This window comes from Homo sapiens, chromosome Y (genome assembly GCF_000001405.40).
Source record: "Homo sapiens chromosome Y, GRCh38.p14 Primary Assembly".
Classification (NCBI taxonomy): domain Eukaryota; kingdom Metazoa; phylum Chordata; class Mammalia; order Primates; family Hominidae; genus Homo; species Homo sapiens.
In genome coordinates, this window is record NC_000024.10 from 17,538,106 (window position 1) to 17,610,194 (window position 72,089).

The 72,089-nt window shown below is 44.5% G+C and overlaps 2 long non-coding RNA genes and 2 pseudogenes across 2 annotated transcripts; 2 read left to right on the top strand and 2 right to left on the bottom strand.

The window, feature by feature from the left end:
* Window positions 1-16,038: 16,038 nt before the first annotated feature.
* LOC105377217 (uncharacterized) lies at window positions 16,039-25,300 on the bottom strand. Its single transcript, XR_001756062.2, has 3 exons — window positions 19,959-25,300; window positions 18,616-18,744; window positions 16,039-17,905 (listed from the first exon to the last, which is right to left on the bottom strand). It is a non-coding gene; the product is annotated as an uncharacterized LOC105377217 (long non-coding RNA).
* RNA5SP520 (RNA, 5S ribosomal pseudogene 520) lies at window positions 19,759-19,871 on the top strand (annotated as a pseudogene).
* Window positions 21,669-21,784, top strand: RNA5SP521 (RNA, 5S ribosomal pseudogene 521; annotated as a pseudogene).
* An 11,755-nt stretch (window positions 25,301-37,055) lies between the features above and the next one.
* On the bottom strand, window positions 37,056-41,347 carry FAM224B (family with sequence similarity 224 member B). Its single transcript, NR_002160.1, has 3 exons — window positions 41,211-41,347; window positions 38,598-38,715; window positions 37,056-37,262 (listed from the first exon to the last, which is right to left on the bottom strand). It is a non-coding gene; the product is annotated as a family with sequence similarity 224 member B (long non-coding RNA).
* Between the last annotated feature and the right edge of the window lie 30,742 nt (window positions 41,348-72,089).

The following is a 72,089-nucleotide window of genomic DNA, read 5'->3' on the forward strand; positions in this document are numbered from 1 at the left end:
ATTCTTTTTAATGTGTGCATAGTATTTTATGGTGTTGGATATTTCTATCCAATTTTTGATTCACACGTAAGTTAATTTCATGCCTTCCCTAATGTGAATAGCAATATGATGACATACAAGTGCATTTGGGGTTTCTTTTTAAAAATTTTTTAATTTTCTTTTGGATATATGCTCAATAATGGAATTTGTGGTTTAATGGTACTTCTGTTTTAAATTCTCTGAAAAATCTCCAAACTGCTTTTCACAGTGGGAAAACTAATTTACACCACAGTACATAAGCATTTTATTTTCTCTGAAGTCTAACCAGAATTTATAATTTTTTACTTTTTCTTAGTAGCCATACTGAATAATATGAGAAGTTATCTTACATTGATTTGCATTTCTCTGATTATTAGTGATGTTGAACATTAAGAAAACCATGCCATTAAAACATTGGCAAGGGACATAAGCAGACACTTCTCAAAAGAAGACATATGAGTGGGATTCTTATTCTATCGCAATAAGCTGTCTTTCTTTTGAAAAATACAAAATCAGACCATTTGAAAATTCCCTTTAATTGTAGTGATTGACAGTATGCTTCCCCTTCTCTATCTCATTTTCTTATTCGTGAATTTTTTATGATCATTATGAATCCACTCAGCAGAGTAACCTCCGTTCTTAATCTGTGTGAATTGTGCTGATGAGCTAGTCAGCTCTCTTAAAATCACCAACAAGGGTTTTAAATTTCCTAGTTAGTAATATATTTTTGGCATGCCACAGGATACTCTTAGTACGATGTCTTCTGATCCACGCATTATGGATTGTGGTGATTAGTTTTTTAGATTTCTATAAGCTTTGAAATTAAGAGGTATATATCTAAAATAAATTGGACTTCATACTCTTTCCACGTTTATTGGGTTTGTTAATTATTCCATAGAAAACAGTTGAAAGACTTTTGTAGAATTCAATTCTGTTTTACCATATTTAGGGTTAAAAGAAGGGAATTATATTGATGTAACTGAGAGACTGAATTAACCTGTCATCACATGTGATTTTTCTGGAGTTTTTTAATGTTAGTGACATCATTTTCAATATGTCAATGCCTAGCTTGGGTTTCTAGGGGAGACATGAGTAGCTAGTACTATCCGTCTAAAATATAATGACAAGTGGAGTTGAATCTCCCAGTTCTTGAATCTGTGCTGGTCACAATGACTTGCTTTACCAATAGGATGCAGCAGAAGTCAAATTCTAGGACCTCCAAGCCTAGGTCATAAGAAGCTTTGTAGTATTTCTCTGTGTGTCTTGGGACCAACTACCATGTTCTGAGGACTCCAGGTAACATGGAGAGGCCAGATAGGCACCACACACAACAGCCAATAGGCACTGTCAGCCATGTGAGTAACCCATCTAGGCTCTTCAGCCTAGTTGAGTTTTCAGGTAACTTCAGTAGCAGCAACCAATAGCAGCTGCAAGACAAACTCCAAAACAGAACTGTTGTAGCTCCCATCAACCCACAAAACCTTGAGAAATAATGTTATTTAAAATTACTAAATAAAAATAACAATAAAAATATTAAACAATAAATAATTCCTTAAGTTTTGGAATGGCTTGCTATTCAGCAACAGAGAGCTAGAATAAGTTCTAAATATTTCACAATACTGAATGAGTATAAGTTTAGTCGTGTAATATACTTCTATATTTTAAAGCCATTGACATTTCTGGACAGAGTGTGAAAGTGAGCACTGATCAAATGGTTCCCAAGAGAAGTTGCCTATTCTATCTCAAAATCATCATTTACCAAAGGGAGCTGTATTTTGCTTTTGGAAAATACACTTTTAAAAGTTCATTTGAAAAGAAAACTAACAATTGTTTAGAAAGGCACATGCTACAGTCCCACCAACAGTGTAAAAGTGTTCCTATTTCTCCACATCCTCTCCAGCACCTGTTGTTTCCTGACTTTTTAATGATTGCCATTCTAACTGGTGTGAGATGGTATCTCACTGTGGTTTTGATTTGCATTTCTCTGATGGCCAGTGATGATGAACATTTTTTCATGTGTTTTTTGCCTGCATAAATGTCTTTTTTTGAGAAGTGTCTGTTCATGTCCTTCGCCCACTTTTTGATGGGGTGGTTTGTTTTTTTCTTGTAAATTTGTTTGAGTTCATTGTAGATTCTGGATATTAGCCCTTTGTCAGATGAGTAGGTTGTGAAAATTTTCTCCCATTTTGTAGGTTGCCTGTTCACTCTGATGGTAGTTGCTTTTGCTGCGCAGAAGCTCTTTAGTTTAATTAGATCCGATTTGTCAATTTTGGCTTTTGTTGCCATTGCTTTTTGTGTTTTAGACATGAAGTCCTTGCCCATGCCTATGTCCTGAATGGTAATGCCTAGATTTTCTTCTAGGGTTTTTATGGTTTTAGGTCTAACGTTTAAGTCTTTAATCCATCTTGAATTGATTTTTCTATAAGGTGTAAGGAAGGGATCCAATTTCAGCTTTCTACATATGGCTAGCCAGTTTTCCCAGCACCATTTATTAAATAGGGAATCCTTTCCCCATTGCTTGTTTTTCTCAGGTTTGTCAAAGATCAGATAGTTGTAGCTATGCAGCATTATTTCTGAGGGCTCTGTTCTGTTCCATTGTTCTATATCTCTGTTTTGGTACCGGTACCATGTTGTTTTGCTTACTGTAGCCTTGTAGTATAGTTTGAAGTCAGGTAGTGTGATGCCTCCAGCTTTGTTCTTTTGGCTTAGGATTGACTTGGTGATGCGGGCTCTTTTTTGGTTCCATATGAACTTTAAAGTAGTTTTTTCCAATTCTGTGAAGAAAGTCATTGGTAGCTTGATGGGGATGGCATTGAATCTGTAAATTACCTTGGGCTTTCAACCATTGTGGAAGTCAGTGTGGCGATTCCTCAGGGATCTAGAACTAGAAATAACATTTGACCCAGCCATCCCACTACTGGGTATATACCCAAAGGACTATAAATCATGCTGCTATAAAGACACATGCACACGTATGTTTATTGCGGCATTATTCACAACAGCAAAGACTTGGAGCCAACCCAAATGTCCAACAATGATAGACTGGATTAAGAAAATGTGGCACATATACACCACGGAATACTATGCAGCCATAAAAAATGATGGGTTCATGTCCTTTGTAGGGACATGGATGAAACTGGAAATCATCATTCTCAGTAAACTATCACAAGAACAAAAAACCAAACACTGCATATTCTCACTCATAGGTGAGAATTGAACAATGAGATCACATGGACACAGGAAGGGGAATATCACACTCTGGGGACTGTGGTGGGGTGGGGGGGTGGGGAGGGATAGCATTGGGAGATATACCTAATGCTAGATGACGAGTTAGTGGGTGCAGCGCACCAGCATGGCACATGTATACATGTGTAACTAACCTGCACAATGTGCACATGTACCCTAAAACTTAAAGTATAATAAAATAAATAAATAAATAAATAAATTAAAAAAAAAGAAAGGCACATGCTATTTTGAAAAAACATTTGAGAGAATCAGAAAAGTGTAAACTTTAAGCCTCTAATCATATTTGTATGCTATTTAACCCATAAATATGAAGTCTGATGGCAAATATGTTTATGTTACACTGACTTTTGCATAAATAAGTTAAACAAACAGTTTTCTTTTTAAGTGATAGGGCTTATAATAGGTATAATGTTAAGATGGCTGCAGTGAATGGGCTCATCACCATAATAATATTTTCTCTTTAATACTTTTATGGAATATTAAGTGAGAACCAGAGAGTCTAAAACTGGGTTACATAGCAGTAATAAAATCAGAGTGACACTTAATTTGCAGCAGCAAGATTGGAATTCTTGCTGTTGAGGTTGGTGGTAGCAAACTCAATTATGGGTGGTTTCTGCTTCATGCTTAGGTGGTGTGTTGAAAGATTTCCTCTTTAGAATTTTCAAACACTTCCTGAGTAGAGCTGTTTAAAATAAAAACAAAACCCTCTGATTTTGAATTTAGCCAATTTATTTTTAAAATTTGTACATATGTTTCTAATTTTTAAACTGTGGCTTTCATGTAGACAGAAATTATATCTTATACCTCTTTTTCTTCGGCAGTGGTGTGACTGGCACCTAGTTGAATTGCCAAGTTTCTTGAATAAGTAAAGTAAAATTATACCAGAAGTAAACTCTTACATGTATCAACTTTACTCAGAAAATATATTGCTAAGTAAGACGTATGAATCAATTCACTCACTTATTTAACAAACATTTATTAAGTGACTACATTATGCTATGAGCTAGGAATATGGCAATAAACAAATCTCACCTTGCCTCAAACTTCAGTGGATCCAGAAGTCTCTAGAAGTTTAATTCTTTCTCAATCAGCAATTCCTCTTCACTGAAGACTTGACAAGAAGGTTTGAGAAGGCAAGAGTGTGTGAACTCAGCAGATGTTTGTGATGCACCTACTGTGTGCCAGAAGCTGTAGTGTCAAAGAATCTACCTGTCTCCTAGGAAAGGTGAACACTAAAAACATTATTTTAAGCAACAAAAAAAATTCCAAGTATGCCAAGTGATGGCGAGAGAAAGCACTGGGTCCCAAGAGTATAATGGGCACTGAGCCTAGTGTGGGGTCCAGGCATCCCTGGCATTGTGCCCTCCTAGGTCATGGTTGTCCCTCCTTGTTGCTCCTGCTGTCCTCTTCAGTTACATGTTATGTGCTGCTTGATGCTCTGCATTGATGTCCACAGGGCTCAGATTTCCCTAGTGGAGTGCTTGGGCCATTCTTGTCATATGGCTCTGAAGACTTTGTTCACAGCGTGTACTTGCCAGATGGGGAAGCCAGAGATCTGGGGTCCTCTGTTGAGGCCACTCTCACCCCAATTATCTTCCCTGACATACCTAACAGATGAAGCTCAGGTGAGCGATGAATGTCAGGCCACAATGTGGACCATGTACAATTCTTCAAGTTCCAGCTTTAACTCTCTTTCTTATTTCTCTCTTATGACAGTATATTTAGATGGAAGTAAATGAAAATAATGTCATTAGGGGATAAGATTAAAATATATCCCACTTGCAAAAAAAGAAGTAGATTATTTGTGAACTGCAGTACTTTATTTTTAGTGAGAAATCACCTTAAAACTTGGAAACTGGATACAAGATAATTATTTCATTCTGCAAATGTTTAGTAGAAAACTATATGCCAGGACTGTGCTAGGCACTAGGGATACATGGTTGAATATTTAGTATAAGATGCCTTGCAGTTTCATATAAATGGCTAATGCAGCATATACAGTGTGGTAAAAATAGACTTCTGAGATGCACAGAAGACAGGCATTAAAGGGTATTTAAATTGTGGATAAATGTGTTTGGATGTTTCACTCAGGGCTGTTGAAGTTTTTTAAGATCAGTGGTCTCAGAGTCTTGGTGTTTTCAGGCTCTGCTAAGTACTTTGTTTCTAGCTGATTATTGGCCACCATTACTGATCATCAACTGGCTCTGTCTGATCCAGCTACTCCACCACTGGGTACATACACAAAGGAAAAGAAATAAAATTATTAGAAAGATACCTGTACTTGCATGTTTCCTGCAACACTATTCACAGTAGCACAGATACAAATCAACCTAAATACCCATCAACAGATTATTGGAGAAAGAAAATGTAGAAAATATACACAATGAAATAATGTTCAGGAATAAAAAAGAATAAAATCATAACTTCTGGAGACACATGAATGGAACTGGAGGCCATTATTGTAAGTGAAACCAGCCAGACACAGAGTAAACATTGTATTTCTCACGCATAAGTGGATGCTTAAAGATGTCTAGGTATTGATGTAGATAGTGGAATGATAATGGAGACTCAGCAGGGTGAGGGGATGGAAGGGGTGAATAGTGGGAAATTACTTAATGGTTACAATGTCCATTATTCCGGTAATGGATACCCTAAAAGCCCTGACTTCACCACTATGTAATCCATGCTTAGAGCAAAATTACAACTTGTAACCCATAAATTTATACCCCAAAAGTATTAGACCTCTCTCTCTTCTCTTCTGTCATAAGTCTCAGAGCTCAGTGATCCCCTTGGATCTCCTCAGCCTGCTAAGTTTTGACTTTCCTACCTAACGTGATTTTGGGCAGACATAGGAGAGTGTTTCAGGAAGATGCTCTCAGACACACTGCTTCTGAAGCAACATCAGAGGCTCTCCTGGTGGCCTTTATCTATTCACTGCTTTTAGCAAGGAATAAATCATCTGTGTCTAAAATTTAAAAAACTGTGTTTCCCACCTACCATACAGACCTGACAGAAGAGATTTTAGAATTTTAAGGAAACAGCTTTTTCCTGAACCAAACGGACACAGTAGTGCAAAGGCCAATGTCACATAAGTACCTTTTCCCCATCTGTAACATAACTCTCAGATGCTATTCCCACAGCTGGAATCAGTACAATGTTGTGACTGAGGTACTGGAAAAGCCTATGAGCTCATTATCATTTGAACACATGAATAACATAAAATTTAGGCAGAATTTTATCTGAAAGGAATATTTACACAAGTTTTAGTTAACAGATTTATATTGTGGTTATTTCAAACAATAAAAATCAGCTTCTTATGTTGCAAGCTAGAAATATGTACAATAACACATGGTCTTGATTATCTCACCTGATGAATTGAAGATTAAAGCAAAATAGGGAACTTTGTGAAAGTTTCTGTTTAACTTTGCCTTATAATGACTTCAAACTGTTGTGCATATATAGAGAACTCCTGACTGAAGAGACATTTTTGGACTATTGTGCTATGTTTATTATTGTAACTTTTTAAGATCTGGAGGAACACACATTTAGTCTCAGTTGGCCCAGTAAATGTTTAGGAATCAGCTTATGTGTTATGTGCTGAGTACTGAAGCAACAGTAGAGACAAGGGCACTGCCCTCACAGAGTCTGGGGGAGAAAACCTGATGGAGTGTGGCATGGAACACTCTGGGAGCATCCCAGGATGCCAAAAGTGCACACAGATGGAACACATGCCTTAGAATGGGGGAGGGTCAGGCAAGGAGAATTGTCAGGAAAAAACAAGGAAAGATCTGCAGCAATAGAAACACACTTGAGAAATTCATGGGGAATGAAAAGAGAATGGGTGAGCAGCAGCAGAGTGTCAAGAAGGAAACCAAGAAGGAGCAGCCAAAATGTTGATGGAGAATGAGGAGAAAGAAGGTGACACTGAAGCCAAGGAGAGGAAAGTGTTTCAACATTTCTGGAAAACAAAATCACATGATCTGTCTTAATGTTGCTGTTTTATGAGTCATATAGCCACATTCCAGGTTCTGAGATGTCCAGCAATAGAGATGTTTCTTTTAGTTTGCTTAACCCAGCATTTGCCAGAATAATCTGGGCTCAGTGTGAGTGTGTGCAAGTGTGTGTGTGTATGAGTGTGCATGCACCTGTGGGTTCCACTAATATCTCACTGAGGCTAGTGTTCTATACAACACAATTTTTTAAACACTGGTTTTATCCATCCTATGTTCAGCTGCAGCAATACTTACAAAGATCAACTTTGATCATGTGTCTTAGTTACTAAAGAAAATATAACAAACTAATGAATAAAGCCCACCCTGCAGTGGCTCCTTACTACCTGTACAGTATAGCCCAACTGGCTTGGCCTGGGTGCCCTGTACTGACCTGGCTGTACTGCTGTCTGCCTGCTCTTTTGTATCCCCTTTCCTCCTGGAGAAAGTAGGGATGCTCTGAGCTTTGGCCAGCATTGAACCTGTGTCCTTCTTCTAAAGTGGACCATGTTTTCTTGAGTCCACTTTAATCTCTTTTAAGGGCATAGATCAAATAATTTATATTATTTCCTCTCCTTTTCTCCCCTACCAATCTCCATACAAAGAGCTGAACTTTCCTTAAAGCTTTTGGTCAGGTTTCACTCTGTATGCAGTTTTCCTGCCACTTCTGCAATGTACACACTGTACTGGTACATAAATTATGCTATACCATGCCAGGTTTTTCATTTATGTATCACTTTATATCATCTTTTTTTCTTAGAGCTTACTTCACTTATTTATTCAATCTTTCACAATATAATTGTATGTCATATAATGTTATATTTATTTTCATTGGTATTTGTATACCTTTTCTGTAAAATAGAGCCTTTCTAAATAGATCTTCATTAATGTTGAAAGAACAAAGTTTTAAGTCTTGGTCTCAGCCAAAATGAGGTCCCCGAATATCCAGGAGGGCATGAAACACTTGCATTGTTGCACAAGATATTATTACAGAGAAAGAGAAACATGTGTAATGGAAAATTGCTAACTTTGCCTCAGGGAGATCAGGCTGATTCACTGAGAAAGTTTAAATTAGTTTAGAAAGCACAGTCCTGAGTTTTCTAGGAGAAGGAGAAAAGTTAGTATAGGGCATAAGAAGTAATGCCCAATTCAAAAAGTTAGAAAGATCTCATATTAACAACCTAACATCATAACTGAAAGAATTAGAATAGCAAGAGGAAATCAACCACAAAGCTTGCAGAGGATAAGAAATAACTAAAATCACAGCTGAATTGGAAAAAAAATTGAGACATAAAAAACTGTTCAAATGGTCACTTAATCAACGTTTTCTGAAAAAAATTAATAGGATAGATAGGCACTAGCTAGATGAATAAAGAAGAAAAGAGAGAAGATTCAAATAAACGTAATTATAAATGATGAAGGTAATGTTACCACTGACCCCACAGAAATAAAAATAACAATCAACAACTACTACGAACACCTCTACACACTCAAACAAAAAACCCTAGAAGAGATGAATAAATTCCTGGACACATACACCTTCTAAAGACTGAACCAGGAAGAAATTCAGTCTCTGAACAGACAAATAATGAGCTCCAAAAATTGAATCAGTAGTAAACAGCCTACCAACCAAGGAAAAAAATAAAGCCCAGGACCTGATAGATTAACTGTCAAATTTTAACATATGTACAAATTAGAGCTAGTACCATTCCTACTAAAACTATTTCAAGAAATAGTGAAGGAGGGACTTCTTCCCAACTTCTTCTATAAGGCCAGCATCATCCTGATACCAAAGCCTGGCAGTGACACAACAAAAAAGGAAAGCTTCAGGCCAGTATCCTTGATGAATGTCCATTCAATAATCTACAACAAAATCCTTGCAAAGTGAATCCAGCAACATATCAAAAGGGTAATTCACCACAGTGAATTAGGCTTCTTCCCTGGAATGGAAGGTTGTTCTATAATGGGCAAATCAATAAAATGTGATTCATAACATAAATAAAACTAAAGACAATAACCATATGATGGTCTGAATAGATACAGAAAAGGCTTTCAGTAAAATTCAACAATGTTTCACATTAAAAACTCTCAATAAGTGAGGTATTGAAGGAACATACCTCAAAATAATAAAGCCACCTATGACAAACTCACAGCCAACATTATGCTAAATGGGCGAAATCTGGAAGCATTCTCCCTGAAACCCACACAAGCACACAAGACAAGGATGTGCTCTCTCACCACTCCTATTCAACATAGTGTTAGAAGTCCTTGCTGGAGCAATCAGAGAAGAGAAAGAAATAAAGGTTATTAAAAAAAGAAATAAAGGGTATGTAAATAGAAAGAGAAGTCCAACTACCTCTGTTTGCAGACAACATAATTCTCTATCTAAAACCTATAGTTGTGACCCAAAATGCTCCGTAAGCTGATAAACAACTTCCACGTGGTTTCAGTGTACAAAATCAATGTACAAAATTTGCTAGCATTCCTATACACGAAGAAGAGCCAAACTGAGAGACAAACCAGAAAGGCAATTGTATTCACGATTTTCACAAAAAGAATAAAATACCTAGAAATACAGCTAACCAGGGAGGTGAAAGATCTCTGCAATGAAAATTACAAAACACTGCTCAAAGAAGTCACACGAGACACAAAGAAATGGAAAATTATTCCATGTTAATGGAGAGAAAGAACTGATATCATTTAAATCACCATACTGCCCAAAGCTCTTCCTATGAAACTACCAATGACAAGCTTCATGGAACTAGAAAAAGCTATTTAAAAATGTATATAGAACCAAGAAAGAACTTAAATAGCCAAGGCAATCCTAAGCAAAAGAACAAAGCTTGAGGCATCACATTACGGGACTTCAAACGATACTACAGCACTACAGTAACCAAAACAGCAGGGCACCCGTACAAAAACAGAGGCACACACCAATGGAACAGCGTAGAGAGCCCAGAAATAAGACCGCACACCTACAACTATCTAATGTTTGACAAAGCTGGCAAAAACAAGCAATGGGGAAAAGTCTCCCTATACAATAAGTGTTGCTGGGATAGCTGGCTAGCCATACGTAGAAGACTGAAGCTGGACCTCTTCCTTACACTCTACACAAAAATCAACTCAAGATGGATTAAAGACTTAAATGCAAAACCCAAAACTATAAGAGCCCTGGAAGACAACCTAGGCAATACCATCCTGGACATAAAAACAGGCAAAGATTTCATGATAAAGACACCAAAAACAATTACAACAAATGCAAATATTGACAAGTGGGGTCTAATTAAACTTAAAAGCCTCTGCTCAGCAAAAGAAATTATCGATAGAGTGAAGAGACAACCTACAGAATAAGAAAACATATTTACAAACTATGTATCTGACAAAGGTCTAATATTCAACATAGAGAACTTAAATAAATTTACAAGAGAAAAACAAACAACCCTATTAAAGAGTTGCCAAATAATTGTCTACTCGTGTCCTTAGCCTACTTTTTTATGGGATTTTTTTTTTCTTTCTAATTTGTTTGAGCTTGTTGTAGATCCTGGATATTAGTCTTTTGTCAGATATACAGATTGTGAAGATTTTCTCCCAGTCTGTAGATTGTCTGCTTACTCTGCTGACTGTTCCTTTAGTCGTGAAAAAGCTCTTTAGTTTAATTAAATCCCACCTATTTATCTTTGTTTTTCTTGCATTTGCTTTTGGGTTCTTGGTCATGAAATCCTTGCCTAAGCCAATGTCTAGAATGTTTTTTGATGTCATCTTCTAGAATTTTTTAAGTTTCAGGTCTTAGATTTAAGTCGTTGATCCATCTCGTGTTGATTTTTGTAGAAGGTGAGACATGAAGATCCAGTTTCATTCTCCTACATGTGGCTTGCCAATTATCCCAGCACCATTTGTTAAGTAGGGCGTTCTTTCCCCACTCTGTTTCTGTTTACTTTGTGAAAGATCAGATGGCTGTAAATATTTGGGTTAATTTCTGGGTTGTCTATTATGTTTCATTTGTCTATGTGCTTACTTTTATACCAGAACCATGCTGTTTTGGTGACTATGGTCTTATGCTATAGTTTGAAATCAGGTAATGTGATGTCTTCTAATTTGTTCTTTTTGCTTAGCATTGCTTTGGCTATGCGGGCTCTTTTTTGAATTCTAGAATTGTTTTTTGTAGTTCTGTGAAGAATGATGGTGGTATTTTGATGGCAATTGCATTGAATTTGTAGATTGCTTTTGGCAATATGGTCATACAAAATTCTTAGAAGATATACAAATGGCCAACAAATATATGAAAAAATGCTCAACATCACTAATAATCAGGGAAATGCAAATTACAACCATTATGCGATACCACCTTACTCCCACAAGAATGGTCATAATCAAAAAATAAAAACATAATAGATGTTGGTGTGAGTGTGGTGAAAAGGGAACACTTCTACACTGCTGGTGGGAATGTAAGGTAGTACAATCACTATGGAAAACTGTGTGGAGATTCCTTAAAGAACTGAAAGGAGAAGAACCATTTGACCCCACAATCCCACTACTGGCTATGTACCCAGAGGAAAAAAAGAAGTTATTATACAAAAAAGATGCTTGCACATGCATATTTATAGCAGCACAATTTGCAATTGCAAAAATGTACAACCAATCCAATTGCCCGTCAGTCAATGAGTGGATAAAGAAACTGGGGTATAGATGTAGGATGGAGCACTACTCAGCCATAAAAAGAAATTAATCAATGGCAATTTCAGCAACCTGGATGGGATTGAAGACTATTAACTCAAGTGAAGTAATGGAATGGAAAACCAAACATCTTACATTCTCACTTATAAGAGGGAGCTAAGCTATAAGGAGGCAAAGGCATAAGAATAACACAATGGACTTTAAGGACTCACGGGGAAAGGGGTAAAAGGGGTGAGGGACAAAGGGATACAAATTTGGTTCAGTATATACTGATGAGGTGATGGATGTACCAAAATTTTACAAATCACCAATAAATAACTTACTAATGTAACCAAATACCACCTGTTGTCCCAAAACCTATGGAAATAAAAAACAATTTAAAAAGTGGGCAAAAGACATGAATACTTTTCAAAAGAATACATACATGTGACCAACAACCATAGAATACAAAGCTCAATATCACCGATCACTAGAGAAATTCAAATTAAACGCACAGTGAGACACCATCTCACACCAGCCATAATGGCCATTATTAAGAAGTCAAAAAATAACAGACACTGGCAAGGTTGTGGAGAAAAACAATACATACACTGTTGGTTGGAATGTGTATTGGTCCCACCGTTGTGGAGAGCAGTATGGTAATTCCTCGAAAGAGCTAAAAGCAGAACCATCACTTGACCCAGTAATCTCATCACTGGGAATATACCCAGAGTTATATAAATTGTTCTATCATAAAGTCACAAGCAAGTACATGTTTATTGCAGCACTATTCAGAAAAGTAAAGATATGGAATCAACCTAAATGCCCATCAATGACAGATTGAATAAAGATAATGTGGGACAAGATAATGGAGCAAAAGTTAAATATTAAATTTGAATTCAACTGAACATGGACACAAACAATGGTCACTGAGACATGGAACAAGTTGTGTGAGCCCCTTGAGGCATTCATTCAGTGCTCTTTCAGAGAAATAGTTATTGAAAAACAACAGACATTTCAAAAACAATTGCACCACCACGCCGGGCTAATTTTTGTATTTTTAGTAGAGATGGGGTTTTACCAGTTTGGCCAGGCTGGTCTTGAACACCTGACCTCAAGTGATGCACCAGCCTTGGCCTCCAAAGGTGCTGGGACTACAGGCTTGTGAAGGTATGCTTTTGATGACCATTTTGTATTCCTTGAGCCCAGTCAAGAAGGGCCCACATGACTGGGCCTCATGTTAAACAACTTTTAAGAAGAAGAGCTAGTTTCCAAGACCACGCCGAAGCTTCATGGGACCTCTCTTCATCTGTACATGGACTAGTGGCCAACTCTGGAGGCCAGGTAGTTGCTTCCCCATCTGGTGATGAATCCTCCATTATCTGGTGAATATATATATGTGTGTGCGTGTGTGTGTGTGTGTGTGTGTGTGTGTGTGTGTAGTACACACATACATATGTATATGTATATATTATATATAATATGTCTTTTCCCTTCTCCCCTTCCCATCACAATTTGTTTATTATATCATTGGCTTATTAGATGATTTGTTTATTATATCTGTGTTGCCATATACTTGGGATAAAGTCTGTTTACCCTTAAAAGTATTGTGTGTTTCTTTTCTTCTCTCCTTACACATTTTCCACACAGAACACACATATGTACCATGGAATACTATGCAGCTACTTGTTCTCACTTATAAGTGGGAGCTAAATAATGAGAACTTAGGAACACAAAGAAGGAAACAACACACACTGGGTTCTACTTGATGGAGGAGGGTGGGAGGAGGGAGAGGAACAGAAAAGATAACAATGGAGTACTGGGCTTAATACCTGGGTTATGAAATAACCTGTATAACAAGCCCCTGTGATATGAGTTTATCTATGTAACAAACCTTCACACGTACCCCTGAACATACAATTGAAAAAAATTAAATCCTTCATGAAAGCTATAAGATCTGTTCCTGTGTGTTTGTATGTCTATATCTGTTACATGTATGTGACACTTTGTAAATAAAGCTAGTTCTTACATCATTAGTAAAATAGAAATGGCTTTACAATTATCAGTTAAATATAATTAGGTACTTGCTTTATTTAACTGTGAGCTTGTGTCTTTTGTTGAGAGTTTCTGGATTCAGGGGGTCTCGATAGGTGTCCATCATGAAGTCTGGAGACATGTTCTCTGTGTCTTGACCAGCAGTTACAAGCCGGAATCAAGCCCAATTAGTCTGTTCTTTCTATGCTTTTCCTATTTTGCTTCCTGGCTATTTTAGGAGGGATTGGATCCTCCAGGTATAGCCTTCACGGCTCTGTCTTTAGTCCTAATGGACTCAGGCAGAGTCTGATCTTCATAGTTTTCCTGGGTGCCATGGGGCTACTTGGGACCTAGAATTACCAGGGGAAGACATTAGTGATGCTACCTGTGTCATAGTTCCAAAATTCTGTTCCGTAATTTAAAACCTTAAAGTCATGTTAAATTAAGTAATAGATAATTATAAAATGTCTTGAGTCATTTGTAAGCTAAAATAATGAAATAGTCACCACTAAAAATTAGGTCTATATGCCATGATATACTACTTGTATATGGTATAGAAAACCTAAATATCTTTGGTTCTGTTAATAAACAATAATTTGAAGAACTATATTTCTTTACAAGTATAAAATGGTTTCTATCTAAAAATACTGATATAAGACAGTTGAAAATCACTTTTTAGGGTTTTCACTGAAAATTGGGGTTACTAAGACTTAATTACTAGATATGAGAGAAACAATTCTGTAATCAGACTGTATGAAAAAGCAAGATATGATTCTTTATTGTTATTATTATTATTATTTTAGACCGAGTCCTGTTCTGTTGCCCAGGCTGGCATGCAGTGGCATGATCTCAGCTCACTGCAAACTCTGCCTCCTGGGTTCAAGCGATTCACCTGCCTCAGCCTCCCAAGTAGCTAGGATTACAGGTGCTCACCACCACACTGGGCTAATTTTTGTATTTTTAGTACAGACAGGGTTTCACCATGTTGGCCAGGCTGGTCTCAATCCCTAGACCTCAACTGATGCACCTGTCTTGGCCTCCCAAAGTGCTGGGATTACAGACTTGTGAAGATAAACTTTTGATTAGAAAACTTATAAAGGCAAAAAATGTGTTTTAATTTTTTTAAGTTACTTAAGGTTTCAAATTGAAGAAGTAAAAAATAGATACAACTAGATAAATAGAGAAAGTTGGGGGAAAATCTAAAGCATAGGCTCACAAAAATCTGGGATTCAAAGATGACACATTTGATAAATTTATTTATAAAATTTTATTAAATGAACTTCAGAGGCCTGGTGTGGTGGGTCACTCCTGTAAATAATAAAATTTTCTTGTCAACTGTGTCTATGAAAATTTAAAATCATTTCTACAGTAAATTGCTTAATTGTGAGGCATTTCAAATTCTGAAAACTTTACAAGCTTGCAAAATTATAGAATACTGTATCTTTAAGGAGTTTCATGAAAGGATGGAAAAGGTCCTGAGAAGTATTCTTGAATACAGATTTTTGACAACGTTAGAATCATATCATTTGAACAGGGTAAGAATTCCCAGAACTTTAATGAAGACTGATTGGTTTATAAAACTACTACAGCAAACAGAGTAAAAATCAATTGAATACCAAGAAAATAGTTTGTCAGATTTTCATGCCAAATCAGCCAGTACTTAAATTGTCTAGATAAAGTATTTGAATGAACTCTATATTCCAAGTCAAATTATCTATGATAATCCCTGATTAGTCACTGTTATGCACCTAAGTTGAAGAAACAGTCCAATGTTAAACGTACAGAACCAGGACATCTTCTACGTCCTTCCTGGTTCTGAAAGCTTTTCTTATTGAAAGTTCTTCATTCTGATTCTTGGCTGCAAAGGTAACACAAGATGGCAGAAAGAAGGCTCCACTGATCTTCCCTCCTGCAAGGACACCAGATGCACAACTATTAACGTCTACATAGAAAATACATTCATAAGAACCAAAAATCAGTTGAGTACTCAAAGTACCTGGTTTTAACTTCATATCACTGAAAGAGGCACCATTTCCTCACCACCAGCAGTGATGGCGTGGTGCAGAGATCAACTCTGGGTTCTGCAGGAGGGAGAACACAGAAATTTTAAGACATTGAACTCTGTGCTGCCCTGTTAGACCAGAAAGGAAAACCAAACCAAATGCAGCTAAAGCCCATCCACAGAGGGATTATTTAAACCAGCCCTGGCCAGAGGGGAATGAGATTTCGGTGGTTGGAACTTGAGCATTTGGAAATCTGGGTACTGAGGGCTCCAGAGCTCCATGTATCTAAGAAAACTTGAAAGGCAGCCTAGGCCATCAGGACTGCAACTCTTAGGTGAGGCCTAGGGCTGAACTGGACCCAGGAACAGTCAACTAAGGTGGGAGGTCATGCAACATACTGAGACACCAGCTGGGGCAGCCAAAGGGGTTCTGGAATTATCACTCTCCTAATACCAGGCTGCACAGCTTATAGCTCCAAAAGGGACCCCATCCTTCTGCTTGAGGAGAGGAGGAAAAAGAGTAGGGAGGACTTTGTCTTCCATCCTGGATACCAGCTCAACCACAGCAAGATAGTGCACTGGTCAGAGTCCTGAGTCCTCCTTTCCAGGCTCTGGCTCCTAGACATTCCAAGACACACCCCGGGCCAGAAGGAAACCTGCTGCCTTGAAGGAAAGAACCCAGTGCTGGCAGCATTTATCACCTGCAAACTTAACAACCTTTGGGCCCTGAATAACCAGCAGCCATACCCAGATACTACATCAAGAGGCTTGTGTGAGCCTCATAGACTTACTAGATTTAGGTGAGATTCAGCACATTACAAGCTGTGGTATCTAAGGGGCAAAACTCCTTTTGCTTGGGAAAGGCAGAGGGAAAAGTAAAGGGGACTTTTTCATGCCACTTAAGTACCGGCAAGGCCAGAGGTGGGTAGAGCACCAAGAAAGGTTTTGGGATCCCTGATTCTAGGACTTGATTCTTGGTTGGCATATATGAACCTGCCCAGGGCCAGTGGGGAGACCAGTGGCCTGAAAACGGCAAGTCCCAGTCCAGGCAATATTCATCACAAGCGGAAAAGAGGATTTGGGCCTTAAAGGAACAAAGGTGGTAACATGGCAGTACTCCTTGTGGCCTGGGGTGCTTGGGGCTACTCTGCCTTTGGAAAAGGAAAGGAGGTAATAGGAAGGGCTGTGTCTTGTGGTTTGAATGCCAGCTCAGCTGGAATGCAATAGAATGTCCGGTGGACTTCTGAAATTTTTGACTTTACTCCCTGACTTCCGAATGGCACTTCTGGACCCAGCCAGGGACTGAGGAAACTCGCTGCCCTGAAGGAAAGAGCACAGATATGGCTGGCTTTGCCACCTGCTAATTGCAGAGACCAAAGGCCTTGAGTGAACATAGACAGTTGTCAGAAAGTGCGTGCAGCAGGACTTGAGCAAGACCCGGTGCTATGCCAGCTTCAGGTCTGACCCAGGGCAGCCAGTGGTGGCGGCCAGGGGTGCTCGTGTCATTCTCCTCCCAACTTTAGGTGGCTTAGAATAGAGAGAAAGACTCTGTATCTTTGAGGGAAAATAAGGTTAGAGAACAAGAGTCTCTGGCTACTAATCCAGAAAATTTTCCTGGATATTGTCCAAGACTGTCAAGGTGGTACATCAATGAGACTGCAAAAATTACAGCACTATTGGGTATACGGTGCCCCCTAAAGCAGATATGGCTTAGATCACAACACCTGCCTTTTCAAATATGTGGAAATCCTTCCCAAGAAAGATAGCTACGAATAACCCCACACAGTGAAGTCTACAATTAATGCTCATCTTTTTTTTAAAAAAAATCTTTTTTTCACATCTTATGTGGTGCTGCATGCCAAAGTTTTAATGTCCAGACACTGAAGAACATCTGCTAGCATTGTCACCATCCAGGAAAACATGACCTCACAAAGTGAATGAAGTAAGGCATCAGCGACAAATCCTGGAGAAAAAGAGATATGTAATCTTTCAGACAGAAAATTCAAAATAGCTGTATTTTTAAAAACTCACAGAAATCTAAGATAACAAAGTAAAGAAATTCCAAATTTTATCAGCTAAACTCAACAAAGAGATTGAAATAGTTACAACAAATTAAGCAAAAATTCAGGAGCTGGAAAATGCAACTGGCATGCTGAAGAATGCATTAAAGCCATTTAACAGCAGAATGGATCCAGCAGAAGAAATGGTGAACTTGAAGACAGGCTATGTGAAAATATATATTTAGAAGAGACAAAAGAAAAAGAATAAAAACAACAAATAATGCCTACAAGATCTGGAAAATAGCCTCACAAAGATAGGCCTAAGAGTTATTGGTTTTAAAGAAGACGTATAGAAAGAGACAGGGATAGGAAAATTTATTCAAAGGGATAATAATAGAAAACTTCCAAACCTAGAGAAAGATATCCAAATCCAATCACAGAAATATTATAGAACATTAAACAGATTAAATTCTAAAAAGACTACTTCAAAACATTCCATAGCCAGTTTTCAAAAAGTCAAAGAAAAAGAAAAGTTCTAAAAAAGAAAGACAAAAGAAAGAAATAATATACAGGAGAGCTCCAACACATCAGGCAGCAGACTTTACAGAGGAAACCCTGCCGGCCAGGAGAAAGAAGCAATAAATATTTAAAGCACTAAAGAAAATAGCTTTACCTTAGAATAGCATATACAGCGAAAATGTCCTTCAAATAATAAGAAGAAATACTGACTTTTCCAGACAAACAAAAGTTGAAGGATTTCATCAATACCATGACTGTCCTACAAGGAATGCTGAAGGGAGTACTTCAATCAGGAAGAAAAGGACATTAATGAGCAAGAAATAATCAACTGAAGGTAAAAAAAAAAAAAAAAAAAAAAAAAAAAAAAAATCCTCATTGATAATGGTAACTATACAAAATAAAACAATATTATAACACTATAGCTGTGGTGTGTAAACTACTCATTCTAAGTAGGAAGACTGAATAATAAACCAAACAAAAGTAATAACTACAAGAACGTTTCAGCCGGGTGCAGTGGCTCACGCCTGTAATTCCAGAACTTTGGGAGGCCAAGGCGGGGGAATCACGAGGTCAGGAGATCGAGATCGTCCTGGCTAACAAGATGAAACCCCTTTTCTACTAAAAATACAAAAAATTAGCCGGGCCTGGTGCTGGGCGCCTGTAGTCCCAGCTACTCGGGAGACTGAGGCAGGAGAATGGTGTGAACCAGGTAGGCGGAGCTTGCAGTGAGCCGAGATCGAGCCATTGCACTCCAGCCTGGGCAAGAGAGCAAGACTCCGTCTCAAAAAAAACAAAAAACAAAAAACAGAAAACAAAAAACAAAAACAAAATAAAAAGGAACGTTTCAAAACATAGTACAAAAAAATATAAATAGAAAAAACAAAAAGGCAAAAAGTGAAGGGATGAGCACACCCGTCCTGAGGGGCCTGTTGTGATGGAAGCTCGGGAGCCGGGTGAAGGCCTGGAGCGTGAGCAGAAGGGGGCCGCCCGGACAGCCCAAAGACTGGGCATGGGACGGAGACCTCTGGCTCCCCCGAGCAGGAGCAGCACGGCGCCTTGGCCGTCCTGCGGGAGGCCAGGCCACCGGCGACGGCAGGAGGCTCTAGGAGGCCAGAGGAAGGCACAGAGGGGTGGCCAGCAGTGCTCAGAAAAATAGAAGAGGAGAGCAGCCCTGCCACTGGCGAGCGCTTGGGGATCCTGGATCCAAGCCCAGCAGCCCCGGGGTGGCAATGACGCCTGGAGTCGAGCGGGGCGTGGCTGTGCCGGGCTCTTGAGGCATCCAGGCCCCTCTGCCAGCGCCTACAGCCATATCACCCTGTCCAGTCTCGTCTGACCTCGGAAGCTAAGTAGGGTGGGTCCTGGTTAGTACCTGGATGGGAGGACGCCCAGGAATGTTGGGTGCTGTAGGCTTTTGTCCTCCCCCTCCCTCCCTCTTTCCCCCTTTTGTCGCCATGCTTCACAAACTTCCCCTAACTCTGCTCCCACTTTTCCTCTCACCTGCGGCCCCAAAGCAACCCGGGACCTCCTCGTGGGGTTCCACCGCTGCAGCACCGCCAGGCAACAGCATCCCACATCCTCCTTCTTGCTGCAGCCCCACCAGGTGCCCGGCTCCAGCCGTGGCAGGACGGTATATGTTCCCTGAGGTGACCCGTGTCTTCACGCTCCCGGGACGCCCAGGCAATTCAATTTACTCATCTGGCACCATGCAATAGTTCAAGCCGGTGGGGGAAGTGGCGGCCAGGGACAGAGGTCCCACAGACACCATCCAAAACCTCTGCTCCTGGACCTATGGGCTGCTTTCCCCAGGGGAAGGACATTGCCTTCGCCAGTCACGAGGCAATCCGTCTCTGTGCACCCGGATTCCCATTGGCACCGTCTTCGTGTCAACTCCAGTCCTGAGGACACGAGAGAGACCCAGGCCTCGGCCCGGTCGGCACGCTCTGCGCCAGGGCTCCCACCAGAGGGAAGGACGCACTCTCCAAATCTCGGTGCCCACTGCACCAAGAAGATAGGGAGTAGCCAACAAAAGGACCCTATGAAACGCACCCCAAAAGCAAGCAACCAATCCAAGCAAAAATACGTCTCAGGGTTCTGTTGGTCCTCTTGCATGGGCGGCCTGCCCACCTGTTCCCGCCAGGCTCAAGCACCCTCCACCCTACCCCTGCTGGAAGGAGCCCTGTCTACGAGAGCAGAGAGCTCCCTCTCCCAGGCTTTAATGCTCTGGCTCTCTAGTTCTGTCACCCTCTCTCTATTTCTCTCCTGCTCCCTCCATCTCATGCTCTTTCTGTCACCTTCTCTCTCTTTCTTTCTCCCTCTCATTCCTGTCTCTCTCTCTCTCTCTAGCTCTCTCTCCCTCAGTTTCTATCTCTCCATCCCTCTTTCCCTTGATCTCCTTCAAGCTGTCTATCTGTATCTTTGTGTATCTGTGTGTGTCTCTGTGTGCCCGCGAGCGTGCATCCATGTGTGTCTGTGGGGGTGGGGGTGGGTTTCTTCTTGGTGCTGGTGAGGTGTGTCTGGCTGTCCATCAGCCTCTCTCTCCCGCAATCAGTCGGCTAGCTCCAGTGGCAGCGCGGGGCAAAGCAGCTCCCCCCACTCACTTGGCCATGGGCCATGTCCTTGTCCGGACAAGCGACCCTGTTAGGGACGTTGTAAGAGAAAGGGCCCATGGGGCTAGGCCACCTGTTCACCCTTGAGCAGCCCTGGCAGCACTGGGTGGGTGAGGAGAGAGGGGGCCTTGCAGGAGGGGCGGCGAGGGAACCAAAACAATCCCTCCGTGGCAAGGAGGACAGAAGGGTATCCCTGACTCCTGGGAGCACAAGCTCAGCAAGCCCGATGTGGTGGAAGCTTGGGAGTTCATGAGCCTGGGGAAGCCCTGAAGCGTCGGAGGAATGGAGACCAACCAGAGAGCCCGAAGTCTGTGCAGCGGATGGACACCTCTGGCGTCCTCACTCAGCAGCAGGGCGGCGCCGAGATGGTCCAGTGCATGGCCTTGTCTGCTATGGCTGGAGCCCCTTGGAAGCCGGCAGAAGGTGCAGCGCGGTGGCCCACAGTGCTCCGGCGTGGAGGGGGAGAGCAGCCGAGCAGCAGGCGAGGAGTGGCTTAGAGTTGTCCCGATCCAAGCCGCGTGGCTTTGGAGTGGCGGTAATGCCTGGAGTCTGGCGGGCATGGTGGGCCAGGCTCTTGTGTCAGCCAGGTATCACTGCGGGTGTCTAAGGCCTTACCGCCCTGAGACACCTGATCTCTGGCCTGTGACGCTAAGCAGGGTGGGGCCTGGTTCAGTACTTGGAAGAGAGACCGCCTGGGAATACAAGGTGCTGTAGGCTTTTGGCTTCCCGCTCCCTCTTTCTCCCTTTTGTGCCCTACTTCCCAACCACTCCCTGACTCTGCTACCCATTTTCCACCTGCCTGCGTCCCCACCGCACACCAGGACCTCCTCGTACACCGCCGGGCAGCAGCATCCCACCTCTTCTGCCTTGCTGCAGCTCCACAAGGTCCCCAGCTCTAGGCAGGGCGGGGCAGGCCAGCACCAGACCCCAAAGGCGCAGGCCCAGGTTCCCTGCCATGCTGGTTGTCTTCCTGCTCCAGGAAGGCCTAGGTAATTTAATTCACTCATCTGGCGCCGCCGCAAACGCCCGAGGCTGGGGAAGGGGTGGGCAGGGGCAGAGGGTCCCACAGACGCCAGCCAAGACCTCCTCCAGAACGCACGGGCTGCTTTTTCCAGGGAAGAACATTGCCTTTGCCAGCTACCAGGGAAACATCCTTGTGAACCCGGATTCCCATGGCCACCAACTTCGTGTAAACTCCTGTTGTGAGGACACGAGAGACACCCAGGCCTCAGGCAAGGATTCCCTGGCTTGCACCCAGGGTGCCTGTCTCACCCACGGGGGCACCCTAAAGTGTCAAGAAGGCAGCGGGGGATGGGAGCTGGCTTTAAAGGGGACGTTGAGGCAGTCCGTGGAAAAACTTCTCAGGGAAGACAGTGCATTCCGGGCAGCCCCTGCGGCGGGCTGGGGGGCCCTGGAGTCCCTGTCTTGCACAAAGGTTGTGTGTCTCGCCCTCAGGGGGCACCCCATAGCAACAACAATTCCCCTGGGGAAAAGTACCCCGCTTGAAAGACACGCCCCCTGGGTGCAAGCCAGGGACTCCACGACCACCCCGAGTCCGGCACAGACACTGCCGGGAAGGCACTGTTCTCCATGGGATTGTTTTCCCTCCCGACTGCCTCAACGTCTCCTTTCAAGCCTGGCCTCCTGTTCCCTTCCCCCGCAGGTATTCATGCTGCCTTGGGGTGGCCCCCGTGGGCGAGACTCTTACCCTGGGTGCAAGCCAGGGACTCCATGAAACCCTCGGCCCGGCGCAGGGGCCGCCAGGAAGGCACTGTCGTCCGTGGGAGAATCCCAGCCTCGAGGTTGTTTTCCCCGGGCTGCCTCAATGTCCCCCTTGAAGCCTGAAGTGCTGTCCCCTTCCCCCAGGGGACTACTTGCCGCTTTGGGGTGCACTTAGTGGGAGAGACACGCACCCTGGGAGGAAGCCAGGGACTGCCGGGAAGGAATTGCCATCATGGGAGGAAACCGGCTGGCCGCATTTTTCGCCGTGCTGCCTCAGCGTCCTCTTTAAAGCCTGGCGTCTTGTTCCCTTCCCTGGGAGGCCTTCTTACCACTTTGGGGTGCCCCTGTGGGAACGACACGCACCATGGGTGCAAGCCAGGGACTACACGATCCCTCCGGGCCCAGCGCAGGGGTTGCCGGGAAGGCTCTGTCGTGCGTGGGAAGACACCATCCCTCCTCTTTTTTTCCCGTACTGCTTCAACTATGCCTTTCAACCCTGATGTCCTGTGCCCTTCCCCCGGTGGCCTTCTTGCCTCTTTGTGGTGCGCCCCGTGGGTGAGACATGCAAGCTGGGTGCAAGCCAGGGACTCCACGCAGCTCCTGGGCCCACCGCAGAGGCTGCCGGGAAGGCAATGTCGTCCATGAGCGGACCCCAGTATCCCCGCTTTTTTCCCCGGGGCTGCCTGAACGTCCCCCTTCAAGCCTGACGTGCTGTACCCTTCCCCGGGGAACATTCTTTTCGCTTTGGGGTGCCCCCCATGGGGGAGACACTCACCCTGGGTGCAAACCAGGGAATCAACAACCATCCCCATGCAGGGCAAAGGGGCTGCCAGAAAGGCACTGTCATCCGTGGGAAGTTTTTACCCCGGACTGCCTCAACGTCCCCTTTCAAGCCCGGCGTCCCGTTTCCTTCCCCCGGAGGCCTTCTTGAGGCTTTGAGGTGTCCCCCGTGAGTGCGACATGCACCCTGGGTGCAGCCAGGGACTCCACGACGACCCCGGGCCTGGTGCAGGGACTGCCGGAAAGGCACTGTCGTCTGTGGGACGTCCGCGGCCCGCTGCTTTTTTCCCCGTGCTACCTCAACGTTCCGTTTCAGGCCTGGCGCCCTCTTCCCTTCCAACAGAGGCCTTCTTGGTGCTTTGGGGTGCTTCCCGTGGAAGCGACACGCAACCTGGGTGCAAGCCAGCGACTCCAGAACCCCACTGGGCAGGGCGAGAGGCTGCCGCGAAGGCACTGTCGTTCGAAGGACCCTGGCTTACTGCTTATTTCCCTGGATTGCCTCAAAGTCCCCTTTTAAGCCTAACATCCTGTCCCCTTCCCCCGGGGACCTTCTTGCCTCTTTGGGGTGCCTCCTGAGGGCGAGATGCACACTCTTGAGTACAAGCCAGGGACTCTACGACACCGCCAGGACCGGCGCAGGGCTGTCGGGAAGGCACTGTTATCCCTGGGATCACCTCAGCCTCGCCGCTTTTTTCTCTGGGCTACCTAAAGGTCCCCGTTCAAGGCTGATTTCCTGTTGCCTTCCACTGGGGGACTTTTACTGCTTTGGGGTGCTCACTGTGGGCGCGACACGCACCCCAGGTGTAGGCCAGGGACTCCACGACCACCCCGGGCCCGGTGCAGGGGCTGCTGGGCAGACACGGTTGTCCTTGGGTGGACACTGGACCGCCGCTTTTTTCCGGGACTGCCTCAACTAAACTTTTCAACCCTGGCGTCTGGTACCCTTCCCCCGGGGCCTCCTTGATGCTTTGTGGTGCCACCCCTGGGCGAGACACACACCCGGGATGCAAGCCAGGGACGCCAAGACCTCCCCGGCCCAGCGAATGGGCAGCCAGGAAGGCACTGTCGTCCGTGGGAGAACCAGCGTCACGGTTTTTTACCCTAGGCTACCTCAACGTCCCCCTTCAAGTCTGACGTGCTGTCCCCTTCCCCTGGGGGCCTGTTTGAAGCTTTGGGGTGCCTCCCGTGGGCGAGACACGCATCCTGGGTGCAAGACAGGGACTCCACGCTCCCCCAGGGCCCTACGCATGGGCTGCCAGGAAGGCACTGTCATCCATGGGAGGAACCCGGCTAGCCTCTTTTCTCTCCGTGCTGCCTCAGCGTCCCCATTAAAGCCTGTCTTCCTGTTCCGTTCCCCCGGAGGCCTACTTGCGACTTTGGGGTGCAACCCCTTTGCCGGACACGGAGGGGTTGTTGAGTCCCAGTCTTACACCCAGGGGCCCATGGGGGGCACCCCAAAGCAGCGAGTAGCTTCTCAGGGGAAGGAGACAGCACGTCAGGTTCGAAGGTGGACGTTGAGGCAGCCTGGGGAATAAAGAGGGGATGCTGGGGTTCTGCCATGGATAACACGGTCTTCCAGGCAGCCTCTGCGGTGGGTCTGGGAATATCGTGGAGTCCCTGGCTTGCACGCAAGGTGCCTGTCTCGCCCACAGGGGGCACCACAAAGCGGCAAGAAGGCCACCGTGGGAAGGATATGGGACGCCAGGGTTGAAAGGGATAGCCGAGTCAGTCCGGGGAAAAACGCCGCGGACTAGGGTCGTCTGAGGGCAGACAGTGCCTTGCCGGCAGCCCCTATGTTGGGCCGGGGTGGTCTTGGAGTCCCTGGCTTGTACCGAGGGTGCTGGTCGCGCCCATGGGGGCACCCCATGTCTAAGCGCGACACGCACGCTGGGTGCAAGTGAGGGACTCCACGATTCCCCGGGGCCAGGCGCAGGGGCTGCCAGGAACGCAATGTCATCCATGGGATGACCCCGGCCAGCCGCTTTTCCTCCAGGGCAGCCTCAATGTCTCATTTAAAGCCTAGCTGCCTGTTCCCTTTCCCGGGGGGCCTTCTTTCCGCTTTGGGGTGCCCCCCATGGGGAAGAAGCGTATCCTGTGTGCAAGACAAGGACTCCACGACTCCCCCGGGCCCAGCGTAGGGGCTGCCGGGAAGGCACGACTGCCGGGAAGGCACTATCGTCCGTGGGAGGACCCCGGCCACCCGCGTTTTTCTCCGTGCCGCCTCAACGTTCCATTTCAAGCCTGGCGTCATGTTTCCTTCCCCTAAAGTCCTTCTTGCCTCTGGGGTGCCTCCCGTGGAAGAGAAGCGCACTCTAGGTGCAAGCCAGGGACTCAACAACACACACGGGTTCAGCGCAGGGGCTGCTGGGAAGACACTGTCGTCTGTGGGACTACCCTAGCCTCGCCGCTGTTTTCCCCAGGCTGCGTGAACGTATCCTTCAAGCCTGACATGCTGTCCCCTTCTCCCGCGGGCCTTTTTGCCGCTTTAGGGTGCTCCGCGTGGGCGCGACACGCAGCCTGGGTGCGAGCTAGGGACTCCACGTCCCCCACCCCCATGTTTCGGCGCAGCGGAGACCGGGAAGGCACTGTCAACCGTGCGGTGACTCTGACCCGCCGCTTTTTTCCCCGTGCTGCCTCATCGTCCGGTTTCAAGCCTGGCGTCCTGTTCCATTCTTTCAGAGGTTTTCTTGCCGCTTTGGGGTGCCTCCCCCGTGGGCACGACACATACCCTGGGTGCAAGCCAGGGACTACACGACTTCTCCGGGCGTGATGCAGAGGCTGCCATGAAGGCACAGTCCTCCGTGGAAAGTTTTTCCCGGTACTGCCTCAACGTCCCCTTTCGTTTCACTGGAGGCCTTCTTGCCACTTTGGGGCGCCCAGCGTGGGCGCAACACGCACATTAGCTGCAAGCCAGGGACTCCACGACCACCCCAAGCCCGGCGCAGGGTCTGCCGGGAAGGGACTGTCATCGGTGGGAGGACTGCGGCCCACCGCTTTTTTCCCCGTGCTGCCTCAATGTCCCCTTTCAAGCCTGGCATCATGTTCCCTTCCCCCACAAGCATTCTTGCCACTTTGGGGTTCCCCCGTGGGTGCGACACTCACCCTGGGTGCAAGCTAGGAACTCCATGACCGTCCCGGGCCAGGCACACGGGCTGGGGAAACGCACGGTTGTCTGTGGGAGTAAACCGGCCTGCTGCTTTTTCCCTCGTGCTTCCTCAACGTCCCCTTTCAAGCCTGGCGTCCTGTTTCGTTTTCCCGCAGGCCTACTTGCCGCTTTGGCGTGTCCCCACTAGATGCGACACGCACCCTGGGTGCAAGCCAGGGACTTCACGACTTCCCCTGGCGCGGTGTTGGGGGGGCTACTGAAAAGGCACTGTAGTGCGCGGGAAGTTTTTCCCCAGCGTGCCTCAACGTCGCCTTACAGGCCTGGCATCCTGTTTCCTTCCCCGTGGGCCTTCTGGCCGCTTTGGGGTGTCCCTCTTCGGCCAGACACCCATCCTGGGTGCAAGCCTGGGACTCCGCGACCACCCGGTCCCGGCGCAGGGGCTGATGTTAAGTAAGGCACTGTCGTTCATGGTAGGACCCCAGCCTCGCCGCTTCTTTCCTCGGACTAACTCAACGTCCCCCTTCAAGCTTGATGTGCTGTCCCTTTCCCCCCGCCCCGGGGGCCTTCTTGTCGCTTTGGGGAGCCCCAGTGGGCGAGACACGCACCCTGGGTGCAAGCCAGGGACTCCACCATTTTCCCGGGCCAGGTGCACGCGCTGCCGGGAAGGCACTGTTGTTCATGGGAAGACCCCAGCCTCTACGCTGCACCCAGGGAAGTCGTGGAGTCCCTGGCTTGCATCCAGGCTGAGTGTCGCGCCCACGGGGGGCACCCCAAAGCGGCAAAGAAGGCCTCCGGGGGAAGGAAGTTGGATGCCAGGCTTGTAAGGAGAGATCAACGGGGAAAAAAGCGGCGAAGCCAGGGACTCAATGACACAAGCAGGCCTGGAACAGGGGCTTCCGGGAAGGCCCTGCCGTCTGTGGGACAACCCCAGCCTCGCTGCTTTTATCCCCAGGCTGCCTCAACTTTCCCGTTCAGGCCTGATGTGCTGTCCCCTTCCCCGAGGTCCTTCTTGCAGCTTTGTGGTGCTACCCATGGGTGAGACACGCACCCTGGGTGCAAGCCAGGGACTCCACGACCCTCCTCCCGACACATACACCGTCCCGATGCAGGGGCTGCGAGAAAGGCACTGTCATCCATGGGACGCCCACGGCTCGCCGCTTTTTTCCTCATGCTGTCTGAACTTCCTCTTTCAAGCTTGGCATCCTGTTTCTTTCCACCTATGGCCTACTTGCCGCTTGGAGGCACCCCCCCACCCCCCCAACTGTGGACGAGTCACGCACCCTGGATGCAAGCCAGGGACTCTACGACTTCCCTGGTTCTGGCACAGAGGCTGCTGGGAAGGCTCTGTCCTCCGTGGGAAGTTTTTTCCTGGACTGCCTCAACGTCCCCTTTCAAGCCTTGCGTCCTGTTCCCTTCCCCTGGGGACCTTCTTGACGCTTTGGGGTGCCCCCCATGGGCAAGACACGTCCGCTGGGTGGCAGCAAGGTACTCCACGACCACCGGGCACTTGACTCGGGGGCTGCAGGAAAGGCACTATCGTCCGTGGGAGGACTCCAGCCTTACCACTTTTTTCCTCGGGCTGCCTCAATGTCCTCCTTCACGAAGACTGACATGCTCTCCCCTTCCTTCCGGGGCTTTCTTGACGTTTTGGGTTATCCCCGTGGGCGAGAAACGCACCCTGAGTGCACACCAGGTATCCACGGTCCCTCGGTTCCGGCGCAGAGGCTGCTGGGAAGACACTGTCGTCCGTGGGAGGATCCCTGCCCACCGCTTTTTCCCTGTGCTGCCTCAGAAGTCTTCTTTCAAGCCTGGCATCTTGTTCCCTTCCTTTAGGGGCTTTCGTGTTGCTTTGAGATGCCCCCTTGGGCGTGACCCGCAGCTGGGTGCAAGGCAGAAGCTCCACCACTCGCCTGGCCCGGAGCAGGGTCTGCCAGGAAGGCACTGTTGCCATGGGAAGTTTTTCCTTGTACTGTCTCAACGTCCCCTTTCAAGCCTGGAGCTCTGTTCCCGTCCCCCGGGGGTCTTCTTGCCGCTTTGAAGTGCCCCCCATAGGCCTGACACGGACCCTGGGTGCAAGACAGGGACTCCACGACCACCCCGGCCCCAACACAGGGGCTGCCAGGAAGGCACTGCCATCTGTTGAACGACCCCGGCCCGCCTTTTTTTTTTTTTTTCCGTGTTGCCTCAATGTCCCCTATTAAGATTGGCGTCCTGTTCCCTTCCCCCAGAGGCCTTCTTGCCACTTTGGGGTGTCCCCATGAGCACGGCATGCCCCCTGGGTGCAAGTCAAGGACTCCACGACTTCCCAAATCCCGGCCCAGGGTCGGCTGGACAGGCACTGTTTTCCGTGGGAAGTTTTTTCCCGGACTGCCTCATCTTCCCCTTTAAAGGCTGTCCCTCCTGTTCCTTTCCCTCGGGGGTTTTCTTGACGCTTTCTGGTGCCCCTCGTGGGGGTGACACGCACCCTGGGTGTAAGCCAGGGACTGCACGACCCCCGCGGTTTCTGTTCTTATTTATGGTAAAAGTAGGGAACTCTGCTTATGCACATCAACGGAATCATTATTATACGCAGACGATTTGGACGTCGAAGGAGAGAAACCTTGGTGAGGGGTAGGGGATAAAACAGGAGGGGGAAGGGAAGGAGGCACAGTAGTTCACTCTGGAGTGTTTTCTAGCCTGGGGTGAGTGGGGCGACACGGAGGGCAACTCAGGAAACAAGCTGATTCCAGAAAAGACACCGGGCATGATGGCGAGCGTCTGCAGTCCCAGCTACCCGGTGGAGGTGGGCGGGGGAGGCAGAAGAATCGCTTGAACCTCATTGGCTCACCTTTCGAATTACCAGCGAAGGCTTTCTCACCAAGTTTTTGTCACACTCTTTCCCCACCAGTTACCCCTTCCTGAAGATTCGCTCATGGACCCCTGGGGAAGATAGTGGTCTGCCTTATGACCAAAAGACTGGAAAATTTTGAGTGCTTTCTATCAGGGCCGTTGCCTGGCATGCATGCACTCACCCCCAAAGTCCCGCTGTTTATCCACCTTTCTCTCTGGGGCAAAAGGCCTCTCCGAGGCCGACACAACACGATAGTACACAGAATCTTACCGCACTCGCTCCTGCGTCGTGGGCGCACTTGGCAGAGTGAAACAAGGAACTTGGCGCTCAACAGAGGAGGCAGCATCTCTTATCGAGTGGGAGGGACCTGCCTCACTCATCCGCCTCGCCCCGCTCAACGACCTCTTCAGGATGCACTTGCAAACACCGTGGTGGCGGTTATACGAGAGGCCACTTGGGGTTGGCACAACCCGCCACCATTTTGTCTCGGGCAGTCTGGAGCACTCCTGGATCACCACAAAGGCCCTGGTCGTGTCAACCCTCTCGCATCCCAGAAAGGGCAGCATGATGTTTGGTAGGGACATGCCCCATGGCCCCGGAGAGGTGCAGTGTCCACCCGCAAGGCAACAACCACAGGAAGCCAGAGCAAAGGTGCCCGCTGTGTCAGAGGACCCCACCAATCTTCTTGAAGTCACGAGGCTCAAGGCGTGAGGGCAGCGAGGTCACCGCAAATTCCCTGCCCCATGCCTCCCAACACACTACCCGTGAGTGGGGAAGAGAGACAAGGGGCCCGACAAGCAGAAGAAGAAGAACTCTTCCATTAACTGTGTATTTCCATCCTTTGCTTCTCGTGGCTTACTCCCAGCCTGGGAGAGCGTAAAGTCACCACATCCATCGTGAAAAGCCCAATAATGGGCGGTGGTTGAGCTGGGGTCAGTCTTGAAGAAACTGATGAGCATAACAGCCCAGCCAGGCTCACTCCGGGATAGGGACAGCAGACAATTTAAGGTGGAATGCCTGACATTCACAGCGAAGAGCCAACAGAGTGGGGTTGTTCTGACCACCCTGTGCCCGCAGCCGGGAGCACACTGGTCACGGGAGCCCGAGCTGCCTTCCCTGCCAGGGTCAAAGGCCCAGAAACCTGGGGCACCACGGACAGTTATGACACTAGGATGCGTGAGAGCAGGCACACAGGTCCCAGCAATCAGCTAAAACTGGAACAGGGCCGGTTAGCTGGGTTACCAGTATACCAGAGCTTCACACGCATCTAGAGGCCCAATGTAATTGCCAGGCAGCGTGTCAGCAACAACCTGGTGGCCCAAAATGTCGACTCAGAGTGAAAGATATACCTTGCCTGGTGGAGGGGTGTCGAGTCAGTGACCACACCACCTGAGCAGAAACGCGTGACCTGGACATCTTTCCCAAAAAAAGGCCACCATGGCAGCCAGACACGGAACACCCAGGGCCCTCTGGTTGACCCCAGGACACACACAGGAGCAGCACTGGGCCAGGGACAAACTCCTGGTTACCCGTACAATGCAGGGGCTGGCCCATTTTTCCAGAGCTAGACTGGGAGTTATTTTTGGCTGGCCCCTAGCATGACTGGATCACATGAGGGACCAAAGCCTGGCCAGGTGCCACCTCTTGGACCACATGCATGCTCAGGGACCGCTCTCCAACTCTGCATGGGGACTTCAAAAAAAAGATCAGGGCAGAGGGACTAGGGCTTGGCAGGTGCATCAGACCTGCACTGGCCTGCCACTGGGCCGGGAAGGGCATCCCCAGCCACCAGCGCCATGCCCAATACGTCCTTGTGGATCTCGGGCCAAGCCTCAGGAGTTGTGGCATGCTGTTCGACCAGCCAGGGCAGCCCCACACTGCCCTGGGGCACGGAAGCACCGCGACAGCCTCCCCCAGCAAAGCCCTGGACTGCCAGCTCTGACTCACAAGTGACGCGCCAGAGTCCCAGATGGCAGGGCAGCCCATGACTGGGAAACCCAAACCATGAGTCGAAGTCTTTTTGAGGCCGAAAACGCAGCCCCTCCTCCCCAACTTCACAGAAACCGTTCTCCAAACGTGTCTCTGCATAGACTGCGACTGAGTCAAAAGACAACCCGTGGCGCATGAGAGTTTGAAGATGCATCTCGGACTGAGAAAGAAGAAATGGGACTTGGTTGCAGGTCGGTTAGGACACAGTAAGATACAGAATGAGGAGAGTCTTCTAGAATCCAGACAAAGACGGAGGAAGGGAGGGAGAGAGGGAATGGAGAAAAGAGACAGACGGAGGAAAGCAAGGAGGGAGGGAAGGGAGCAGCGAGGGAGGGCGGAAAGAAGGAAATGAGAACCAGAGAGAGAGAGGATTTTTAAAATCTAGACAAAGAAATATAAAGAAAGAGAGAGGCCGGGCGCGGTGGCTCACGCCTGTAATCCCAGCACTTTGGGAGGCAGGGGCGGGTGGATCACAAGGTGAGGAGATTGAGACCATCCTGGCTAACAAGGTGAAACCCCGTCTCTACTAAAAATACAAAAAAATTAGCCGGACGCCATGGCAGGCGCCTGTAGTCCCAGCTACCCTGGAGGCTGAAGCAGGAGAATGGCGTGAACCCGGGAGGTGGAGCTTGCAGTGAGTAGAGATCCCACCACGCATGCCACTGCACTCCAGCCTGGGCGACAGAGACTCCGTCAAAAAAAAAAAAAAAAAAAAAAAAAAAAAAGAGAAAGAGACATAGCAAGGGAAGAAAAATGAAAGAGATGAAGAAGGAGGAAATAAATGAAGGAAAGCCAGGCGGAAAAAACAGAGAGAGGAAAGAAAAAAGAAAGAAGAAAATGTAAAAGAACAAAAGACAGAGAAGAAGAATGAAAGAAAAAGAAAGAAAGAAAGAAAGAAAGAAAGAAAGAAAGAAAGAAAGAAAGGAAAGAAAGAAAGAAAGAAAACTGGAGAAATAAACTTTAAGAAAGAAATGAAAGGAGAAAGATAGATGAAAAAAACTAAAAAAATAGTAAAACTATTTTTCTAAAAAACTCTAAAAAACTCTAAAAAAATAGCCGAGGGCGGTGGGGGGCGGGGTGGGTGGGGGATCGGTGGCTATGATGCACTTTCCACTTTACCAATATGCTGGCTGGGGAAAGACAAATATTAAACATAACTTAACGGTAAAAACTGACTATGGCGGCTTAGCCAAGGTACTTGAGTTTCCCTAAGGAGGGAGGGAGAGAGGAAGAGGAAAGCTGCCGGCATGAAGGAGAGAAACCGAGGTGAGGGGGAGGGGACAAAACAGGACGGGGAAGGGAAGGAGGCACAGTAGTTCACTCTGGAATGTTTTCTAGCCTGGGGTGGGTGGGGGGACACGGAGGGCAACTCAGGAAACAAGCTGATTCTGGAAAAGACACCGAATTCATAGTGTTGCCATCCCTGCTTTGAAAGGTGTGAAGTGCATGCTGCTTCCTCCACACTCATTCAGTTAATCCTGAGAAATGTCTTTTAGTCCCAAACGCCTGACATCTACCTGCTTTCACAACATCTGGGGAGAATCAGAAAAGTCCCCACTAAAGAAAAGGCCTAGGGTGGAACTGCCGTCTGTAAAACCCAGGCAGAAGAGTCCACGCGGGTCAAACACACAAAGAATAGGAAGCAACTGATGAAGAAGATCAACAATCTGGCCCAGCCAGAATCTCCAGAGGTTTTCTAGGCAACGATGGAGGGGATGAACGGATGGAGGTAGGGCGGGCCTCTGAGGGTTGGGGTAGGACTGAGGGGAGCAGAGAGAAGACACACTCACCCCTTACCATGGGCGGGCGGCCACGGCATCCTGTGAGCCTCCTAGACTTCAAAAACGGTGACAGCTAGATGACACGAGACGACAACGGATGGAAGTGTCAGCCCGGCGCCCTTTCAGGAGCTCCCAACAACTAATCCACCACAGCCCTTGCGGGGGAAGAAGCACCATGGCTCGGGAAAACATGGAGAAACACATGTGCCTATGCACGTGCACACGCACACCATATCCCACAATATAGACACGTTTATACCGTGATAATGAGAGAGCCCATTTCTAGTGCAAAAGAAGCAGTCTGGGCTTGGCGGCCCAAGCCAGTAACCCCAGCACTTTGGGAGGCCAAGGCGGGAAGAACACCTGAGGTCAAGAGTTCCAAACCAGTCTGGTCAACATGGCAAAACCCCGTCTTTAAGAAAAACGCAAAAATTAGATGAGCATGGTGGTGGGCACCTGTAATCCCAGCTCCTCAGGAGGCTGAGGCAAGATACTCACTTGAACTCAGGAGGTGGAGGTTGCAGTGAGCTGAGATCTCACAACTGCACTCCAGCCTGGGCAACAGAGGAAGACTCCATCGCAAAAAAAAAAAAAATAATAATAAATAATAAATAAATAAATAAATAAATTGATTCCACCTTTAAATGTATGCACTGTTAAGATTACGCAGATAGCTTAGAAGGTATATAAGCTTTATACACATTTGTAATTTTGAGTCAATCTGGTGATATTATCAGGCCGTCTCCCTGTAAGTGGTCACAGAAATAAAAACTCCCTTTTTTTAGTTCATCTGTATGTCATTATCAGGTCGGGAGAATAAGCAGCCCCACCCTCAGTTTGGTCTGGGAACAATTACACTCCAGCCTGGGTGACAGAGGGAGATTTTGTCTCAGAAAAGAAACAAGAAAACCATTTTTTAAAAAATCGAAGATAATTAGCGGGGCATTGTGCTGTGCTGTGGCTCATTCCCATGCCTGTAGGCCCAGCTACTCTGGAGGCTGAGGCAGAGGAATATTGCTTTGAGCCTAGCAGTTCAAGGTCACAGTAAGCTATGGTCCTACCACTGCATTCCAGCCTCGGCGACACAGGAAGGCCCCGTTTCTAAAAAATACATGAATAAATGAATAGATGAATGTAAAAAAATGCAAGGAGGTGGCAGAGCACGGGAAGGCTTGACTCATTCCTAAACACTAGAGCAGAAAAACAGGACCATCCATGTGAGACATAAGCTATTCCAAATCACAGTGGAATAAGCAAGTGGAAGAGCAAGGCCCTGCCATTATCTGCAGATAACCATTCTTTCTATCCAGCTAGCCTCTGGCTATTAGTAGAAACCAAATGCCCAACCATGGGGCCACGAAGTTACCATGTGAGCTGAGCCGCTCATCACACACTGGGCGTAAGTGGGTGTGCACAGCAGCACTCCAGCATGACACAGAAATGCTGTGGACCTGATTGGGTCCGAACAGATCCTGAAGCACAAGTAAGTTCCATGAGAAAGTGGCCCAAATGCCCATGATGCCTAGTCAAGAAATGAGCCGAGTTAAGAAATTACACATAGCCGGGCGCAGTGGCTCATGCCTGTAATCTTATCACTTTGTGTTGGGGAAACCAGCCCTACACCAGCCAGCAGGTACCACGAGTCCAGCAGAGACAAAGGAGTTGTAAAGAGAAAAAAATAAATGTTTAAAAGGCGGGTCCAGGGGACCGGAGCATCTGAGGCTTGTTCACAGCCCAGAGCTCTCGAGCTCTGCTGAATTTGTTGGTTTACAAGCTCTTTGTTCTTAGGGCAGATGGGAGGGGTAGAAAGGGATAAGGTAGAGGATTAATCAGTGTCACTCAATAAGATGTGTAGCAGCAGTTTTTTGTGAATTTCCTTGAGCAAAGGCGTGTGTCTAAACTACTCAAGATCTTTAACTTATCAGGACTGAAATGGGTGTGAGTGGGTTTCAGGAGGAGCCAACACGTTTGGTTATACTCCACTGCTTCAAAGGAGGTATCTCCCTTGCCAACCTGTGGAATGCCTCTGAGCTGTTATGCTTTCAGGGCATAAAGACATGAAGGCAATAAGGAGATATTTCTCCTCAGAGGCCACCCATGGCTCCACATGGATGTCTCATACAGGGGAGACCAACCCATCTGGCACCCCAGAAACTCTCACACTTTGAGAGGCTGAGATGGGTGGATCACTTGAGGTCAGGAGTTTGAGACCAGCCTGGTGACCACAGCAAAACCCTGTCTCTACTAAAAATACAAAAATTAGTCAGGTGCAGTGATGCCAGCCAATAGTCCCTGCTACTCGGGAGGCTAAGGCAGGAAAATCGCTTGAACCTGGGAGGTAGAGTTTGCAGTGAGCCACAAGTGCACCACTGTGCTCCAGCCTGGGTGACACAGTGAGACTTTGTCTCAAAACCAACAAAAACTTAATTTAATTTAATTAAAAAAAGAAAGTACACGTAAAATTATACATAGCTGGGTGCAGTGGCTCACACCTGTAATCTCAGCAATTAGGGAGCCTGAGACAGGTGGATCAGTTTGTAGCATCATTGCTGCCTTGAAAGGACAGAGAAGTATGTTTATGTCACTGTTGGTTTTATTTTTTTTTCCTTTTTTACCGGAAACACTTACTTTTTATATTATTATTATTATTATCATTATTATTATTTTGGATAGGGAGTTTCGCTCTTGTTGCCCAGGCTGGAGAGTAACGGTGCAATGTTAGCTCACTGAAACCTCTGTCTCCCGGGTTCAAGTAATTCCCTTTCCTTGGCCTCCCGAGTAGCTGGGATTACAGGCAAGTGCCACTATGCCCAGCTAACTTGGTATTTTTAGTAGAGACAGGGTTTCTCCATGTTGGTCAGGCTAATCTCGAACGTCCAACGTCAGGAATGTCCGGTGATTCGCCTGCATCAGACTCCATAAATGCTAGGATTACAGGCATCAGCCACTGCATCTGGCCTCTTTTTTTTTTTTTTTTAAGATGGAGTCTCACTCTGTTGCCCAGGCTGGAATGTAGTGGTGCTATCTCAGCTCACTGCAAGCTTCATCTCACAGTTTCAATCAATTCTCCTGCCTCAGCCTCCCAAGTAGCTGGGATTACAGGCGCACACCACCATGCCTGGCTAATTTTTTGTATTTTTAGTAGAGATACGTTTTCACCACATCGGCCAGGCTGGACTTGAACTCCTGATCTCTTGATCCACCTGCCTCTGCCTCCCAAAGTGCTGGGATTACAGGCATGAGCCACAGTGCCCGGCATGTATATTCATTTTTTTAACTGATCAAAGAACAATCAGAACCACTCATCAGGGTGGCAATTCCCTTGGCAACAAGGGAGGGAGAAACTTGGAGGTGGGGGTGGGGGCAGTGGAGAAGACACAGCTGCCTTGGGCTGTGCCCAGGTGCCATGAGCTTTCTTCCTCCTTGAGGCCTCGGTTTTCAGAGTAACAATGGCTGCTAGGTGATGCCCATTAGGTGAATAGGGTGGCATATGCCAATGAGAGTGTCAGCCCGCAATGAATTGGCATCACCCGGAGTGGGGAAAGGAGGGGAAGGATGGAAGTCCCCACAGTACACTGGGTCACAGCACCCTCGCAGGCAGTCCCCATAACTAATCAACCAGGGCCCCTGGGGGGGGGACACAGCCTAAGTCCCCACCCATCAGATCATCTGGAACTTCCATCCAAATACCGACTGGAAATTCTCTCAGTCAAGCTCCAAACCTAAAAGAATCACTGCCACACCCACCAGGACTAACACAACTTTTAAAAGAATCATTTCTGTGTTTTAGGTGCATCCGTGTATTTCTGTACAACAAAATTATTTATTTTAAATGTTACTAGTTTTTTGCTTCTTACGTGTACAGTCTCATGATAGATAGACAAGGGGACTCTTCAGTCCAGAGTCCATGAGGCCAGAAGCTGACATCCTCAGTTCTTATTCAGAATGAATTTAAACAAGCCAGCCAAGCGCCCTGCCATGAAACTCCTGGAAAGACAAGCGATTAAGAAAAGAAAAGAAAAACAAAGTAAAAAACAAACAAACAAACAAAAAACAATGCCGTCAGGAGCAGTAGCTCATGCCTTTAATCCCCGCACTTTGGGAGCCTGAGAGCGGGTGGATTCCTTGATTCCAGGCAATCAAGACCAGCCTTGGCAACATGGTGAAACCTCATCTCTTCAAAAATACAAAAATTAGCTGGCTTCATAATTTGGACTCAAAATTAATAAATAAATAGTTTGAAATTTAAAATGTAAAAATATCTTAATTGCTGTATTCTGTTATTTTTGCATCCTATCGTGAGAAGGACATAATATAGGTATTATCTGTCTCTCTGTTTGCAACAGGGTCTCGCTCTGTCTGTAGCCCAGGATGGAGTGCAGTGACATCATCATGGCTCACTGCAGCCTCAACCACCCCAGGGTCAGGTGATTCTCCCACTTCAGCCTCCTGAGTAGCTAAGACCCCAGGCATGCACCTCAGGTTTTGGCTGTGTTGTCCAAGGCTTGTCTCGAGCTCCCAGGCTCAAGAGATCCTGCCGCCTTGGCCTCCCAAAGTGTTGGGGTTTCAGGCTTGAGTCGCCGCACCCAGCCTGACTTAATACATCTGGTCTCACTACGTCCTGACTACATGCCCTTGAAGAACTCAAGAGAGTTAGCAAGAGACTTTCAGCATTCTCTCCATAAACCAGTGAGGTGGATGGCGGCTGAGTGTCCTGGGCTCCTGTGGTTTTAGGTGGCCATGCGTAGAGGATAGATTTCAAATGTTTCCAGAGAGGTGGGAGCCACAGTCATTCGGGGCATCCAAGCTTGGGATACAGTTTCTGACAGCATCTTAAGGGCCAGGAAGGGCCAGGATCTGCCAAGGCTGGTGTTCCACGGTGGGGACAATGGAACCCAAGGTAGAGGGAGCCATCCATCCACACTGAGCTCCAGCCCTAGACCCCACCATGCAGATTAAGTCAGAAGGAACAGTCCTTCCTCCTACACGCCACATCCCTCCACTCAACTTGGGAGCAGATCTGTTTTCCAAACATGAGGTGACTCTCTGTTTGAAATGAATCACAAGGGGCCCAGCTTTCTTGAGTCGGCAGGATAAAGAAGTCATTCTGTGACATAGAATGAGATATGCCTCGAATCTAGACTCTCCAGTTAAAACCAATGATGGTGGCCAGGTGCAGTGCCTCATGACTGTCATCCCAGCACTTCGGGAGGTCAAGGCTGGCAGATCACGAAGTCAGGATTGTGAGATCAGCCTGGCCAATATGGTGAAATCCTGTATTTACTAAAAAAACAAAGGTTAGCTGGATAGGGTAGCACGCACCTGTAATTTCTGCTACTCGGGGGGCTGAGGCAGGAGAATCGCTGGAAGCAAGGAGGTGGAGATTGCAGCCAGCCGAGACCATGCCACCGCCTTGGCGACAGAAGGAGACACCATTTACCTAGAGGGATAAAAGAACAACAGGGTCCGCACCAGGATGGAAGTTCCCTAGGCAGTGAGGGAGAGAGGGAGGGGCCTCCAGAAGGGAAGGAGAGAAAGCAGTTGCCCCAGGCTCTGTGAAGTGGCCAGGCGGCCCTCAGTGCCACCTTTAAATAACAGTGGCCACTTTCAATAACAGTGGCCTTTCAATAACAGTGGTCACTAGGTGATGACCTACTTTTAAAAAAAGCAAAACAAAACATTTATTTTGAAAAATTGCAATTTAGGCTGGGCGCGGTGACTCACACCTGTTATCCCAGCACTTTGGGAGACTGAGGCAGGCAGATCCCTGAAGGTCAGCCTGGGCAACATGGTGAAACCCTGTCTCTACTAAAAAAACAAAAGTTAGGTGAGCAGGGTGGCATACACCTGTAATCCCAGCTACTCAGGAGGCTGTGGCAGGAGAATTGCTGGAACCAGGGAGGTGGAGATTGCAGCCAGCCAAAAAAACCCCACAGCCTGGGCTACAGAACAAGACTCTATTTAAAATAAATTAGTAAATAAATAAGTGAACGAATATATGTAAAAAGAAAAATGCAAGGAAATGGCGGAACTCGGGAAGGCTCCCCTCATTCCTAAAGACCAGAGCAGAAAAACAGGACCATCAAGTTCAGACACAGGCCATTTTGAATCTGTTGTCACCATGCTCAATTGGTGCCAAAGAAGGGTAGGCTTCTGTGCCACCCATCTGTCATCACCACCCTTGTCAAATATAATTGCAGGGTCACGACTGCACAGAGATCTCTCAACCCACTGAATGCATCCGTATTTTTATGAGCCCCGTTGGGAGAATAAACAGGATATTTAGAAAAGTACTCATCGTGCGTTATTTGGTCTCCCATGTCTCTTGTGAAACCAAACAAATTTATGGGCCATTTTTTTTTCTTTCCAGCACTTGACCATCCATACAGTACCTAAATAAAAGAAGAATGAATGCATTTTATGAAACAAGGAGAAAAACAACGAAGCGAAAGTCTCAGAGGCTTGTGATACACAGGGGTATACAGAATGAGGAGACTTCCAGAATCCAAACAAAGACAGACGGAGGGATGGGAGGAAACGAATTGAGAAAAGAGACACACAAAAAGATGAAGAAAAATAAATGCAAAGAAAAAGAGACAGAGATGTAAAGGGAAGAAAGATAAAGAAAATAGAAAGACAGAGAAACAGAAAAAGAGAATAAGAAATGACAGAAAGAAGGGAGGAAGAAAAAGAGAGAGAAGAAAGAGAAAGAAAAGAAAGAAAATGAAAGAAAGAAAGAGGAAGAAAAAAGAAAAATAAAGGAAATAAAAAAGAGAGAAGTGCATCAAGGTTTACACCTGTAATCCCAACACTTTGGGAGTTTGACATGGAAGAATTGTTTGAACCCACCATTTTGAGACCAGCCCTGACAATACAGTGAGACCATGCCTCTACTTAAATAAAATAAAATAAAATAAAATAAAATAAAATAAAATAAAATAAAATAAAATAAAATATAATAATGTTAGCCGGGCATGATGGCAGGCGCCTGTACTTTCAGCTCCTTTGGAGCCTGAGGTGGGAGCATCCCTTGGGCTCGGGAGGTGGAGGCTGCGTTGGGCCTTGGTCAGGTAATGCACTGCAGCGTGTTGTCCAGGCTGGTCTTGAACTCCTGAACTCTAGCCAACTGCCTGCCTCAGCCTCCGAAATTGCACCTGCCATATTCAACGGCCCTGGGGGTATCAGTGACAGACTTTAGTAAGCATGGTTGTTATGCCATATTGCCCAGGTTGGTCTTGAACTTGAACCCGGGAATTTGAGGCTACGGTGAGCCAAGGTCATGCCACTGTACTGCAGTCTGGGTGATAAAGCAAGACCCCATCTCTAAATATCTAATTAATAAAAACAATAACAATAATATAAACAATAATACAAATAAATAACAAACAACAGCAATAATAATAAACAAACTAGTGAGAGTGAAAAATATAAAAATAAAAAAGGTAATTTAGATCACAATTAATTGCAGTAATTTCAAGGAGTTATTTCTTTAACCTGTCTCTCTTACTTTCTGAAACAGGGTCTTTCTCTGTCACTCAGGCTGGAGGGCAATGGCGTGATCATGGCTCACTGCAGCTTCGACATCCCAGAATCAAGCTATTCCTGCAATCTCAGCCACTTGGAAGGCTGAGATGGCAAGAACACCTGCGGGAGCCCAGGAAGGTTGAGGCTGTGATGAGCCGAGAATGCAATCTCACACTCCAACTTTTCAAAAAAAAGAAAAGAAGAATTAGAAGGAGAAGAAGTAAACATAAAACAACAGCAACTTCAGTGTGTAGAAAGGGGAGTAAGAAAAGTAAAAGGAAAAAGAAAAACAAAATGAAGAGCAGCTGAAAATACTGTGGAAACAGTTGGAGAGGAAGAAATGACGTGGTGAAAGAGCAGCCTCTAGTGGATGCAGGTGGTAGTGCTGCTGACCAGAGTTACCCGTTCTACCTTAACAATCCCAAGTTGACGGTCAAGTCCAGCGCTCGCCGATGACATCTTATGGACCCAGGGCTCGCGGAAGGACCCAGTTGGAACTTTATCACACCAAGCCGGCCCACCTTTGCTGCCATCTAACTCCGCCGACCTGCCCGCAGTTCCCCACTCTCCGCTGGTTGACCGGGGCAGCGGAGAGAGGAGGAAAGCACAAAGGCAGTGACTGGTTCATATCCCATCGCCGCGCGCCTGGGGTGGGGAGAGGGGCCGTGACCCCATCGGCCACCACTGGGCACGCGTGAACACTACTCGGACAGGAACCGCAGGGGCACACCCTCGGACAACCACTCCTGAGTCATTCTCACCAGGCTCGGTGAATCCAATCTCAGCCCCTGGAGGAGTTCCCAGCGGGGTGCGAGGAGGAGGTGGAATCGGAGAGGTGGAAGGAGGAGCAGGGGAGCCACCTCTACCTCAGCAACCCCTGGCGCGGCACCTTGGAAAGCCCGAGGGTGGGGACGTGAGCCTCCCAATGCACAGCGGGCGCCGATGAGCTCTCGCGAGAGACACCCACTGCGTGATCCGGGGCTCAGGGGTGGGTGGGCATGAGCGGGCCAGGGAAGAGGTTCTCGGGAACAGGAGAAAGGAAGGAAGGTATATGTCAAGGGCTGAATTACACAGGACACACCACATCACACACCACATCACCAGGTCCTCCGCACACGGGTGCAGAGAGCCTTGTGTGGAGGTCTGACTTTCAATAGATAGCAGCGAGGGAGCTGCTCTGCTCCATGGAAAACCCTGACCCAGAAGCAGGACGTCTGCGAATAGTTTAGCATCAGGTTCCCCACAAACACGTTATGTGATGGGTCAGGGGGTGACCGCCTTTCTGGCAGCAGCCCGTTTCCCAGGATGGGGGTTTCTCTGCACCGGATCCCGGTTTCCGGAGCACGGCAGGACATGCGCCCAGCGCGGGGCGGAGCGGCACACCGGAGGGGACTGCAGAAGACTGCCTACCCGAGGCCAACAAAGGTTCCGTGGCGCTGCCTTATCATTCCTCATGGGCGGGATTCTTAGAGTCCTTCAGTCCTAATCCCGCTTATAGTAGCTTTACCCCATTGGCTCCTCAGACAAGGACATACACCAAATGTCTGAACCTGTGATTTCTCTACTAATGAGCAGGATTACCATGGGAACAACACATGGGCAACAACACATGGGGAACACACGCAGTAAAACTAACCTGTCTCACATGGGTCTAACCATAATGCTTTCCAGGGCATGCGCACCGCTCTCAGGTGAATCCATTCCAGTCTGCCTTGTCCTTCGCAAAGAAAAGAGAGCTCTGCAGGGGCGGTGGCTCATGCCTGTAATCCCAGCAATTTGGGAGGTTGAGGAGGGCCGATCATCTGAGATCAGGAGTTCAAGATCAGCTTGGCCAACATAGTGAAACCCTGTCTCTATAAAAATACAAAAATTAGCCGGGCATGATGGCGGGTGCCTGTAATCCCAGCTACCCAGGAGGCTGAAGTGGGAGAATCGCTTGAACCCGGGGAGGCGGATGCCTCCCGCTTGAACCCGGCAGGCGCACATGCCACCATGCTGGGCTAATTTTTGTATTTTTAGTAGAAACAGGGTTTCACCATGTTGGCCAGGCTGGTTTTGAACTCCTGACCTCAAGCAATCTGCCTGCGTTAGCCTCCCAAAGTGTTGGGATTACAGGCGTGAGCCACCGCACCCAGCGTATGTGTATAGAGCTCCTCGAGAGGAAAGCCTCTATTATTACCATTGCAACAGTAGAAAAAGTAAAGCTTTTTTTTTTTCTTTTGAGTAAGAGTTTCACTCTTGTTGCCCAGAATGCAGTGCAATGGCCTGATCTCAGCTTACTGAAACCTCTGCCTCCCAGGTTCAAGCTATTCTCCGGCGTTGGCCTCTCAGGAAGGTGGGATTACAGGCATGTGCCACCACACCTGGCTAATTTTGTATTTTTAGGAGAGACAGAGTTTCACCATGTTGGTCAGGCTATTCTCGAACTCCTGACCTCAGGTGATACACCTGCCTCGGTCTCCCAAAATGCTGGGATCACAGGCATGAGCCACTGTGTCTAGCTTTTTTTTCTTTTCTTTTTTTTTGAAATAGTGTCTCCATCTATTTCCTAGGCTGGAACACAGGGACATAATCCTAGTTCACTGCAGCATCAAACTCCTAGAGCTCAAGCAATCCTCCAGTCTCAGCCTCCCAAGGGCTAGGATTATAGGTGCACGCCACTACACCTAGGTATTTTTTGTTTTTTGTTTTTTTTCTTTTTCTACACAAAAATGTCTCAACATGGATTTTTTTTTTTTCTTTTTTGGCAGAGATGCTGTCTCACTATGTTGCCCAGGGTGGTCTCAAACTCCCCGCCTCAAACCATCCTTCCACCTAAGCCTCTATAAGTGCTAGGATTACAGGCATGAGCCACTGAACCCAGCCCCAATAATTTTTATTTTATTTTATTTTATTTTATTTTATTTTTTTTTTGAGGCAGAGTCTTGCTCTGTCAACCAGGCTTGTGTGCAGTGGTGTACTCTCAGCTCACTGCAACCTCTGCCTCCCAGGTTCAAACAGTCCTCCTGCCTCAGCCTCTTGAGTAACTAGAATTACTCACGCATGCCACCACACCTGGCTAATTTTTTTTATTTTTAGTAGAGACGGGGTTTCACCATGTGGGCCAAGCTGGTCTCAAACTCCTGACCTCAAGTGATCCACCTGCCGTGGCCTCTCAAAGTGCTGGGATTATGGGTGTGAGCCACCACACGTGGCTCCCAAGAACTCTCTAAAGGCACCTAGTGTCACAAGAACAGATAGCTAAACTGTATCTGAAAAAGTGGCTCAAGTGGGGAAATTTTTGGCAGATTTGGGGAAACTTAGGGCAAATTTTAAACATGAGGCCTTTTGTCAGATCACCTACATTCTTTGGATTCAATGTGGGTTTGTCACAGATGCTTGGTGTGACAAATTGCATGGCTTCTACCACTTCATTTGATCAGCCTCCTATTGACTTTCAGCTAAGTGCTGCAGAATTGCTTCTCAGATTGTATCTTTCCGCAAGACAAAGCTATTTCACAGTCTCTAACTGTCCCATTTTGTGGCTGTTAATTTATACTTACATGTTTTTCAACTACTTATTCTGGTTTTCTGTTTATGAAAGCTTTAACCTGTGCTATTTTGAGGGAAATACTGATGCATATCTAAACTTTAAGAGTGTTTTTCACCCTGGCTGCAGACACTTGGTGAATAATTTTTCAGGTGATAGAAAAACCCATCATCATGAGAATGTAGCAACTTTTATTTTGCAGTAACTGTTAAAACTGTAGCTGTGGTGCTCAGTAAAATGGGACCTTTCCCTTGTAGGTGTTTGGGGAGGAGTGAAGTCCTGTCCTCCATTTTGTTAGTAACCTGCTTATGGGTGGGCCATTATCACCCAGAAAGGAAAGGGATACCATGGTATGCAGTTACACGGAGCTGCAGCAAGAGCAAAAAAAAGAAATTCCCTCATGTCTCCAATGCAGAGCTGGCATTTATACCTCTAACCCAGGCAGGGCCCACAAATCTCTGGCAGCTGTGAGCACCTGTTTTGTTTCTGCCTTCTTCCAGTTGGCAATTTTGGCTTTTGGGTTTTGGGTTTTTTTGTTTTTTTCTTTTTTGAGACAGAGTCTCACTCTGTTGCCCAGTCTGGAGTGTAGTGTAGTGATCTGGGCTCACTTCAAGCTCTGTCTCCCGGGTTCACGCCATTATCCTGCCTCAGCCTCCTAAGTAGCTGGGACTATAGGCACTCACCACCACGCCCAGCTAATTTTTTTTTTTTTTTTTTTTTTTGTATTTTTAGTAGAGACGGGATTTCACCATGTTAGCCAGGATGATCTCAATCTTCTGACCTCATGATCCACCTGCCTCAGCCTCCCAAAGTGTTGGGATTACAGGCGTGAGCCACTGCACCCAGCCTTTTTTTTTTTTTTTTTTAGACAGACTTTCACTTCGTCACCGGGCTGGAGTGCAGTGGTGTGATCTTGGCTCACTGCAGCCTCTGCCTCCTGGGTCCAAGTAATCCTCTTGTTTCAGCCTCCCAATTAGCTGGGATTAAGTTGCGCACCACCACAGACAGCTGATTTTTGTATTTTTAGTAGAGATGGGGTTTTGCCGTGCTGCCCAGGCTAATCTCGACTTCGTGATCTCAAGTGATCCGCCCACCTCAGCCCACCTCAAAGTGCTGTGACTACAGGTGTCAGTCACCTTGCCTGGTCTGTTGACAATATGGGGGGCATGTAAAATATCTGCAGCCCTTTAGCCAGTAAAACACAGAAGACTGTAGTATGTGGCTTCTCCATTCTCCCTCTTTCTCTGCTCTCCTAAATATTAAAGGGTTCTCCTTTTGCCAAGCCCAGTGGCAAAGCCTCAGGAAGGGTGGAGGTATCAGAAGCATCCAAAGGGATCCCATCAAGTAGCTCTAAGTCACTCTCATTCACCCCATTGGAAGTTCCTGCCATCCTGTATGCCCTGGAAGCTTCCTAATGCAGGCAGATAATATCCTTGGTGTGCTGTTAGTGTGGAGACTCCCTCATCTTTGCTCTTCTGCTTGAGAAAAAAAACTGACTGGTTACGGTGGCTCATGCCTGTAATCTCAACAATTTGGGAGGCCGAGGCAGGTGGATCACTTAAGGTCAGGAGTTCGAGACCAGCCTGACCAACATGGTGAAACCCCATCTCTACTAAAAATACAAAGGTTAGCCAGGCATGGTGGCAGATGCCTGTAATCCCAGCAACTCAAGAGGCTGAGGCAGAAGAATCACTCAAACCCGGGAGGCAGAGGTTGCCATGAGCCAAGATCACATCACTGCATTCCAGCCTGGGCAACAGAACAAGACTCTGCCTAAAAATATATAGAAATATAATATAACATACAAATATATTATATTTATATATATAAATTTTTAAATAAATGAATAGAATTCATCACCTAACTTCTAAAGCTACTTCTCTGGATGAAATTCTGGGCACTTAGGAGTCAGCAGTGGTATATTGAGTGTATGGCTCTTGCTCACAGGTGCTTCTTTTCTGTCCCATGGCAGGCAGCACAAAATGAAGGCTCCTGCAAAGCTAAGAGCTCCTTTTGCCCACGGATCAGGAGCAAAGTTTGCAGCTACACTGTCGGCTGTGTTTGGATGTTAGCAGTTAGTTTAGCTTTGCGTCTTCAGAACGATTGTTCTTAGCTACTTTAAAAAAAAAAAAAAGAAGAAAATGAAAGAAAAGAAAACTTAAAATGTTCTTCATTGATCATTCAGGAGCATACTGTTTAATTTCCATGTAATTGTACAATTTCAAAAGTTCGCCTTGTTGTTGACTTCTAGTTTTATTCCACTGTGGTCAGGAAAGATACTCAATATAATTTCAATAATTTTAAATTTGTTGAGACTTGTTTTGTGGCCTAACATATGGTAGAATAGACCAGAATAGGGAGAATATCTCTTGTGCTGATGAAGGAATGTGTTTTCTGCATCTGTTGGATGAAATGTTTTGTAAATATCTCTTTGTTAGCCTAAAATGTAGTTGCTTTTTTTGTTTTTCTTTGAGACAGAGTCTCTGCTGCCCAGGCTGGAGAGCAGTAGCATGATCTTGACTCAGTGCAACCTCCAGCTCCCACGTTCAAGCAATTCTCATGCCTCAGCCTCCCAAGTAGCTGGAATTACAGATGCCCGCCACCACACCCAGCTAATTTTTGTACTTTTAGTAGAGACAGTGTTTTACCATGTTGGCCACGCTGGTCTCAAAATACACAAAAAATATATATATTTTTTCCTTTCTTCCCCTCTTAATTGTTCATCCTTGTAATTTGGTGGATTTGTGTAGTGATAAAGTTTGATTCTTGTCTCTTTCTCCTTTGTGTATGTGTTCTACCGTTGAGTTTTATACTTTTTTTGTGTGTTTTCTTGATAGTAATTATCATTTCACTTGCAGATGTGGGACTCCCTTGAGAATTTCTTGTAAAGCTGGTCTAGTGGTGATGAATTCTGTCAGTTTTTGCTTGTCTGAGACATTTCAGGCCTTTAGCTTCAGGAACTGATTCTAGTTCCCTGTCCTGTGGCGACAAATAGAAACAGATCCCTGGTACCATTCTTAGGTACAAAGCCAGCTAGATATGAGCAGATAAGAAAATCAAATCCTTCTATTTTGCCAGGGATTAATTCATTCCCAGGATTGTAAATATTACATTTCACTTTTCATCTCACAGAACCGTGAGACTGGAAGTTGAGCTGGGCAGCCTGCCCAGCAAGACATTATGATGTATGCAACACAATGAACTACTAAAGAAGTGTCTTTAAAGGTATTTACAGCACATAGCTTTTTTTTCTTTTAATTTTGCTGCTCTTTATTTGCAGTAGCAGGTAAGGAATTAAGAAAGCAAAAATAAGTGCTTTGACTAGGTCTTTTGCCTTTGAAAGTAGCATTCGTAAAATCCCCTCTTCTTTTTTATTCGTATAAACTTCACCCAATTCAATCTGCCCCTCCCCCCAGCCCATCTGTGTTCACATGCTGTTCTTGCTGCTCTCAGTTTTTAAAAGCTTATTCCAAAATTACATGAAAGTAACCACATTTTGACAAAATCAGAATTCTGGTAGGAATGGCTTACCACAAGGCTGTTGAAAGACGCCCAGCAAAACTTTAGTACTTTTTATTTCAACCTCTCTCGGTTAAACCTACAATTTGGTAGTTGATATTATTACCTCCCTTTGGCAGGCCTGTGTCTCTGCCTTGGAGAAATAACAAAGTCCAAAGTAGTCTTCTCATTCAAAGATGTGGCAAATGAAGGCTGTTTTGATCTTTATGTATTAGCATTTGGGTTTTAATCTTTCTGGGGCTCCTGACAGACTATTCCTTTAAATTTATTATATAATTCTAAAATATTGGACACATTTGTTTCAAGCATCTGTCAATATCCTTACTATTTTCATTCCACTTCCCACTGCCCTCAATAGTCATTAGGTCCTACTGATTTTTATCTCCTAAGTATTTGTCAAATCTGTCTTCTCTGTATGTATTGTTCCTTATATAACTGCATCTCCATTGTCACTGTGCTGCTTTGGACTATCTTTTCTTGTCTAGATCAGTGCCTGAATTATATTATGAGCTTCGTAAAGTTGTATCAATGAATGAATGATTCATAATCTGGGCACTGCATTCTAACACTTAACTGAAAAAAAATCTTAGATCTATCTTCCATGTAAAAGCATATCTAAAATGCAAATCTTAATTTGATAATCTCCAGCTTAATAAAACTCTTAGATGGCTCCCAGACGTCCCCCAAACCATCTCTCATTTCACTGATCAAAAAAAATTTAAAATTTTAAAACTAAAAAAAAATTGAACACTTTATTGGTCAAAAAACAAAAACAAAAATGATCTCGGAGCGTACCTCACTCACACCCCACCCTGCTCTGTTCCCCTCTCCCACCCCCAGCCTACAGGGACCATCCAATAACCCCTTCTTTGCTACATAACCCTTACCCTCCTTCTTCAATACTCATACTTTCTCCTTAGAAACCTCCCCCCCACTTCCGGGCAACAGTAGATTCTTTCTTGCTTATGTTTTTTGTAATGACATCAGCCATTTAGAACTCATGATGTGCCTAGGCCCCACTATCTGCCTCTCCACAGATCTTGCTCAGACAATTCTTCAGGATTTAGTCACAGATCCAAAGTAAGGAGCTAGAAGGGAGCTTCAGGCTTGGTTTTTTTGGGTTGAAGCTAGAAAGCTAATCTATGTTGAATGCAAAACAAACCAAGTAATAGCCAACCTATACATCCTAGGAATATCGATTGCTTTTTATTTTTGCTCCCAGCCATTCTCTCCACAGGACTCTCTCCTTCTTTACATTTCTTTTAAACACAGTATATTAACACAACACTGTGTGAGAAATGGGATTCAGAAAACCAAGATACAGGTCTCCTTCCGCTATGCTATGAGTCAGCCATGAAAACTCTCTGGGCCTCACTGACTGAATTGTAATATCTGACTTTAATGAGGATTATATTCATTGAACTCTGAGGTCCTGTCCATTTCTTACACCCTGATGCAAAGACCGCAGAGAACTTCTAACCCAGATGTTTTTAACTAGGCTTCTTGTATGTCTGGGAAGATGATGAAAGAACTTCAAGGGGATCACGAGCTCCTTAAATTCTATCTAAAATCCAAGGCCAGGTGCCGTGCCTCACGCCTATAATCCCAGCACTTTGGGAGACCGAGATGGGTGGATTGCTTGAGCTCAGGAGTTCAAGACCAGCCTGGGAAATATGGTGAAACCCCTTATCTATTAAAATACAAAATAATCAGCCTAGTGTAGTGGTGCATGCCTGTAGTCCCAACTACTCAGGAGGTTGAGACACAAGAATTGCTTGAACCCTGGAGGTGGAGAACGTTGCAGTGAGCTGAGATCATGCCACTGCACTCCAGCCTGGGAGACAAACAGAAACTCTGTCCAAAAAATAAATAAATGAATGAATGAATGAATAAATAAATAAGTAAAATTAATTATATGTAAAATCCTATGTCAGATGGCTGCATCACCTTGGCCCACGGAGGGGGTTTTCTTTTCTTTTTTTCTCTTCCAAGGTAATGATAGTCTATAGCTCACTGCTGCCTTGGCCGCCTGGGCTCAAGCAGTCATCCCACCTCAGCCTCCTGAGTAGCTAGGATAAAAAGCACACTCCACCCTGCCCAGTGAATTAAAAAAAAAAAAAATGAAGCTGGGCACAGTGGTTCATGCCGTGAATCCCAGAATTTTGAGTGGCCAAGTCAAGAAGACTGATTGGGTCCAGGAGTTCAAGAAGCTGAGAAATATACAGACCCCATTTCTACTAGTAAAAAAATAAAAAATAAAAACATTAGTTGGGCCCAGTGGCATTCACCTGTAGTGCCAGCCACTTATGAGTCTGAGGCAGAGGATTACTTGAACTGAGCAGTTCAAGGCTGCATTGAGCTATGATTGTGGCTTTGGACTGAGCCTTGGTGACACCACAAGACTCTGTCAAAAAAAAAAAAAAAAAAAGAGGCTACAGGTAAGAAAGTACTTGGATAACACTAAAAAGTTAAACTCGTGACATTGGACCTTATGAAATGTGTGTTACCCAGAGCTGTTTATAGTATGATAGGTCCCTCCTAGATAGTATTCAAGGTTTAATACAGAAACAGAGCAAGACTCTGTTTCAGAAATAAAATAAAGTAAAATAGCTGGCCATCGTGGCTTGCACCTGCAGTACCAGCTGCTCAGGAGGTTGAGGCAGGAGGATGTCTTGAGCCCAGAGAGTTAGGGGCTACAGTGAGCTATGATCATGCCACTGTACTCCAGCCTACATGACAGAGGAAGACGCTGTCTCTAAAAAAAATGATAACAAAAGTAACTAAAAAAGAACTCTGGGCCCCACCTGAGAGATTCATATTCATTTGCTTTATCACAGGGTCATGGAACCTGTCCCAGTATCCTAAAAGCCGCCTCAGTGAGTTAACAAAAGTACTGGTATTGAAAGAGATGTCAACATGCTGTGACAAAGAGAAGTCTCCTCTGTGAGGCTGGGAAGTGGGGCCAAATGAGGTTTTTTTTTTTTTTTGAGGAGCTGATTTAGGACAACTAAAATGGTTGTCAGAGAGCACAAGAATCTAAGGAAGGCTTGAGACCATGAAACTGTGGTGGCCTCAGCTGGTGCTTCTGTGCGCTTTCTCCTCTCTCAGCATGGTGGAATCAGAAGCAGAGAAGGCAGATGGCGGGATGACTCAAAGTTCGGGTTTTATCAGAGAGGAGGAGTAGGAGGAGAGTGTGTAAGGCAGATCAAGGAGTGTTATTAAGGGGCTCAGGTCCTAGACCGTGGGCCTAGCAGGTAGGCCATGAGGGTCATGAGGGATGGGGAAGATGCATCGCAAAGGGCCCTGAGAACCAGGGGAATATGCAACACCAGGGGCCTGGCAGTTCCAGGAGAGTAGAAGGTCTAGCAAGAATGCCCATGCACCTGTGAAGGAGAGAAGCAAGGCTAGGAGGCTGCAGAGAGTGAATAATTTAGAGGTGAACTTTCTACTGGACAGCAAATCCCTCAATGCCATCCCAATGGAGAACTAAGATAAAAAATACTCTGCCGTGAAAATGCCTTACATGGTCATAATTATGAGTCGTAAAATTCCTTTTTCAGCTGAAAATGACCTGCAGCTTCATTTACCATTTTATGCTTTGGATGTCATGTTACATCTAGAAGCAATACCCTCTCCCATTGCAAGTCAAAGTAAAACTAGGAAATGTTCAGTGGAAAGGAAAAAAAAAAAAACACAGAAGACAAAAAAACAGCAATAAAATAAAGCTGCAAACCCAAAGCACTAGGAAAGGAAAGGGAAAAAAACCTTCAATATAGACAAGCTTTCATGTTGTGTGATCTGTGAAAATGTATAGAAATGCTTATCAGCTTAAGGAGATTTTGGGCTGAGACAATGGGGTTTTCTAGATATACAATCATGTCATCTGCAAACAGAGATAATTTGACTTCCTCTTTTCCGAATTAAATACCCTTTATTTCCTTCTCTTGCCTAATTGCCCTGGCCAGAACTTGCAACACTATGTTGAATAGGAGTGGTGAGAGAGGGAATCCCTGTCTTGTGCCAGTTTTCAAAGGGAATGCTTCCAGTTTTTGCCCATTCAGTAGGATATTGGCTGTGGGTTTGTCATAGATAGCTCTTATTAATTTGAGATCCATCCCATCAATACCAAATTTATTGAGAGATTTTAGCATGAAGCATTGTTGAATTTGGTCAAAGGCCTTTTCTGCATCTATTGAGATAATCACGTGGTTTTTGTCATTGGTTCTGTTTATATGCTGGATTACATTTATTGATTTGTGTATATTGAACCAGCCTTGCATCCCAGGGATGAAGCCCACTTGATCATGGGGGATAAGCTTTTTGATGGGCTGCTGGATTCAGTTTGCCAATATTTTAATGAAGATTTTTGCATCAATGTTCATCAAGGATATTGGTCTAAAATTCTCTTTTTTGGTTGTGTCTCTGCTCGGCTTTGGTATCAGGATGATGCTGGCCTCATAAAATGAGTTAGGGAGGATTCCTTCTTTTTCTATTGATTGGAATAGTTTCAGAAGGAAAGGTACCAATTCCTCCTTGTACCTCTAGTAGAATTTGGCTGTGAATCCATCTGGTCCTGGACTCTTTTTGGTTGGTAAGCTATTGATTATTGCCACAATTTCAGAGCCTGTTATTGGTCTATTCAGAGATTCAACTTCTTCCTGGTTTAGTCTCAGGATACAAAATCAATGTATACATCAATGTACAAAATCAATGTATAAAAATCACAAGCATTCTTATACACTAATAACAGACAAACAAAGAGCCAAATCATGAGTGAACTCCCATTCACAATTGCTTCAAAGAAAATAAAATACCTAGGAATCCAACTTCCAAGGGATGTGAAGGACCTCTTCAAGGAGAACTACAAACCACTGCTCAATGAAATAAAAGAGGATACAAACAAATGGAAGAACATTCCATGCTCATGGGAAGGAAGAATCAATATCCTGAAAATGGCCATACTGCCCAAGGTAATTTGTAGATTCAATGCCATCCCCATCAAGCTACCAGTGACTTTCTTCACAGAATTGGAAAAAATTACCTTAAAGTTCATATGGGACCAAAAAAGAGCCCGCATCACCAAGTCAATCCTAAGCCAGAAGAACAAAGCTCGATACATCACGCTACCTGACTTCAAACTCTACTACAAGGCTACAGTAACCAAAACAGCATGGTACTGGTACCAAAACAGAGATACAGATCAATGGAACAGAACAGAGCCCTCAGAAATAATGCCGTATATCTACAACTATCTGATCTTTGACAAACCTGAGAAAAATAAGCAATGGGGAAAGGATTCCCTATTTAATAAATGGTGCTGGGAAAATTGGCTAGCCATATGTAGAAAGCTGAAACTGCATCCCTTCTTTACACCTTATATGAAAATTAAATCAATATGGATTAAAGACTTAAACGTTAGACATAAAACCATAAAAACCCTAGAAGAAAACCTAGGCATTACTATTCAGGACATAGGCATGGGCAAGGACTTAATGTCTAAAACACCGAAAGCAATGGCAACAAAAGCCAAAATTGACAAATGGGATCTAATTAAACTAAAGAGCTTCTGCACAGCAAAAGAAACTACCATCAGCGTGAACAGGCAACCTACAAAATGGGAGAAAATTTTTGCAACCTACTCATCTGACAAAGGGCTAATACCCAGAATCTACAATGAACTCAAACAAATTTACAAGAAAAAAACAAACAACCCCATCAAAAACTGGGCGAAGGACATGAGCAGACACTTCTCAAAAGAAGACATTTATGCAGCCAAAAAACACATGAAAAAATGCTCACCATCACTGGACATCAGAGAAATGCAAATCAAAACCACAATGAGATACCATCTCACACCAGTTAGAATGGCAATCATGAAAAAGTCAGGAAACAACAGGTGCTGGAGAGGATGTGGAGAAATAGGAACAATTTTACACTGTTGGTGGGACTGTGAACTAGTTCAACCATTGTGGAAGTCAGTGTGGCGATTCCTCAGGGATCTAGAACTAGAAATACCATTTGACCCAGCCATCCCATTACTAGGTATATACCCAAAGGACCGTAAATCATGCTGCTATAAAGACACATGCACATGTGTGATTATTGTGGCACTATTCACAATAGCAAAGACTTGGAACCAACCCAAATGTCCAACAATGATAGACTGGATTAAGAAAATGTGGCACATATACACCATGGAATACTAGGCAGCCATAAAAAAATGATGAGTTCATGTCCTTTGTAGGGACATGGATGAAATTGGAAATCATCATTCTCAGTAAACTATCACAAGAACAAAAAACCAAACACTGCATATTCTCACTCATAGGTGGGAATTGAACAATGAGAACACAAGGACACAGGAAGGGGAACATCACACTCTGGGGACTGTGGTGGGGTGGGGGGGGGGGGGTGTGGGGAGGGATAGCATTAGGAGATATACCTAAAACTAAATGACGAGTTAATGGGTGCAGCACACCAGCATGGCACATGTATGCATATGTAACTAACCTGCACATTTTGCACATGTACCCTAAAACTTAAAGTATAATAATAAGAAGAAGAAAAAGAAAATGTATAGAATTGTTACCATACCAAAAAATTCCCAAAGTGCTTTACTTGCCAGCCACTGGAAGGAAGTAGAAATTCCCACTCAGGTTGTTACTTTTAATTGTCATTCCCTTTATGTTGTTTCCTAAAATACCAACAGGCATTCTAGAGATGATTTACCAAGATGGCTTAATGAGGTGTCAGATGAGTACCTGTACCCATGAGCCCCTTTACCTGAGGCCTCCTTATGCAAATTTGATGGACTCTTCTGAGCCCCACTAGATTAAAAAAACAGACATAATTGGAGCAGCTGGGCTGGAAGCACAGCTGGGCCATCCCCTTAAAGACCAGACTCTAGAACCACGTGCTCTTGCTTGCCCCAGGTTTCTCCCCACTGTTGATATTCATAGCTGCAGCCCACCTGGACCTGAGTCTTTTTCAGATGGTCTCCACATCAGTGCTTGTTAGCATTCATGTGCACACAGATCACCTGTGCAACTTGTGAAAATACAGATTCAGACTCAGTGGCTGGGGTGGAGACTCTGGATCAATGTGTCTAACAAGCCCCCGGGTGATGCATATGGTCGTCAGATGGTCCTAGTCCCACACTAGGAGGAGCTATTTAGAGCCTGTAAAATAGCTACTCCCCTATCCAGTGTTTGAGTCCCAGAATTCTGGATTCTGCCAGCACTCAGATGCTTCTGGGACATGATGCTTCCTGTTCATCTTGGGTCAACACGTCAGAAAGGATTTCCTATATTGAGCTGAGATCCGTCTACCTAGGACTCACATTCACATGGCCTACTTCTGGACCTTGGATTTTATGTAGCAGGCTTAAGGCCTTAGAAAGTGGCTGGAATGTCCCTCAAGTATTTTTTTCAGGCAAAACGTGCCAGGTCCTCTGGCTGTTATTTTTTAATTTTTTTTAGAGACTGGGTCTCATCATGTTTCCAGGCTGGTCTCAAATTCCTGGGCTTAAGTTATCCTCCTGCCTCACGCTCCCAAATTGCTGAGATTACAGGCATAAGCCACCATACCTGGTCTTGGCTAATCTTCTTATGCTATGGTTTGGTCATTCTGGTCATTTCTTTCTTTTCATTTTTATTAATTAATTTACTTATTTATTTATTTATTTTTTGAGATGGAGTTTCACTCTTGTTGCCCAGGCTGGAGTGCAATGGCATGATCTGGGCTCACTGCAACCTCCGCCTCCCAGATTCAAGCAATTCCCATGCCTCAGCCTCCCGAGTAGCCGGGATTACAGATGCCCAGAACCACCATTTTGTATTTTGGTAGAGACGGGGATTCACCATGTTGACCACGCTGGCCTCAAACTTCTGACTTCAGGCGATCCACCTGCCTCAGCCTCCAAAAGTGCTGTCATTACAGGCGTGAGTCACCACACCCAGCCATAGTCATTTCCTTCTGATCCTGCTCTGTGTGTCTTTAGGCCTCTCCTCTTGTGATATCTATGCTGCAAAAGTAGCTTGGAACTGTCACCACCTCTCACTTACAGACAGTCTTTATGTGACTCAGGTTGTACTTGCTGTCAGCCATCATCCTTAATGCCATTTTTACACATGCTGTGGATCAGCCACATTTCTTCCTAGTCAGTAAAAATTATAATAATTATACTTAACACTCATGAGAATTAGTATAGTAAGATGGTTAAGAACATAGGCTCTGGAATGAGACTGCCTAGTGGGAAGCACTGTGATTAGTACCATGTGTTATATATCACCATCATCATCATCATCATCATCATCATCTTCCATCACCATCACTATCACCACCATCATCATCACCATCACCATCACTATCACCACCATCAGCATCATCATCATCACCATCACCACCATCAAGATCATCACATCACCATCAACACCATCACCATCACCATCACCATCACTATCACTACCAGTATTACCATCACCATCATTACCATTGCTATAACCATCATACCAAAATCACCATCACCACCATCACCAACATCATCACCATAACCAATCATCACCATCATTTCCACCACCATCATTACCATAATGACGATCACCATCACCACCATCACCATCACCACCATCATCACTGTCACCACCATCATCATCACCATCACTGTAACCACCACATCATCATACCATCACCATCATCACTATCATCACCATCATCACCACCACCATCATCACCATCACCATAATCACCAGCACCATCACCATCACCCATCACCATCACCACCATCATCTTCATCACCACCTTCATACCATCACCATTATCACCACCACCACCACCACCATCATCATCACCATAAGTAAGCACTTTGCCTACATTAACTGATTTAATTCTCATAATAACGTCATAATGTTTTACAAGTGAGGAAGTGGGACTTCACAAGATTATGTTTTGTGCTGAGGGTAACATTGACAAGAATCTAAACCTTGGCAGGGTCCTTTGGTTGATTTTGTTTATGTTGTTGAGCAAAGTGCAAGATGGTATCTGTTCCTGCTATTCATAAATTTCATCTTTTAGTCAGCACTTTACCCTTATTTTACACTATCTTTTGGATTCCTGGTTCTGTCATCTCAAATGTTCCTGCTTCTAGCTTCATGCTCTCTGTCATATTGTAAGAAAAATATGTATCTTCACCTAGATCATACACAAGGTCAGAGGCCATGTGGCAACTCCTACAGATTCTGCTCACTGAGGCCAGATGGTGCACATCTCCTGAAGCTCCCTGAGCCTGCAGTCATGTAACCCACTCAGAGAAGCCTAGGGAGTGTTCAGGCATGATTTGTATTTGAACATTGCATTTGGTTCCTGGGAAACATATTTCCTCCCTGCTTTCAGGCCTCCATTCCAGAATATTTTCCAAGATGGACAGCTCCCTCCAAATTTATGTTTGCTGAAATCAATCCTCTGGGCAGGGCCAGATGTGAGGTACAAATAGAAAGCAGGGTCTGCAGAACACACATCCCAGAGGAGATAATGACCAGTTGATCTCTGTGAATAGTTAAATCTAGAAGACTATCTGTGGGCTTCAGGGCTCCCTGCCTCTGAATCCAGCAGTGCAAATGCAAGCCTCTATGGTCCCCCTAAACCATAGGTGGCTGAGTAGCCATGGGGTTGCCAGCATTTCTATAAAGGAAGAGCTCAGGGCAGCAATCTCATCAGAGGGGAGGCTGGGGCTGGCCTTGAATGTAAATTGTATGTATATTTGGGGCAATTTGCAAGGAGGGGGTGCCCTGTAAGAGATTACATGAGCTAAATTCCTCACATAAACCCATTTTGTGCCACTGCTGCTGTGCCAACTGACCAGAAAGCCTGGACTGATTTCTCCCCTCTCTCCTTTCCTTGTTGTGTTCTCTGACCCTGGGTGATTAATGTAACCTAGCTATGTTCAATTACCCATCCTTGTCACAATGTCAGGATGTCTGCCTCCTGTCCCTGGTGCTCTTCTTGGATTCCTGTGAGCCATGACAATGGGAGCCTCGCGAATTTGGAGGAGAGTAGTGGGCCCTGGGTCTGCCATCAGTCTGGGCTCCCTAATCACACGATTGTCACTGGAGCCTGCCTGAGCTCTGAAGTTCCAAAACAAGCTTGCAGGGAACATTCTTCCATCCCAATATATTTCCGTCATGAAATCGTCAAGCAAACCCTGAATGCTTTCTGTTGGTGCGGTCAGGGAGAAGTGCTGTCCCTCTAATACTAGAGCAGTCAGTGGCCATTTGCTGACTGAGACTAACAGCAGATCTAGAATGATTTGGAGAAGGCTGTCTTTGATCTCTTAGAACTGCATGTGGCCCTAGCAGTGTGCATGTTTTTGGGACAGTGGTTCCCCCACAAGCCATGAAAACTGAAGGGACAGGTGGGGGAGCTCCAGCCAGTAATGGGAAGTGTCTCAAACGTTAGCGAAGTTGTTGTGGGAAGTCAGGGACCCCAAATGGAGGGACCAGCTGAAGCCATGGCAGAAGAACACAGATTGTGAAGATTTCATGGACATTTATTAGTTCCCCAAATTAATACTTTTGTAATTTCTTATACCTGTCTTTACTGCAGTCTCTAAACATAAATTGTAAAGATTTCATGGACACTTATCACTTCCCCAATCAATACCCTTGTGATTTCCTATGCCTGTCATTATTTTAATCGCTTAATCCTGTCAGCTGAGGAGGATGTATATCACCTCAGGACCCTGTAATAATTGCATTAACTGCACAAATTGTACAGCATGTGTGTTTGAGCAATATGAAATTTGGGCACCTTGAAAAAAAGAACAGGATAAGAGCAATGTTCGGTGAGCCGGGTGGAACAGAGCCATATTTCTCTTCTTTCAAAGGCAAATGGGAGAAATAACACTGAATTCTTTTTCTCAGCAAGGAATATCCCTGAGAAAGAGAATGCGAACCTGGGGGTGGGTCTCTGAACTGGCCCCCCAGGCGTGGACATCTCTTATGGTCGAGACTGCAGGGAAAAAAATAGACCCCAGTCTCCCATAGTGCTCCCAGGCTCATTAGGAAGAGGAAATTCCTGCCTAATAAATTTTGGTCAGACCGGTTGATCTCAAAATCCTGTCTCCTGATAAGATGTTATCAATGACAATGGTGCCCGAATCTTCATTAGCTATTTTAATTTTGCCCCGGTCATGTGGTCCTGTGATCTCACCCTGCCTCCTACTTGCCTTGTGATATTCTATTACCTTGTAAAGTACTTGATTTCTGTGACCCACACCTATTCGCACACTCCCTCCCCTTTTGAAATTCCCTTATAAAAACTTGCTGGTTTTTGTGGCTTGTGGGATATCACAGAACCTACTGACATGTGATGTCTTCCCTGGATGCCCAGCTTTAAAATTTATTTTGTACTCTGTCCCTTTATTTCTCAAGCTGGATGAAACTTAAGGAAAATAGAAAAGAACCTACGTGAATATCAGGGCAGATTCCTCGATATGAAGTGATCTTGAATCTCTGATATACAGGGGCTGATATGGACACATTATTCTCAAGAAAACAATGGTTTAGGGCATGGTCTCAAGCTCTATCTAGGTTGAAATTTTGTCTGGCGTGTTGGCTCACATTTGTAATCCCAGTACTTTGGGAGGCCAAGGAAGGAGGATCGCTTAAGCTCAGAAGTTTGAGACCAGTCTGAGCAACATAGCAAGACACTATCTCTACAAAAAATTTAAAAATTAGTTGGGCATGGCGGCACTTACCTGTAGTCCCAAATACTGAGAAGGCTGAGGCAAAAGGATCACCTGATCCCAGGAGGTTGAGGTTGTGATGAGCTGTGATCATGCCACAGCACTCCAGCCTGGGTAACAGAGTAAGACCCTGCCTCAAAAAAAAAAAAAAAAAAAAAAAAAAAAATTACCAGCTCTATGATCTAGCACAATTTATTTGAGTTTTGCAGGCCTCAAAGATAATAATTGGACTTACCTTATTGGTTATGACAACTAAAAAAATAATACATGAAAAGTGCTTAAAACAGTTCCTGGCATTTAGTAAGAGCTTTGTAAGTATTAACTATTATTAGTACCATAATCATCTTTATTGCCACTATTTACTGGGTGTTTAATATGTACCAGACATGTTTAAGCACATACAGTACATTCATTATTAGCTTATTGAACGTCACTTTCTTTGACTGTTTGTTAGATTTTGCGGGGGGCGGGGGTTGTTGTTTTTTGAGATGGAGTCTCAATCTGTCACTCAGACAGGTATGCAGTGGTGTGATCTCAGCTCACTGCAGCACAGGTTCAAGCAGTTTTCCTTGTTCAGCCTCCCAAGTAGCTAGGACTACAGGTGTATGCCACCACACCTGGCTAATTTTTGTATTTTTAGTAGAGACAGGGTTTCACCATGTTGAACAGGCTGGTCTTTAACTCCTGACCTTAAATGATCAGCACACTTCAACCTCCCAAAGTGCTGGGATTACAGGCTTGAGACATTGTGCCTGGCTGAACTACACTTTGAAGTAGGGGTTAACCCCTTTGCTTCAGTTGAGGAAACTAAAAATGGGAGAGTTTAGTAACCTGCACAAAGTTAAACCTGCAAGTAATTGGAGTCAAAATCTGAATCAAGGGTTTTTTGTTAATTTTTTGTTTTGGAGACAGGACCTTGCCATGTTGCCCAGGCTGGAGTGCAGTGGTGCAATCACAACTCCCTTTAGCTTCAACCTCCTGGGCTCAAGTGATCCTCCTACCTCAGCCTCCTGAGTATCTGGGACAAGAAGCATGCACCAACACACCTGGCTAATTTTTTTTTAATAAAAAATAAAACAGGGTTTCATTATGTTGTCCTGGCTGGTCTCGAACTCCTGAGTTCAAGTGATCTGCCACCCACCTTGGCCTCCCAAAGTGCTGGGATTACCGGCATGAGCCACCATGTCTGGCATGGAATTGAGTTTTCCTAACTCCAGAGTTATGTTGTTATTGCCCTCTGCTATTGTCCATAGTAACAGCCATATTAATGAGTACTTCCCATTTGCTGAGTAGGGTGCTGAGCACTTTACATATCTCATTTCATTTAATGTTCACAATAATCCTATGAGGTAGATTCTCTTGTTAGTCCCATTTTACAGATGAGGTAACCAAGGTTCAGAGAAGCTAAGCAGCCTCCACAAATTTATACAGTGAAGAAAGCCAGCATTTAAATCCAGGCCTGCCTGACTCTAAAATCGGTTCTACTGAGTTTGGCTGGCAAACAGGTAAGCAGTATGCTCCCAGGAGGATGGTAACAGTGATTGGTGATCCATGACATCTGGGATCCACTGAAACTCGGGGCTAGAGTTTGCCTAATCAGCCCTATTTTCTGAGCTATCGTTAGGGACAATTTTCATTTTTTTCAGATGCTTCATTTCCTTGCAGCTTCTGAAAGCTGCTGATTTGCTCAGATTAAGACCAGCTTCTGTGCCTTTCACATCTCAGATTGTTGTGTACGTGCTCAAGTGTATGGATGAATCATAAACAGTCCAGGAGGCCCTGGGGTACTATGCAAAGTTTTTGCCACATTGCTGTGGGAGGAATCTGTCTTTCTTGACTGAACACTTAAGGTTACGTGACTGCAAGATTCCAAATGTGCATTTCAACATCAGGTTGTGATGGGGCAACTTGTTTTGTGATGAATAGCACTATAGTAGAACATATTCTATAGACAAGGGATTCTTGGGCAGGGATGCATGGTGGGGCTTCAGAGGCTCTGGGAACATTCTGTATATGTGTGTGCATTTTACTGGAGAGAGAGCTCCTAATTTTTATAATATTCTCAAAGGACTTCATGACTCAAAAAAATCATTAAAAAGCCATTGTTCTCTGGCCAGGTGCAGTGGCTCTGACTGTAATCCCAGCACTTTGGGAGGCCGAGAAGGGCCGTTCACGTGAGACCAGACTGGCCTAAATAGTGAAACCCCATCTGCACTAAAAATACAATTTGCTGCATGTGGCTGCACATGCCTGTAATCCCAGCTACTCATGGGGCTGAGGCAGGAGAATAGCTGGAACTCGGGAGGTGGAGGTTGCAGTGAGCAGAGTTCAGGGCTCCCATCTGCTTTTGCAGAATCAGAAACTGTGATCACTGCAAGGGTTGAGGGGAGGGTGCAGGGGACCGAAGCGGGAGAGCCTAAGGCTGGAGGGACAATAGCTCACCCTGGAATGTTTTCAAATTTGGTGGAGATGACTCAGGAAACAAGTTGACTCTGAAAATGTCAACCATCATTCAGTGTTATTGTGTCTTTGAAAGGTGGGCGTTTCCTGGTTTTTCCTCCACACTCATCAGTATACTTCTAGGAAGTGCCACTTAGTTTCATACAATTTACATGTACCTAGTTTTGCTGCATCTGGAGAGATTCAGGGCAGTTCCTGTTAATGAGAAGTCCCAGGGTGGAGCTACAATGCACTCTCCATTGTGAACCCTAATAACTTGAGACAGGTCTCAGTGAATTTAGAAAGTATATTTGGCCAAGTTTGGGGACACATGCCTGTGACACAGTTTCAGGAGGTTCTGAGGACGTGTGCCTAAGGTCATCAGAACAGTTTGGTTTTATACATTCTAGGAACACAGGAGACATCAATCAATGTGTGCAAGATTAACATTGGTTTGGTCTGCAAAGGCAGGACAATTTGAAGCAAAAGCAGGAATTCTCAAAGTGAGGAGGGGACTTCTGGGTCATACGTAGTTGAGAAACAAATGGTTTCAATGACAAAATACTTATGATTGACTGCAGAACTGGAGGCAAAATCTTCATATTTATATTAGTTCTCCTTGTTCATACTATATCTTTTGGAGGGATTTCAAAAGGCTCAGATGCGCATTGCACATGTGGAAGATTTGTATCAGAGCCGAGCAAACTCAAGATTAAGAAACCTCAATCTTTTAGAAGTAGGTTACATGCAAACCTGTCCAACATTTGTCTCAGAGAGAAAACTGTCTTTTTTATATTGGATGAGTAATTTATCTGCCATTCACCTGAAAAGAAAAATTACTACCGTTTTCCCAGGCTATTTCTGTACAAAAATCTTTGAAAAATAACCTGGAAAAGGAGAGATATGTGACATAAAAATAGCAAAACAACAAACTCTAAAAGACTACTGGAGAATTATATCTCAGCAGCATGAATCCTTTCCATTAAATATTACACTAAGCAATCTTCTGATGTAAAAGATCCATTGAAGATTTTCAACATGAAGACTAACTTTGGTTGTTTTGTGTTGTGAGAATGTTAAAGATTGTAAGAGACAGGAATAAATACCATTACCAAAGACTTTAGGGACATTAGAGAAAGGAAAGTTGTTGGATATTTTTCTTTTTCCTTTCCTTTTTTTTTTTTTTTTTGAGATGGAGTTTCTCTGTCTCCTAGGCTGGAGTGCAATGGCACGATCTCAGCTCACTGCAACTTCAACTTCCACAGTTCAGCTGATTCTCCTGTATCATAGCTGGGACTACAGGCTCCTGCCACCCTGCCCAGCTAATTTTTGTTTTTTTTTTTCAGTAAAGACAGAGTTTCACCATGTTGGCGAGCCTTGTCTGAAACTCCTGATAGCAGGTGATCCACCTGCATTGGCCTCCCAAAATGCAGGGATTACTGGCATAAACCACTGCGCCACATACCAGAAATGAAAGTTCTATCTGTGAAGTGATGTAATTCTGGCTGGGTGAATGACAGGTGAGAAGAAATGAAAATAAAACACAATTGAACATATTTAGAATACAGTGAAATTAGTTGGCTTATTGGAAATAGTTAAATGACTACCAATGTAAATAGCATATTTATTGTGAATGAATTGCTAATCTAGATTTGAGAGATAAAATCATTATTTTTACAACACAGAAACATAAACTGCATTTCCATATACCAACAATAAATTTGAGAGTAAATTAAGAAAACAATTGTTTGCAACAACATTGAAATAACATAATGCTCAGCAATAAATTTAATAAGGAGGTACAAAACTTGTACAATGAAAAATACAAGATAAGAATATATATGAAATAAACTAAGAAATACTTAAATAAGTGGCAAGGAATTCCATGTTTATGGACTGGAAGCCTTAATAAAGTTAAAATGACAATATTAGCCAAAGTAGTGTACAGAGTATTGTAATCCCAATTTTTTATTTTTTCCAACTTTTCTTCTGCACAAACAGAATAGCCCATTCTAAAATTCATATGAAATTTGAAGGTGCTCTGAATATCCAAAATAATCTTGAAAAACAGAACAAAGCTAGGTGGCTCACATTTTAAACTTCAGAACATAAAAAGCTACTGTAATTAAAAGTTTGACACTGGCATAAAAGCAATGATAGAGATAAAATTAATAAATAGATAACTCTGAAAAAAATACCTTGCATAAATTGTTAATTGTCTTTTGACAAGGGTGCCTAAACCATTATGTAAAGGAAATGACAGTTTGTTCAACAAGTGATGCTGGGAAAACAAGTCCAAGTTTAAACCAGTAAGTTTAAATCTTTTCCACATTCCATGTAAAAAAATTAAACAAAAATAGATTCAAGACATAAAAACAACTGTTAAAACTTTAGTGGTTTCTGATAGTTGTTGTTATTTATGTGAGGTCAGTACTACCATGAACAACTTTATACACACAATGTGTAAAACTTAGAAGAGATAGGTGCATTCCTAGACACACACACACCCTCCCAAGACTAAGCTAGGAAGACACTGGTTTCCTAAATGGACCAATAACAAGTTTTGAAATTGAATCAGTAATACATAGCTTGTAAATCAAAAAAAGCCCTGGACCTTATGAATTTCCAGCCAAATTCTACCAAATGTACAGAGAAGAGCTGGTACAATTCCTACAGAAACCATCCCAAAAAAGGAGGAGAATTTCCTCCCCAACTCATTCTATGAGGCCAGCATTATCTTGACATGAAAACCTGACAGAGACACAAGTATAGAAAACTTTAGGCCAACGTTCTTGATGAACATCAACACAAAAGGTCTGAACAAAATATTTGTAAACTGAATCCAGCAGCACATCAAAAAGATAGTCATCATGGTCAAGTAGGCTGCCTTTCTAAGATGCAAGGTTGGTTCAGCATATGCAAATCAGTAAACGTAATGCATCACATAGACAGTATTAAAAAGAAAACATGATTATCTCAATATATGCAGGAAATAATAAGAGCCACCTATAACAAACCCACAGCCAACATTCTGCTGAATGGGCAAAAGCTGGGAGCATTCCCTTTGAAAACCAGTACAAGGCAAGAATGCCCTCTCTCACCATTTCTATTCAACATAGTATTGGAAGTCCTGACCAGAACAATCAGGCAACATAAAAAAAGTAAAGAGCATCCAAATAGGAAAAGAGAAAGTCAAACTATCTCTGTTTGCAGATAATAGGATTCTATATCTAGAAAACCCTGTAGTTACAACTCTAAAACTTCTTTAGTCAATAAACAACTTCAGCAAAGTTTCAAGATGCAAAATCAATGTGCAAAAATCACTAGCATTTCTCTCCACCAAAGATAGCAACCCTGACGCAAAATCAGAAAGGCCATCCCATTCACAACTGCCACAAAAATAATAAAATATCAAGGAATACAACTAACCAGGGAGGTGAAAGAGCTCTACAATGAGAATTGCAAAACACTGCTTGGAGAAATCAGAGAAGACACAAACAAAAGGAAAAACATCCCATGTTCATGGATAGGAAGATCCAATATGACTCAAATGGCTATACTGGACAAAGTAATTTACAGATTCAATGTTATTCCTTTCAAATTACCAATGAAATTATTTACAGAGCTAGACAAAACTATTTTAAAATTCATATAAAACCAAAAGACTGGGAGTGCTGCCTCACGCCTGTAATCCCAGCACTTTGGGAGGCCGAGGCAGGCGGATCATGACATCAGATTGAGACCATCCTGGCTAACACAGTGAAACTCCGTCTCTACTAAAAATACAAAAAATTACTGGGTATAGTGGTGGGCACCTGTAGTCCCAGTGACTCAGGAGGCTGAGGCAGGAAAATGGCATGAACCCAGGAGGTGGAGCTTGCAGTGAGCTGAGATCCTGAAATTCCACTCCAGCCTGGGCAACAGAGTAAGACTCTGTGGGAAAAAAACAAAACAAAACAGAACAAAAAAACCAGCACAAATAGATGAGGCAATTTTAAGCAAAAAGAGCAAAGCTGGAGGTATCACGTTACCTGACTTCAAACTACTCTACAAGGCTACAGGAACCAAAGCCGCATGATACTGATACAAATACAGGCACATAGAGAAATGGAACTGAATAGAGAACCCAGAAATAAGGCTGCACATCTGTGACCATGTGATAATCGACAAAGCTGACCAAAACAAGCAATAAGAAAAAGATTTCTTATTCAATAAACTGTGCTTTGATAACTGGTTAGCCATATGTGGAAGACTGAAGCCAGACCCCTTCTTTACACCATATACAATAAATAAAAAATGAATAAATAAATAAATAAATAAATAAATAAATAAATAAATTCAAGATTGATTGAAGACTTAAATATAAAACTGAAAAGTATAAAACCCCAGACGACAATCCAGGCAATACAATCCTGGATACAGGAACGTGCTAAGATTTCATGACAAAAACACCAAAAGCAATAGTAAGAAAAGCAAACATTGACAAGTAAGATCTAATTAAACTACAGAGCTTTTGCATAGCAGAAAATAAAACTATCAATGGAGTAAACAGAGAACCTAGTGAGTGGAAGAAAGCATTTGCAAGTTACACATCTGAAAAAGATCTACTATCTCAGCATCTATAAGGAATTTAAATTTACAATAAAAGAAACCTCATTAAAAAGTGGGCAAAGGACCTGAATAGACACTTTTCAAAAGAAGACAAACATATCGCCAACAAGTGTATTAAAAAAACCTCAGCATCACCGATCATTAGAGAAATGAAAATTAAAACCACAGTGAGACGGCCAGGTTCGGTGGCTCATGCCTGCAATCCCAGCACTTTGGAAGACTGAGGCAGGCAGATCACGAGGTCAAGAGATTGAGACCATCTTGACCAACATGGTGAATCCCTATCTCTACTAAAAATACAAAAATTAGTTGGGTGTGGTGGCATGCGCCTGTTGTCCCAGCTGTTCAGAAGGCTGAGGCAAGAGACTCGCTTGAACCTAGGAAACAGAGGTTGCAGTGAGCTGAGATCATGCCACTGCACTCCAGCCTGGTCACAGAGTGAGACTCCATCCCAAAAAAGAAAAAAAGAAAGAAAGAAAGAAACCACAATGAGATGTCATCTCACACTAGTCAGAATGGCTATAGTTAAAGGGTCAAACAATAAATGTGGGCAAGGTTGTAGAGAAAAGGGAACTTATACACTGTTGGTGCAAGTGTAAATTAGTTCAACCATTATGGAAAGCAGCTTGGCAATTCCTCAAAGAGCTAACAGCAGAACTTCCATTCAATAGTCCTGCTTGCAATCCCATTGCTGCGTATATTCCCAAAGAAATAGAAATTATCCCACCATAAAGACACCTACATGTAAATGTTCATTGCAGCTGTATTCACAATAGCAAAGATGGAATCAATCCAAATACTATCAGTAACAGATTAGATTAAGAAAATGCACCACATACATGTTATGGAATACTAAGCAGCCATAAAACAAAGAGATTATGTCATTTGCGGCAACATGGATGTAGCTGGAGGGTATTACCTTTAGCGAACAAACACAGGAACAGAGAACCAAATACTGCATGTTCACAGTTGTAAGTGGGAACTAAATAAGAACTTAGGAACTCAAAGAGGAAAACAAAAGACATTGGGGTCCATTTAAAGTTAGAGGGTTGGAGGAGGGTGAGAAACAGAAAAGATAGCTATATGGTACTGGGCTTAATACCTGGGTGATGAAATCATATGTACAGTGAACCCCTGTGACATATGTTTACTATGTAACAAACCTTCACGTCTACCCCCAAACCTACTGTAAAAGTTTTAAAAAGTTAAACTTAAAAAACTCTTAGGAAAAAGCATATGCAAAAATCTTATAACATTAAATTTGCTGATTGTTTCTTGACTGTTACACCAAAAGCATAGGCCACAAAATGAAAAACAGATAAATTGGACTTGATTAAAATGTCAATCCTTTATATTTTTTTGATATGAAAAACACCCTGTTGTTCATGTTTTCTGATACCAAAAAAACTCACTTCTACTAAAATTTGGTACAAAAAGCATGAACAACAAAGTGAAAAGACAATCAGCAAATAGGAGAAAAGATTTGCAAATCACATATCTGACTAGGTACATAAGGTATAATATAATGAGCAGAATATATAAAGAACTTCTAAGACTCAACAACAAAACAAAACAACAACAGTATTTATAAAAAGGGAGAGGACTTGAATCTATATTGGGTCAATAAGCCTACAGAAAAATGCTCAGCATCACCAGTCATGAAGGACATGCACATCAAAACCACAATAAGGTACCACGTTACATCTATTAAGGTGGCTATATTAAAACCAAAACAACAAAAATGAAAAAGAACAGGTACTGGCTAGGATGTGGGTGAAGTGGAACCCTGGTGCATGGCTGGTGAGAATGGTTTATCAACTGTGACCAGTGGTTTATCAACTGTGACCAATAGTTTGGCAGTATATCAGAAAGTTCTATATAGAATTACCGTATGTTTCAGCAACAGGTGGAACACTTCCATATGTTTCAACTACAGGTGTATTCAAAATAATTACATGCAAGGACGTAATCTGCAACCTCTGCCTCTGGGACTTAAGTGATTCTCGTCCCTCAGTTTCCCGAATAGCTGGGAACTACAAGGATGCACCACCATGCCCAGCTAATTTTTAAATTTTTAGTAGAGACAGGGTTTTGCCATGTTGCCCAGACTGGTCTTGAACTCCTGAGCTTAAGTGATATGCCCATCTCTACCTCCCAGACTTTCGGGATTACAGGTGTGAGCCACCATGCTAACACCTCTGTTATTCAATTTAAGAACTGCATGCACAGATGTGTTTGGGTTTTTCAATTTTATTCACTTATGGACTGATACTTTCACACCTATTTTTATAGCCACATCATTTACAGTATAAAAGGTAAAAACAAATCCAGATATCTTCTAAGAGATAAACACATAAAGAAAATGTGGTATAGATACACAACAGAATATTATTTAGCCTAAACATGAATGCAATCCTGCTGGGCATGGTGGCTTATGCTTATTATCTCAGGACTTTGGGAGGCAAAGATGAGAGGATGTCTTGAGCCTGGGAATTTCAGACCCGCCTGAGCAACATAGCAAAATTCCATCTCTACACGTAGTACAAAAATTTGCTGGCCTTGATGGTGTGTGCCTACAGTCCCAGACACAGGGGAAGTCCATGTGAATCAGAAGGATCACTTGAGCCTGGGGAGGTTGAAGCAGCAGTGAGTCACGATTGCATTGCTGTGCACTCCAGTTTGGGTGAAGAAAGAGACTCCATCTCAAAAAAAAAAAAAAAAATGCAATGCTGATACACGCTACAACATGGATGAAACTTGAAGACATTATACTATGTAAAACAAGCCAAATACAACAGGATAAATATTTAATGTCAAATTTTTTGTGTAGGGGAATGTCATATGAGGCTGGCCCATTCTGAGGAAGAGCAGACTGTTGGGATGTTAGAATACTGATGGCTCATGTTTACAAACCAGGTAATGGTTCGCAAAGCTGGAAGGCAAATTCTGCTGTGGTACCCATCCATCTCAATTGATTGTTCTGAGCCCTGGAGCTGTTATCTTGTGCTTTCCAAGGCTGAAGTTCTGTGCAGACATATTTCTATGCCTCATCTGGGGAGCAGAAAGTTGCATGGGGTATAAGGAGCAGCAGTGATGGCCAGAAATAGCTCTGAGTCTTCCAAGTCTGGCTGCCGGTTACTGTCTTTGCAGAGTTCCACACAGGAGATTGACACAGTGTTTTAATCGGGTCACACTCTGTTTCCTCTGGTGCAGGACAGAAGCTTGCTGTTGCCAACAAGGGCCAGCATTGAAATAAGGTGAGTGGAAGAACAGAGGGTTCTCTAAACCATACCAGAGATGGCTGAGAAAGGCCCCCTGTGCAGACACTGCCATGACAACCCAAAAGGGCTCTGTCCCATATATTAACACACATATAGATATTGATATAGAGGTAGATATTTGTTCTATTCCTTCTATTCCTCTGAATAAGTCTAATGCAAACTGTAACTAGCAAAAGACTGCGTAAATTACCAAAAACGTACTAACAAGAAAAGTCGAGAATCAGATGGCTTCACTGATGAATTGTTTTAAACATTAAAAGTTGTAAATCCAATTTTTCTCACTCTAACAATTGCAATTAGTCAATGCAATATACCAACTCAGTAGAATGAATTTTAGAAAAAAAAGATCATCTCAATTGATGAAGAAAAAATTTGAAACAATCCAAAACATTTTTATAAGAGCACCTGGTAAACTAGATATAGACTAAAACTTCCTCAACATAAAAAAAGGTACCTATAAAAAACTCAAAAGTACCATTATATGCAATGGTGAAAGACTAAAAACTTTCTCCTTAAGATCAGGAACAAGACAAGGATAGTTGCGTTCATCACTTCTGATCAAAATTGCAATACAAATCAGGTCAGAATAATTGAGCAATACAAGAAAAGAAACATTCCAAATGGAAAAGAAATAAGCTTATTTCTACATATAGATATTATAATTTTATGTATATAATTAAAATCCTAAGTAATAATAAAACTGTTAACACTAATAATCAAATTCTGCAAAGTTGTAGAATAGGAGGTCAATATATACACATTAATGGAATAGAATTAAGGGTCAGGAAATATATCCATACATGTAATTTTTTTTTTTTTTTTTTTTTTTGAGACGGAGTTTCACTCTTGTTGTCCAGACTGGAGTGCAATGGCGTGATATCAACTTATGGCAACCTCCACCTTCTGGGTTCAAGGATTATCCTGCCTCAGCCTCCCGAGTAGCTGGGATTACAGGCATGCACCACCATGCCCGGCTAATTTTATATTTTTAGTAGAGACAGGGTTTCACCATGTTGGTCAGGCTGGTCTGAATTCCCGACCTCAGGTGGTCTGGATGCCATGGCCTCCAAAATTGCTGGGATTACAGGCATGAGCCACCGTGCCCAGCCAACTCTAACCAATTCTTGAACTTGGCTTGCTTTCTTGTGTACCTTATAAAAGCCTTTCCTGCATGCTCCTTGGGTGGACTACAAATCACGGCTGGTTGCTTTCCATTTCACTAATCACTGTTTGCTCAAATAAACTGGTTAACGTTTTAATATGGATTCCCTTTATTTTTATTTTATTTTATTATTATTTTGAGATGGAGTCTCGCTCTGTTGCCCAGGCTGGAGTGCAGTGGCATGATCTCGGCTCACTGCAAGCTTCACCTCCCGGGTCATGACATTCTCCTGCCTCAGCCTCCCTAGTAGCTGGGAATACAGGCACACTGCCCGGGTAATTTTTTTTGTATTTTTAGTAGAGACGGGGTTTCACCGTGTTACCCAGCATGTTCTTGATCTCCTGACCTCTTGATCTGTCCACCTCATTGCCCCAAAGTGTTGGGATTATGGGTGTGAGCCTCTGCACCTGGCTGGACTCCCTTTAATTTTTAACAAGAGAGAATGGGGACCCCTCCAGCCGCAGCTCCTCCCACGCACACTCCAAGTCGGGTTTCTGCCCTTATGACCCACTCCTATCCCTGAACAATATGAAGAATACTCAGTGATTGGACTCCGGTGAAGACTCCAAGATGGCGATCGCCACCTTGGATACCCTGACTCAACATTTCTGGGTTCACCTTTCCTGTTCCCGCCACCCCGACGAATGTGCATGCCCACTAGGGCATGTCACACTCAGAAGTGCAAAACTCAACCGACCCCGCCCCTACTCCACCCACTCCTCACCCAGCATCCATAAAAGCGCGCTGCACCTTTGGCAAAGCATGACTTCCCTGGCCCTCCCACTGTGGGCCAGTGAACCTCACCCCAGAGCTCAATAAAGATTTTTGCCCTCTTTGTCTCGCCTCTCGGCCTTATTGATCCACGGTGTCCTTCCGTTGCCTTTCATTGGTGCCGAAACCCAGGAGGGGACAGCTCCTAAGCTCCCCCAGAGGCTCAGGGGGACTCCCCTCCTGGTCGGATCAGGCCTGTCCCTCAGTCAGGTCAGGCTTCTCCTACACGGCCATCCGT